The 72089-nt window shown below is 39.5% G+C and overlaps 2 protein-coding genes and 1 pseudogene across 4 annotated transcripts in view; 2 read left to right on the top strand and 1 right to left on the bottom strand.

The window, feature by feature from the left end:
- Positions 1-1230, top strand: part of TUBA8 (tubulin alpha 8) — an 18820-nt gene extending 17590 nt beyond the window's left edge. The window contains exon 5 of the mRNA XM_047866006.1: positions 919-1230. Coding sequence (XP_047721962.1) covers positions 919-1212 — 294 coding nt within the window. The 3' untranslated portion in view covers positions 1213-1230. The remainder of the gene's footprint in view (positions 1-918) is intronic.
- Positions 1231-14822: 13592 nt separating this feature from the next.
- USP18 (ubiquitin specific peptidase 18) lies at positions 14823-66476 on the top strand. Of its 3 annotated transcripts, XM_047868176.1 has the most exons (11): positions 14823-15011; positions 29813-29899; positions 30984-31080; positions 43902-44047; positions 56507-56586; positions 56881-57027; positions 57413-57508; positions 57959-58126; positions 63659-63790; positions 64617-64666; positions 65945-66476. In XM_047868176.1, the coding sequence occupies exons 2-11, from the start codon at positions 29842-29844 to the stop codon at positions 65988-65990; spliced, it is 1020 nt and encodes a 339-aa protein (XP_047724132.1). In that variant the 5' UTR covers positions 14823-15011; positions 29813-29841; the 3' UTR covers positions 65991-66476. The 3 variants fall into 3 exon arrangements, with proteins under 3 accessions (XP_047724132.1, XP_047724131.1, XP_047724133.1); XM_047868175.1 differs by lacking the exon at positions 14823-15011 and having other exon boundaries at positions 29644-29899; XM_047868177.1 differs by lacking the exons at positions 14823-15011; positions 63659-63790 and having other exon boundaries at positions 29644-29899.
- On the bottom strand, positions 53223-53760 carry LOC125169767 (myelin-associated neurite-outgrowth inhibitor-like; annotated as a pseudogene).
- Positions 66477-72089: the final 5613 nt, after the last annotated feature.

Genomic DNA, 72089 nt, shown 5'->3' with positions numbered 1-72089 from the left:
GGGTTTTAATGAACTTTCTTTGATTGAAGGCCTTGCTTTTCTTCTAACAAGCCTACTCCCCTGAGACATGGGGACTGGCTAACATTAATCCCCAAGACCTTTTGAATTTTTAAATTTATTGCTCTGGAATATCTCTATGATCTTTTAATTTTTATTTATTTATTTTTTATTTTAGAGAGAGAGAAAGATAGTGTGAATGGGGGAGAGGGCCAGAGGGAAAGAGGGAGAGAGTGAGAGAATTTCAAGCAGGTTCAGCGTGGAGCCCGTTGTGGGTCTCAATCCCACAACTGGGATCACGACCCAAGCCAAATCAAGAGTCGGACATGAGCCACCCAGGCATCTCACTTCCATGATCTTTTAAACAGCACTTTACCCTTGGCAGAGAAATTTCCCTAAATTTATTGAAAACTTTAGATGACCACGTGGAAAAGAATAAACTTCAAGCCTAGAAATTAATTTGCCTCTAAAAGGGGATCTATTTTCCTTTTCAAGATAACCATGTATTGTACACCCCCGTTTATATTGATCTCATTCGTTACCTTCATTTGTCTCCTTGAATCTCCCCACTACATTTTTACCTCATACCATCCCTATTCTCCTCTTCTTTCATAGTCTTTATTTTTTTCTAAGTTTTTATTTAAATTCCAGCTAGTCTTTTGCAGTTTTAGATTTCATAGCCCTTTCTCTTGAATTTGCCTGTACTCAATTCCATTCACTTTTGATTTATCTTCAACACTCACCTCTCTCTGTTTCTTCAACCCTTTGATTCTATCTTTTCATATCCAGGCCTGCTCCCATCCCCACACCCATGACTGTGTTTTGCTACCACATCATATTACCAAGATAACCCCATTTTGAATTGTCCTTTGGCTGCTCTGCATTTTCTTTTGTTGTCCCTCCTCTTTCTCTGTTCCTCAGGTGGGCATCAACTATCAGCCACCCACGGTGGTACCAGGAGGGGACCTGGCCAAAGTCCAGCGGGCTGTTTGCATGCTTAGCAACACCACAGCAATTGCGGAGGCCTGGGCCCGCCTGGACCACAAGTTTGACCTCATGTACGCCAAGCGAGCCTTTGTGCATTGGTATGTTGGAGAGGGAATGGAAGAAGGAGAATTTTCTGAGGCCAGGGAGGACCTGGCTGCTCTGGAGAAGGATTATGAAGAAGTGGGGACTGATTCATTTGAAGAAGAAAATGAAGGGGAGGAGTTTTAAATATACACATTCCCCTTGGTTGTGTCTCTTTATTTATGCTGATACACTCAAAGCACATTTAACTATTCCAAGAGTAACAGACTACACTCCTGTACCTAGCCTAATTTCTGTGTATAAGGTGTATGACACCAGTGCCTATGAGTGACTGGGCTGAAAATGGATGCTGGCTTGTTCAGACCCTCCTTTGGGTAAAAGTAGTTTTGTGTCATGAAAAAACTGAGTCTCTAGGTTAGGGTGAAGCCAAGTTACACTTTGTGAAGAGACCTAATCAGGATTTTAAATTCTAGATTAGGCTACGCTCACCCCAAAGCATAGTCTCCTGGCTGTGGAATGGTGAAACACTCAGGAAAGGAAAGATTTGGGCATTGGGAAGATTCCAGGAAGGATGTGGCACTGTTAGAGAGTGAGAAACAACACACACATATTTCCTGCCCTTGTAAAAACACAAATAAATTAATGAGATAATTCAGGTAGTGTTAACTGCTATAAAGTAAAACAACAACAACAACAACAACAACAACTGTGATGAGAGAAAGTATCTGGGGGGGGGGGTGCTCCTTTAGACTGGGTGGTCAGAAAGGGCTTCATGGAGATCTGAAAGACAGGAGAGAGCCATCACGTAAAGTCAAAGGATGCCGGATATAGAGCAAAATACAGATGTGGGAACAAGATTGGAATGTCTGAAGAACATAAAGGAGGTCAGTGTGAGATGGAGATAAGATCCAAGAGCCAAGCTGGGGCCAGAGCATATTTAGCCGATAGACTATGGTAAGTTTAGATTTTTCTCTAAGTGAAACAAACATTTGGAAGGTTTTAAGCAGGATATACTATAGTTTTTATACACATATACCTTATCTGTAATCCTCCCAACAATCTCAAAATGGATATTCTGCTCATTTTGTAGATGAAAATACTGAAGTTTACAGAGTTGATATGTTGCTCATAGAGAGCTCAGATAACACGGATCACCAATTCTATTATCTTGTCTACCCTACATGATTTCTATGCCTTGATATCTGTGCCCATTTTCCAACTGCTGCTTCATAAAATGATGGATAGGGGAGAAACAAAAAAAGTATTTACAAAAGAGAGGATGAGTTAATACATCTGTTCCCTGAAGTTGGCAGCTCTGGTAGGATTTTAGGAAAATCAAAAAGCTGCTTTTAAGAAACTACTACTGGCAAGATACCCAAGGTTGGGGAAACTACTACTGGCAAGATACCCAAGGTTGGGCACACAGTAGGTCCCTATGTATTAGATGCACACCTTGTTAATTGTTGATTTTCCCTAAATTTTTGTTGTATATTCCTTGGGAGCCCTCAGAAAGATAGAATAAAATGTTCCAAAAAAAGGAAGAGTAGGTAAGAAATAATTCTGATCACTTCTAGAGGATTGTTTTCAGAGAGACCTTACTTTCTTGCTCTTCTATGAAGGAGATCATGGTGCTAAAAAAACCCCAATGAGGTCCAGTTCTTCTGTCCATTGTGACCTCCCTTGACTGAGGATCATTCCTGCACCAAGTCCCATAGGTGTCTGCATAGCTGTGTAGACAAATTTATTAAAGAAATGTATTAGAGAAGCAGGGTCAGGAGCTCAGGAAGGAGCATATTCCCTCTTGATAGAAGCTGAGAGACCTACCCATGGATTTCAGATAAGCCTCAAAGGACTTCCTGAGTGTATAACTGTCACCTACTTAGGGAGAAAATTATACATCCTCAAGGTCAGGGTTTAAGGAGGTGGTAAATAACTTATGGTATGTTCCTTTCCTCTAGATCTATGTGAATTAGGTTAAATTAACAGGAATGGCAGTCACAGAAGTGCTGTTTAAGAGGTATGAATAAGGGGGATAGGGCTACAGGAAAGTTTCAGGGATGATGTGTAGGGGCTTTGGATGTATTTTCCCCAGTTTCTCCTCTATTTTTTTTAACGTTTGTTTATTTTTGAGAGACAGAGGGTGGGGGGGGGGCGGGAAGGGAGAGAGGGAGATACAGAATCCAAAGTAGGCTCTAGGCTCTGAGCTGTCAGCACAGAGCCCGATGTGGGACTTGAACTCACTAACCATGAGATCATGACTGGAGCTAAAATTGGACGTTCAACCGACTAAGTCACCCAGGCACCCCATCTCTCCTCTTCTATTTTTCTTCATGTGGTTAAATCCCTGGCCAATCATGGGGTTAGATACCTCCAGTCCTGTTCAACTTTTATGGCTCTCTTCATGAAGTGGGATTATTGACTTTTAGAACTGGAGTTAGGTGTCCCTCTGAAGAGGGTAAATAGGAAAGTGGGTGATTCTCTACCATTCCTTGAGATAGGCAGTTTTACTAATTCTTTCTCTAGCAGGGAATTAGCTAGAGGCTTCTTATGGTTGTAAAGCAAGTTTGGCAGATGCTAGATAATTGTGCAACAGCCTTTTGTAGGTTTCTTGTTTAGCTCACTGGGTTTGGATTACCCAGGCTCTTGAATCTTGATGCCAGCTTTTAGGGATTCCCAAGTCACTTTTATTTACAAAAAAAATATATCAATTTTTACCTTTTAAATACTTTATCCCAGGAATTAGAAGAGTCCATAGTTAATATAATATGTAGCGAAATTCTCTTTAGTTTTCTGCCCCAATTTCTCAATGTATTTCTTAGTTCTTCCTAATAATGGCAGCATATATAATCACATGCATTCCTCACTCCAACACCTGCAGTCCTGGGTCTTGAACTTTTTTTTCTGTGAAATATATATATATATATATACCCACAAAAGTATGGCCCAATATAATATATATAATATATTGTCAAATTGGTTTCCATACAACACCCAGTGCTCATCCCAACAGGTGCCCTCCACAATTCCCATCATCCACTTTCCCCTCTCCCCCACCCCCAACAATCCTCAGTTTGTTCTCAGTATTTGTCTCTTATGTTTTGCCTCCTTTCCTCTCTGTAAATCCTCTCCCCCCCAGTCTTCTGATAAGTTTCTCAGATCCACATATGAGTGAAAATATATGGTACCTTTCTCTGCCTGACTTATTTCACTTAGCATAATACTCTCCAGTTCCAACCATGTTGCTACAATTGGCCAGATTTCACTCTTTCTTATTGCTAAATAGTATTCCATTGTGTATATAAACCACTTTTTTATCCATTTGTTAGTTGATGGACATTTAGGCTCTTTCCATACTTTGGCTATTGTTGAAAGTGCTGCTATAAACATTGGGGTACAAGTGCCCCTATGCATCAGCACTCCTGTATCCCTTGGGTAAATTCCTAGCAGTGCTATTGCTGGTCATAGGGTAGATCTATTTTTAACTTTTTGAGGAACCTCCACACTGTTTTCCAGGGCGGCTGCACCCGTTTGCATTCCCACCAACAGTGCAAGAGAGTTCCTGTTTCTCCACATTCTCTCCAGCATCTCTACCTCCTGATTTGTTCATTTTAGCCACTCTGACTGGTGTGAGGTGGTATCTCAGTGTGGTTTTGATTTATAATTCCCTGATGAGGAGTGACGTTGAGCATCTTTTCATGTGCCTGTTGGTCATCTGGATGTCTTCTTTAGAAAAGTGTCTCTTCATGTCTTCTGGCCATTTCTTCACTGGATTGTTTTTCAGGTGCGGAGTTTGGTGAGTTCTGGGTACTAGCCCTTTATCCGATATGTCATTTGTAAATATCTTTTCCCATTCTGTCGGTTGCCTCTTAGTTTTGTTGATGTTTTCTTTGCAGTGCAGAAGCTTTTTATCTTGATGAGGTCCCAATTGTTCATTTTTGCTTTTGATTCCCTTGTCTTTGGAGTTGTGTCGAGTAAGAAATTGCTGCGGCAGAGGTCAGAGAGGTTTTTTTCCTGCTTTCTCCTCTAGGGTTTTGATGGTTTCCTGTCTCACATTCAGGTCTGTCTTCCAATTTGGGGTTTATTTTTGTGGAATGGTGTAAGAAAGTGGTCTAGTTTCATTCTCCCAGCACCATTTGTTAAAGAGACTGTCTTTTTTCCATTGGATATTCTTTCCTGCTTTGTCAAAGATTAGTTGGCCATACTTTTGTGGGTCCAATTCTGGGTTCTCTACTCTATTCCATTGGTCTATGTGTCTGTTTTTGTGCCAATACCATGCTGTCTTGATGATTAGAGCTTTGTAGTAGAGGCTAAAGGCTGGGATTGTGATGCCTCCCGCTTGGTCTTCTTCTTCAATATTTGGCTATTCAGGGTCTTTTGTGGTTCCATACAACTTTTAGGATTGCTTGTTCTAGCTTCAAGAAGAATGCTGGTGCAATTTTGATTGGGATTGAATTGAATGTGTAGATGGCTTTGGGTAGTATTGACCTTTTAACAATATTTATTCTTCTAATCCTTGGAGTGTGGAAGGTTTTTCCATTTCCTTGTATCTTCTTCAATTTCCTTCATAAGCTTTCTATAGTTTTCAGCATACAGATCTTTTACATCTTTGGTTAGATTTATTCCTAGGTATTTTATGCTTCTTGGTGCAATTGTGAATGAGATCAGTTTCTTTATTTGTCTTTCCATTGCTTCATTATTGGTGTATAAAAATGCAACTGATTTCTGTACATTGATTTTGTATCCTGTGACTTAGCTGAATTCATGTATCAGTTCTAGCCGACTTTTGGTGGAGTCTATCGGGTTTTCCATGTATAGTACCATGTCATCTGCAAAAAGTGAAAGCTTGACTTCATCTTTGCCAATTTTGATGCCCTTAATAAGTGTAAAAGAATTGAGATCATACCATGCACACTTTCAGACCACAATGCTACGAAGCGTGAAATCAACCACAGGAAAAACTCTGGAAAACCTCCAAAAGCATGGAGACTAAAGAATGAATGGGTCAACCAGGCAATTAGAGAAGAAATTAAAAAATATGTGGAAACAAATGAAATTGAAAATACAACAATCCAAACGCTTTGGGATGCAGCAAAGGCAGTCCTGAGAGGAAAATACATTGCAATCCAGGCCTATCTCAAGAAACAAGAAAAATCCCAAATTCAAAATCTAACAGCACACCTAAAGGAACTGGAAGCAGAACAGCAAAGGCAACCCAAACCCAGAAGAGGAAGAGAAATAATAAAGATCAGAGGAGAAATAAACAAGATAGAATCTAAAAAAACTGTAGAGCAGATCAATGAAACCAAGAGTTGTTTTTTTGAAAAAATAAACAAAATTGATAAGCCTCTAGCCAGGCTTCTCAAAAAGAAAAGGGAGAGGACCCAAATAGATGAACCATGAATGAAAATAGAATTATTACAACCAGTCCCTCAGAAATACAAGCAATTATCAGGGAATACTATGAAAAATTATATGCCAACAAACTGGACAAACCTGGAAGAAATGGACAAATTCCTAAACACCCATACACTTCCAAAACTCAAATGGAAAGAAATAGAAAATTTGAACAGACCCATAACTAGTGAAGAAATTGAATCAGTTATCAAAAATCTCCCAACAAATAAGAGTCCAGAACCAGATGGCTTCCCTGGGGAATTCTACCAGATATTTAAAGCAGAGATAATACCTATCCTTCTCAAGCTGTTCCAAAAAATAGGGAATGAAAACTTCCGGACTCATTCTATGAAACCAGCATTACTTATTCCAAACCAAACAGAGACCCAGCAAAAAGAACTACAGGCCAATATCCCTGACGAATATGGATGCAAAAATTCTCAACAAGATACTAGCAAATTGGATTCAACAGCATATAAAAAGAATTATTCACCATGATCAAGTGGGATTCATTCCTGGGCTGCAGGGCTCGTTCAATATTCGCAAATCAATGTGATACATCACATTAATAGAAGAAAAGAAGCATACGATCCCGTCAATTGATGCGGAAAAAGCATTTGACAAAATTCAGCATCCTTTCTTAATAAAAACCCTCGAGAAAGGCAGGGTAGAAAGAATGTACTTAAACATCATAAAAGCCATTTATGAAAAGCCCACAGCTAATATCATCTTCAATGGGGAAAAACTGAGAGCTTTCCTCCTGAGATCAGGAACACGACAGGGATGTCCACTCTCACCACTGTTGTTTAACATAGTATTGGAATTTCTAGCATCAGCAATCAGACAACAAAATGAGTCTTGAACTTTCAATAAAAGGGACGGACCTGTAGCTTTTTGACAGCAATCAGCTTAGGTTCCAAAATGAACATACTAAGGAAGAAGATAATAAAGAAGATAGTATGTTTATTTTCTCTAAACTGCTGATTGTATCAGCAATTTGATCAGCATTTAACTTTTCTCTAACATAAAATTGCCACTAGGCCCACTATTCTGAGTTTTTAAGGGTCACTGAGTCAATCCCAGTGGAATCACTTTTCCTATTACAATGAAAATCTACTAAAGATATTGAAAACTTTTCTTTTGTGTTGTGAGTTTAAACTGTCTACATTTAAAAATGAGTTATTTTTTTATTTTTTAGGTGTTGTGACAATTTGTAATGTTGACCATTTTAGAGATGAATGTGAGAGTGAGGCAATAAGGATAAATAGGAGTACAACACTAATAAAACACTAATTAAATTTTGTAGTGTTTAGGTTATATTTCCTTCTTTTGTGCAGCATAATTCCCAAGAGTAACAGTGAGCCTTGACTTACCCACCTTTTTTCGTGAATATGCAGAGTGGAACTCCTCATGCGACTTTTTATATATTGTGTTTTGGACTTAGAAACTAAAGTCTAAAATTCAAGGCTATTTGGCTCATGGTCAATTAGACAGAATATAGACTTTCTAAGCAGTTTCCATTATTTTGCAATGTGTGTGTGGGGGGGGGGGGATAAAAATATAAATGGTCTTTCTTATAAATGCCAATGCAAAAATCATTAGTAAAATATTATCAAACAGAATTCATACATTGAAAAGTATAGCACAACCAAGAAGGACTCATTCCAGGAACTCAACCATAGTTCAATATTAAGAATTCCAGCAGTCTTAGAGCTTACATCATAATGGGAAAACATTGGAGGCATTTCACTAAGATTAAGAACAAGGCAGGGATGTAGGATGCCTAGGATTTCCACTATTATTGAAATTGTATTTGAAGTATTAGCTAATGCATTTAGGTAAGGGAAAATAGAACAGTAGTTGGAAATGAAGTAAAACTATTTCTATTTGTAGATGATATGATGGTACATTTGGAAAACCCTATGCTATAAGACTAACTTAAAATATGTCAGTATGGTAGCAGGGTATTAAATTAACTTCTAAGAATTAATAGCCTTCATTTCACAAATACTAAAAATTGATTAGTGGAGGACAAAGCCTCCATTAGCAGAAATGAAAACAGAAATACTTAGAAATAACGACTTAACTAGAAATGTTTAGAAGTCTTTATGAGAAAACTTTAAACTCAAAGACACAAAAATAGACTTGAACAAATTTAAAGACCTTCCTTATTATTGGATGGTAACTGTCAATAAAATAAACATTATTCTTCCCAAGTTAATTTATGAATTTAATGCGGTCCAACAAAAATGCCCATTACCATTTCTTAAAAAACCTTAATGGTAAGATAATATAGATCGCAGGACATTGCAAAAATGGTATGGAGAGGTTAAGTATTTCCTTTACACCATTTCCTCCAACACTTATATTTTACATAATATCAAAACCAGGAAATTGACATTGCACCATTTGTGGGTATGTGTCTGTGCCATTTTATCACATGTGTAGATTTCTGTAATTAACAACTCCAGTCAGGATAAGTGTTCCATTACCACAAAGATATCTCTCCTACTACCCCCTTATATTGACACTCATCCTCCTCCTTTAACCCTTAGCTATTGACAATCATTAATTTGTTTCCCATCTCCATAATTTTGTTTCCTTGAAAATGTTATATAGATGGAGTTATATAAGTTTAATGTAAGTTTACCTCTTTTCTAGTTTCTAAGAGTTTTAAATCATAAATAGGAGTTAAATTTTGTCAAATGCTTTTTCTGCATCAGTTGATATGATCACGTTATTTTCCTTTTGAGCCTGATAATATGGTGGATTACATGGATTTTTGAATATTGAACCATCTTTGCATCCCTGGAATAAAACCCTACCTGGTCAAGATGTATAATTCTTTTTATATATTGCTGGATTCTATTTGCTAATATTTTGTGATGAATTTTTGAATCAGTATTCATAAAGGATATTGTTCTGCAGGTTTCTTTTTTTTTTCACTGTCTTTGTCTCATTTTGATATCAGGGTAATACTACAGGGAAACCAACTAGGTCTGGTGATTTCTTCATTGGGAGCTGTAAAAGTTAAAAGTTCATTTTCTTTAAAACTTACAGGGTTTTCAAACTATCTCCTCTACATTGGTGAGGTGTGGTAGTTTGTGTTTTTCAAGGAATTGTTCAGTTCAAATAACTTTTCAAATTTATGTGTGTAGAGTTGTTTGTTATATACTCTTATTATGCTTTTATATCTGCAGGGTTTGTAGTAGCATCCCCTTTTAAGTTCCTGATATTGGTAATTTGTATCTTCTCTCATTTTTTCTTTGTCAGTCTTGCTAGAGGTTTGTCAATTTTAGTGACCTTTTCAAAGATTAATTTTCTATTTATCTGATTTTTCTTCATTGTGTATCTGTTTTCAATTTCATTGATTTATCCTCTTTATTTCTTCCTTCTACTTGTTTTTGGCTTATTTTGCTCTTTTTTTTTTCCAGGTTCTTACAGTGAGAACTTATATTATTGATTAGAGACTTTCTTCTTCTCTAAAATATTTTAGTGCTATAAATTTCTTTCTTAGTACTATTTAAGCTATAACCCAAAACTTTGGTGTGTTGTATCAGTGGTCTGATATGCTCCATTTTGGTAAATGTTCCATGTGCAAGTGAAAAGTGTATCCTGATGTTGTTGGATGAAGTGTTCTAAAAATATTGATTAGATCCTGTTGGTTTATGGCATCATTGAACTCTGTTGTTCTTGCTGATTTTCTGTCTAGCTGTTTTATCAATTGTTGAGAGAAGAGTGTGAGGTCCCCAACTATAAATGTGGATTTATTTCTCTTTTTAGTTCTATCAATTTTCGCTTCACATATTTGGCATCTGTACTTTTTAGTGTATATGCATTTAGGATTTCTATGTCTTCTTGGTGGATTGATCCTTTTGTTATTATACAATGGGTTTTCCTGTCCCTCATAATTTTCTGCCGCTGTTTTTGATTATTGTATGCATGGCATACATTTTTCCAGTTATACTGTCAACCTACCTATATATTTATATTTAAGTGTATGGTGGGCTCAAATGAAAAGTTATAAAGGATTGGTCTATAAATGTGAGTAGGCCAGCTATATCTACTAGCTGACAATTATTGAAGTGAGGATTTTATCTTTCCACAGAGATTGAGAGAAGATGAAGATTCTATTTCAAGGGAATGGCTTTTAGATCCTTGAGAAAGACAGTCCTGAGTTGTAGGAGATGCACATACATCTCGAAGGGACAGAGGAAGGATTCATAATTATAAGCCATTTTTAGTAAATGCTCTAAGGGAGGTTCAGGGGTCTATCACCAAATGCTTGTTAGAGTAAATTATTTTGACAGCCCTGAGCTTTTCCAGACAGAAACTCAGTAGGGTGCTGGGTTGTCCTAGGGACGTGGCTTTAGATTGCTAGAAGCCATGTTATAAGTTTGGTCAAGTTTCTCACTGCAGGGGTTTGAATGGAGTGTTTGTGTGCCAAGTTTTTTGCAGTTGTCATGGGTTAAAAAAATATTTACATATTCTCAAAATATTGCCCCTTAGATTTTTTACTAATTAAGAAAATAACTTACTTTATAGTGGTGAAAGCTGGTAGACCTCTTCACCAAGTGCTGAAAGTTATCCTCATCAATAACATGACACGTTGACATCAGGTGGCTCTTGATGTGATGCAGAGAAGATACAACATCATGTATGTAGTACTGTTGCCAAAAAAGTGTAACCTGAATCAAATCATGAGGAAACAAGCTGACAGACCCAAGTAAGGGTCATTCTAGGAAACCACAGGCCTGAATTCTTTAAAAATGTCAGTGTTACAAAGGACAATAAAAAGTCAACTCTAGAAACTAAAGAGACATTAAAACTAAATGAAAAACCACACCAAGACATTACTATACACCTATCAGAATGGCTAAAATAAAAAATAGTGATAACACTAAATGTGGGCAGGGACACAGGGAAACTGGATAACAAACACACTTTCTGGTGGGAATGTAAAATGGTAAAGAATTCTGGAAAACAATTTTGACAATTTTTCTTTAAAAATTAAACGTATATCATCATACAACTTATAAACTGCACTCCTGGGCATCTAAACCAGAAAAATAAAAACGTACTGTACATACAAAAAAACTTGTACACAGTTGTTAATAGCAGTTTATTTGTAAATAGAAAAAAAACCTAGAAATAATCCAGATATTCTTCAATATCACTTCAGATGAACTGTTAAATAAATTGTGGTACATTCATACCATGGAATGCTACTCAGCAATAAAAAGGAGCAAACTATTGATATACTCAATCTGGATAAATCTCTAGAGAATTATATTATGTGGAAAAAAAGAAAAACCAATTCCAAAAGGTTACATACTGTGTGACTCCAAATATATGACATTACAGAAATAACAAAATAAGAGAAAAGGAGAACAGATGAGTAATTGTCAGATGTTAAGGAGGGGGTGGGGCAGGAAGGAAGTAGGTATGGCTATAAAAGGGCAACATGAGGGGTTCTGGTGTTGTTGGAAATGTCCTGTATTGACATTGACTGCATTGGTGTCAATATCTTGGTTGTGTTGTGTGCTATAGTTTTACAGGGTGGGAAAACTCGAATTTCTCTGCTGTATTTCTTACAACTGCATGTGATTCCACAATTATCTCAAAATAAAACATTTAATAATAAAAAGCCCAAATGAATGAGATTATGGCTGGGATTCTGTTGGAAAAAAGTTTATAAATCAGGAAATTGGCAAAGTTTAAATATTTACTGTATATGGTAGAAAGTTGTATTGTATTGATACTAAATTTCCAGAATTTGATGACTGCACTGGCGTTATGTAAGAACATTTCTTTGATCCTAGGAGATACATTGGGTTATTTAGGGCTGATGAATCTTGCTATCTGCAATTTCCTCTCAAATATTTTAACAAATAAAACAAAACTGATTTAAAATATATACATATGGGGCAGCTGGGTGGCTCAGTCGGTTAGGCATCTGACACTTGATCTTGGCTCAGGTCATGATCTCACAGTTAGTGGGTTCTAGACTCTCATCAGGCTCTGTGCTGATGGTGCAGAGCCTGTTTGAGATTCTGTCTCTCCTTTTCTCTGCCCCTTACCTGCTTGTGCTCCCCCCGCCAAAATACATAAATGAACTAAAAAAAAAAAACCTTTTCAAATATATACATATAGGGTGTGTGTATGTGTGCGTGTACATAAGAGAGAAAAGCAATAAAGCAACTGTGCCAAGATGTTTATAATGAGTAAAGAGTATATGGGGTCATTGTAATATTTTTGTAACTTCTCTGTATGTTTAAATTTATTTTCCAAAATAAAATATTTAGTTTTAAAAAGTCCATTAAGGCAACAAATTGCCAGGGGATAGAGAATGGCTTAGGAAAGGTAACAGATGCAAGTCATAATCTGTTTTAGTTCTACTTTGAAATCTATGCCAGGAAATTGAAACTTAAGAGTTCTGTTTGCTTTGACTTATCTCCACCGTCTCCTTCTTAAGAGAATGTGTTTACCCAAAGGAATACTGTGAGAGAGATTCAATCTACACACATAACAAGCAAATGTATAATTTATTTTTGGAACCAATGCAAAATGAAATAAAATTTAAAATTAAAAGTGTATCTTGATAAAATGCAGAGGAAAATAGGCAAGGGAAAGAGTTGTGAAGATGGAATAAGCAAACAAGTCACATGAAACCAGATGTGTTTGTGGAAAAATGAGCTTCGCAAATAAGTTCTAACATGCACTTTATTAGTCATTGATTTTACTTTTGTGTGTGTGTGTGTGTGTGTGTGTGTGCCTTTTGCTTAAAACACCACTTGCTGTTATTCCATGCAGGAAACTTTGCCCTTTTCCTAGAACAAAAATTAGCATCAGGTTAATTGTTCCTTACCTTGGACAAATAGCTCTTCTCTAAAATCTTTCCACAGTGAAAGAGAACTAGATAATCACCTAAAGTCAGTCAAGCATCTTCCTCTGTAACCAAGTTTTTAGGTAGAATTTTCAAATGAGGCAGTTAGGTGTGGCTTCTTGCCTCCCACTTCAAATTAAAAAGGAAAACGAGGAGCAGGTTGGTGGCTCAGTCAGACCAACTCTTGGTTTCGGCTCAGATCATGATCTCACTGTGTGAGATGGAGCCCCTGTGGGGCTCTGTGCTGACAGTGCCAGAGTCTGCTTGGGATTCTCTCTCTCCCTCTCTCTCTCAGCCCCTCCCCTGCTCTCTCTCTGTCTTTCTGTCTCTCTCGCACACAAAAATAAATAAGCTTTAAAAAAAAAAAAAAAGGAAAAAGAACAAAATCCAGCTGAGGTTTTCAGTGACACCTTGCAAACTACAGAAAATGCTTCTCAGGGCCCAAACTTTGTTTTGTTTATTTATTTATTTTAAGGGAGCACAAGCAGGTGAGGGACAGAGAGGAGAGACAGAATCTCCGCCATCAGTGCAGAGCCTGATGTGGAGCTTGAACTCAGGAACAGTGAGATCATTACCTGAGCCAAGATCGAGTCAGAGACTTAACCAGCTCAGCCACCCAGGTGTCCCCAAACTTTTTTTTGAAACACCTATTACACAGTTTCAACTTAAACTCTTTCTTGCATGGTTTTGAGAAATGTGTCGACCAATGCTTTCAAAGAACATCATCTTATTAGATCTTTCCATTATAAGTTCTAATGAGGAATAATAGGAATACTTTCTTTTTTTTTTTTAATTTTTTTTTTCAACGTTTTTTATTTATTTTTGGGACAGAGAGAGACAGAGCATGAACGGGGGAGGGGCAGAAAGAGAGGGAGACACAGAATCGGAAACAGGCTCCAGGCTCTGAGCCATCAGCCCAGAGCCTGACGCGGGGCTGGAACTCACGGACTGCGAGATCGTGACCTGGCTGAAGTCGGACGCTTAACCGACTGTGCCACCCAGGCGCCCCAGGAATACTTTCTATTTACCTTTGAGCTCTACTATTCACCACGTCTGTCCTCTTTTGCTGGCTCCACAGAGCAGCAGCAGAACAAAGGAATAAGGACTTTATACCTGTGTGCCACATTTTCATCGAATATACAAGCCATCGACTCTAAATTACACAATTTCAGAAATTATATTACCAAAGACAGAATGTTGTTATGTATACTATGAAACGCCAGACGATTGTAAGACACATCCTAATTACAGGGATCGTAAAATTTCAACAATAAATAAAATAAAAAGACACGTGTATTCACGAAACGTAGGCAAACCGCACAGACAGCAAGCATGGCACACATCCTCAAGCGCGAAAACGCCCAGGGGCTAGCATGATAGCTGGCGCTCCTGGGTGAGGGCGGAGCTTCATTCCTCTTCCCAGCGCGTAGGATCGCGGGAGCGCTCCGCCTTTCGCTGAGTTTCACTTTCCATTCAAGGGAAACGAAAGCTGGGCAGCCTCGGTGGGCGGGGCGTGAGCTGCAGACGCTCTACAGCTCCGGGTTGAGCACCTGGCCAGTTGACGGTGCACGCCGCCGGGGCTGTGCGCTCCCTGCGCGTTTTCCCGCGGAGTGAGCTCAGCGCGGACAGGGATAGAGAAGCTATTTCTCAATTTCCCCTGGATCGAAATTCGCAGTGGAGGTTTGACGCTTCTGTGGAAATTGAGGCAAGTTTGGTGCTAATTTTGGAAGCTTTCTTTCCAGGAACGACATGTGAGGGGCTTTGCTGAGATGCCACATGGGCAATCAAGGAATTAATTTGGATTTAGCAAATGATAGTAATGGTGTATATTCATTTCATATATATATTGGACCAGTTCATTTTTTCAACCTGATATATTTAGACTTCTTGCATTTCGTGTTTAATTTCAAAAGAAACTACAAAAGTGTTGCAAGCTTGTAAAAAATTTGAAACAATGCAGGCAGATGTGTAAAGTAGAAACCGAAATTTCCCTTAATCCTCAACACAGTATCATTTTTGTGTATACTTTACAAGAAATTTTCATATAAAGCAGACTTTAAAATTGTTTTGTAATTTACCTTTTCCCACTTTGTTAAGTGATCTGTTGAGCATGATGGTCATCTTTTAATGACAAGACATACAGATATGTTAATCTCATTAAAAACAATTGGTACGTAATAAGGCAAGTACATCATTTAAAAATTTTTTTAAAAATGCTTTATTTATTTTTGGACATAGTGCGAGTGGGGGATGGGCAGAGAGAGAGGGAGATACAGAATCCGAAGCAGGCTCCAGGCTCTGAGCTGTCAGCACAGAGCCCCACACGGGGCCCAAACCCACGAACTGTGTGAGATCATGAGCTGAGCTGAAGTTGGACGCTCAACCAACTGAGCCACCCAGGTGCTCCTTGTACATCATTTATTTAAACAATTCAGGAGCATTTAGGTTTTTTCCAGTTTTTACTGGTATAGATGATGTAGCAGTGAATATCATTTTATGTTCACATTCATGTGAATATACATATATATTTGTAGAAAATTCCTAGAAGTGGAATTGCTAGGTCAGCGGGCATATATATAGAGAGAAATTTGAAAGATTTGTGCAAATCAGAGTATTTTAGTCTTAATCCCCCTCCAACCTTGCCTTCTTTTCCTGGAAGAAACTTAAATTTAGATATTTAAACATAAAACTTCATTCTATGACTCTTGCAAATCTGGTTTCCAAGTGTTTGAAAATGCAAGCAATGGCTTTAACTACATGTTTTACAGCATTGAGATAGTTATACTTTGAAATTGTTTCAGAAAACAAGGCAAATTAACATATATATTTAAATACTGCACATACAAGTGCAATATTGATTTCAGAAGAACCCAGTGATTCATCACTTACATATAACACCCAGTGCTCACCCCAAAAAAGTGCCCTCCTTAATGCCCATCACCCATTTATCCCATCCCCCAAAGTGCCTCCCCTCCAGCAACCCTAGTTTGTTTTCTGTATTTAAGAGCCTGAGAAATTTAACAGAAGACCATGGGAGAGGGGAAGGAAAAAAGAAGTTAGAGAGGGAGAGAGCCAAACCATAAGAGACTCTTAAAAACTGAAAATAAACTGAGGGTTGATGGGGGGTGGGATGGAGGGGAGGGTGGGTGATGGGCATTGAGGAGGGCACCTGTTGAGATGAGCACTGGGTGTTGTATGGAACCAATTTGGCAATAAATTTCATATAAAAAAAAGAGTCTCTTATGGTTTGAACAAGGCAAATATTTAATTTTTTTTTAATGTTCATTTATTTTGAGGGGGGGAGGGACAGAGAGATGGGGAGAGAAGGTGAAGCAGGCTCTGTACTGACAGCAGAGAGCCCGATGGGGGGCTCAAACTCAAGAACTGTGAGATCATGACCTGAGCCCAAACCAAGAGTTGGATGCTTAACTGACTGAGCCACCCAAGTGCCCCTGAACAAGGCATGTATTTTAAAAGATTTCTTTTTAGTGTTATGTGCAGAGTGAGGCAGGGTGGGGTGGGGGGAGGTGTTAAATCTAGATATTTAGGCCATCTAATGTGTTCATAGGAACAAAATGGGTAGGAAAGTAACAATGGGTATACAGTTCCATCTTGATTTATGGAGCACTATCAAAGAACTTAAAGTTTTGGGGCACCTAGGTGGCTCAGTTGGTTAAGCATCGGACTCTTGATTTTGGTTCAGGACATGATCTCACTGTTTGGTTTGTGAGTTCAAGTTCTGGGTTGGACTCTGCACTGACCTGCTTGGGATATTCTATGTGTTCCCTGCTCTTCCCCCCACCCCACCCCCACCCATTCCTCTCTCTCTTACACAAGTGTATGCGGGTGTGCTCTCTCTCAAATAAATAAACTTAAAAAAAGACTTTGTTTTGATTATCCTTTTTCACTATAAAAATATATTGCACTTTTGGCACTTTTACACAATGATGGGCTTGCAAAGGGAAAAATGTTTAACATGTACACAGCTTTAAAGAAGTCCTAACGCCTTTAACATGGGCTGTGAGAGAGAGTAGCTCCAAGATTCCCTCTTATTTGGGATTTCATCTGGTGTGTTATAATTTGTGTACCTAGCACATTACCATTACTCGAGAAACATACAACAGATGGTTAAGGATGGGTTCTAAATTTATTGTTGCCGTGATGGATTGGATTGGGAAGACTTTGAGGTGGCTTGTATCATGTTCTAGGCATGTTAATTTTGTTCCTCTTGGGGCATTTAAAGAGAGAGTCAGTTTTCCTTGTGGAGAGTCTAGTTGTAGGGGAAGAGCCCAGTTAGAGACTGGGACCACCTAGGTTTCCTGCATCATATTTTTTGCTGTTTCTTAGAAGATTGATGGATTCTGTGGCTACAATGATGGTGTACTTAAGCCACCTGTTTCTGTCATTCACATCTACTTATTTTAAGGGTAAAAAATTTGGGAAAAGTTGGGAGCTAAGTTAATTTCTTTGGGACCAAAAACCATTAAAAAATAGCCTTTATTTTTTAGGGCAATTTTAGGTTCACAACAAAGTTGAGTGGGAAGTACAGAGTTCCCATATACCCATCCCCATGCCCTGTCCCTATCTCAACCATTATCAACATCTGGCACCAAAGTGGTGCATTTGCTGCAACTGATGAACCTACGGTGACACATCATTATCATTGAAAGTTCATATTTTATAATAGGGTTTATTCCTGGTGTACGTTATATGAGTTTTGACAAATATATGACATATATCTACCATTATAGTATTATACAGAATAATTTCACTAAAAATCCTCTGTTGGAGCCAGTTTTTTGAGTCAGGACTTAAGTTTGAAAATTCACCTTTCTTGGAACAAAACCATCCTTTTTTTTCTGCTGGGTGCTTATCATTACCTGCTTAGCTCAACTGCATGTTCTGTGCCCACTCTGCCTTTCTCCATCCTTCTTAGTTAGGTTTCACTTTCCTTCCTTTTGTAGCCCCACCTACCTATTTCCCCTCTGTGATCAACTCTGAAGATTGCCCTTTTTGGGGTCTGGCCTGCCAGCCTGACCAAAGGATACTCTCCATTGGGTTTTACTGCCATATTTGGCTGACATAAGTAGTTTTGAGGTCTTGGCGGAGTACAGAACAATGTCGTTAAAAAATACAGCCTAGGGGCACCTGGGTGGCTCAGTCAGTTAAGTGTCTGACTTTGGCTCAGGTCATAATCTCACAGTTCGTGAGTTCAAGCCCCTCGTCAGGTTCTATGCTGACATCTCAGAGCCCGGAGCCTGCTTTGGATTCTGTGTCTCTCTCTGCCCCTCCCCACTCACACTCTGTCTCTCAAAAATAAATACATATTTGAAAAATTAAAAAAAAATACATCCTGGTTCTTTTGTACTCTCTGTTTTATCAGATTTCCCTGAATTTGATCTTAAAATCCTATTTCTTGCTCATGAGATTGCCAACTGCCATCATTTCTCTTTCAGTTTAACCCTCCAGGCTGAGCCTCATGACTATTTATGAGACTGTTTTTATTTATTTATTTAATTTATTAAGAGACTATTAAGACTATTTGAGTATTGAGAATAAACACTAAGTAAAAGAGCTTACTATCTGAGTCATTTAACATGAATTTATTAATGTATGCTGCTTATATATTTAGGTGTTTCCCAACTTCAGATTTTCTCCTTTCCTTCACATTTTGTAAAAGAATTAAGAAATTTGAACGCTTCTCATCCCTAATTCATCAATTTTTTGGATCTTGAAATAGGAACACTATTGCCATCCAAGGATTCCCTTAAGAGATATTAAATCTATCCCCCAAATGAATTATTGTTTATTTTAAAATTAAAAAAAATTTTTTTAATGTTTGTATTTATTTTTGAGACAGTAGACAGAGCATTGAGCAGGGGAGGGGCAGAGAGAGGGAGACACAGAATCTGAAGCAGGCTCCAGTCTCCGAGCTGTCAGCACAGAGCCTGACACGGAGCTTGAATTCTCAACCATGAGATCGTGACCTGAGCTGAAGTCAGACGTTCATCTGACTGAGCCACCCAGGCACCCCGAATTATTGCTTGTTTTAAAATTACATATTAACTAATTATAAGAAGTTTGGAAGTTAAGAGAAATAATTTAAAAAAAGGAAAAAATGTTTTGTAATTCCGCCAATAAGAGTTACTTTTTTTTTTTTTTTTTTTTAATTTTTTTTTTTTTCAACGTTTTTTTATTTATTTTTGGGGACAGAGAGAGACAGAGCATGAACGGGGGAGGGGCAGAGAGAGAGAGGGAGACACAGAATCGGAAACAGGCTCCAGGCTCCGAGCCATCAGCCCAGAGCCCGACGCGGGGCTCGAACTCGCGGACCGCGAGATCGTGACCTGGCTGAAGTCGGACGCTTAACCGACTGCGCCACCCAGGCGCCCCAAGAGTTACTTTTTAACGACATTTTTGGTATATTTCATCCTAGTCTTTCCTCTCTCCCTCCGTCTCTCTCTTTCTGTAGTTAATTCATATTGAAAAAAAATTAGGTTTATACCATATGATATTTTTATAATTTCTTTTTTATTCAATGAAACGTTATAGTCATCTCCCCATCTCTATTAGTCTAAAATGATTTTAAAGTCACCATAGTATTTCATTTTACGAGTGGGTCATAATTTACTTTTATTGTTGAATTTCCTTTTTTTTTTTTTTTTTTTTTTTTTGCCATTATAAATAGTGCCATAGCTCTTGAATTTGAAAGCATACTTTTATTTTTTGGCAGTTGACAACAACAAAAAATTCCACTTTGAGAAATAAAATAGTGTTTTTGTTTTTTGAAATGTTTGTTTATTTTGAGAGAGAGAGAACATGCATGAGTGAACGGGGGGAGGGGCAGAGAGGAGAGAGACAATCCCCATGCTAATAGCACGGAGCCCCGTGTGGGATTCCATCCCACCAACTGTGAGACCATGACCTGAGCCAGAGCAAGAGTCTGAAGCTCTACTGACCGGGCTACCCAGGTGCCCCCAAAATCATCTAGTGTTAATTAAGGAGGAACAAAAAGATATTTAAAAGAATAGACAAAATGGTAATGGAATGATTTCACCAGAGTCTCCTAAATGCTGCACTTTTCCTCATCAGTATTTCACTTTACTTTTTTGTAAAGCATAAAGAAAACAAGCCATAAAAATGAATTTCTTATGTAGATCTTTGTATCTCTGATTATTTTTTTTATTAACTTTTTATTATGTTTTATTTATTCTTGAGATAAAGTACGTGACAGGGGAGGGGCAGAGAGAGAGGAACAGAGGTTCCAAAGCGGGCTCTGGGCCGACAGTAGCAAGCTTGATGTGGGACTCAAACTCACAAACTGTGAGATCGTGGCTTAAGCTGAAGTTGGATGCTCAACCTACTGAGCCACCCAGGTGCCCCAAGCTTTTATTTTAATTCCAGTATAGTTAACATACAGTGTTATATTAATTTCAGGTGTATGATATAGTGATTCAACAATTCCATACATTACCCACTGCTCATTACAGCAAGTGCACTCCTTAATCCCCATCACCTATTTCACCCATTTGTTATTTTCTTAATCAATATTAATTGGTACTCTTTCAGCTACAAGTGACAGGGAACCATTTCAAACTAATTTTAAAAACAGCAGAGGAGACCCTGAGTGGAGAAGTTTGGTGGGCAGGCAGCCTGAGGCTTGGTTGGATCCAGTTCTTAAGCTGTTGGCCTCAGGATTCTGTCTCAGTGTTTCTCCCATTACTTGGTTCTGTTTCCTGTCACTGACTCTTCTTTGGCTGATGGGTTTTCGTTTTTTTTTTTGTTTTTTGTTTTTAAATGTTTATTTATTTTTGAGAGACAGAGCACAAGCAGGGGACTGACAGAGAGGGAGACACAGAACTTGAAGCAGGCTGCAGCACAGGGTCTGATGCAGGGCTCAAACTCATGGACCACGATATCATGACCTGAGCAGAAGTCAGACACTTAATTGACTGAGCCACCCAGTTGCCCCTGAGTTTCCTTTCTGTGGTGGAAAGGATGGTCTGATTTATGTTCTTACAGCTTAAGCGCCATCTAACAAGTTTATGATCAGCTCTGATTGCGTCACATGATCATTGCTAAAACAGCCACCAAGGACACTATGTGGTCAGACCTGGGTTATTTGAGCCAGGGAGTGGGTGTGAGGAGTTGGGAAGGGCTGTACTGAATCATCAGAGTATGAAAATGGAGATAGTTTTTGAAATGAAAAGGTGATTCTGCTACCCAAAGGAGGGTAAGTGGGCTGGCAGAAATGACAGATGTCCACTATGATCATTGTTGAGATTGTGATACATGTTGCCAAATTTGTGTTCAGGCTGTGTAGCAGCGTTTACTCCCAGTGGCAGAATGTGGAATGCTTGTGCAGTGGGGGTAAGTATGGAAAGTTGATTGGTGCTGCTATATCTGGACCAAGAGCTTTCTATCTTCTGTATCTCTACAAATAAGCACCATAAGGTTTTCACTAATGGATTTCTTAAATACAAATAAAGCAACCAGGAAATCATGCACCTTTAAGGAAACTAACACTGAGAACAATCTTCATGAAACTAATTGAAGGTTGTTGTCCTGCATTGAAACCTGTATGTCACTGGTCAACACTTGACATCCTAAGCTTTAGTACTTGTTTAGAACATCTTCTCAAACTTTAATGTGTAAATAGATAGCCAAGAATCTTGTCAAAATGCAGATTCCAATTCACTAGGTCTGTATTGGGGCCTAATATTCTTTTTTTTTTAATGTTTATTTATTCTTGAGACAGAGACAGAGCATGAACAGGGGAGGGGCAGAGAGAGAGGGATACACAGAACCCAAAACAGGCTCTAGGCTTTGAGCTGTCAGCACAGAGCCCGATGCAGGGCTCGAACCCACGAACCGTGAGATCATGACCTGAGCCGAAGTTGGATGCTTAACTGACTGAGCCACCCAGGCGCCCCCTAATATTCTTTTAAACAGACTTCCAGGTGATGCTGATCTGCTTTTCTAAATAGCAAGACATAAGATCAGTGGTTCCCAATATTTTAGCAGAACAAAACAAAAAATCAGGACCCCACCCTCCTCAAAATAACAGTTGCACTTTTAGTATCCACTAGTTGAAAATTACTATATATTCAGAAAAACTTTTACACAAGTTTGTGTTTTTGTAGTCACGACAGCGTCTGCCTACTTTTTGGCACCTTTTGGCAGAACACTAAAGGGCTGAGTGTTAAAATCAATATTTGGTTACAGTTGAGTCCATCTGCCCCTCACCTTAAATGCACACCAATTTTAGCATCTTCATTGGAATTGAAGGTCAGGAGGATCTTACAGCAGGTATCACATGAGAAGTATTTGAATTCTCAAGATGACTTTTCGTTTGGTTACTTCAGTAGGTTCCAGTGAACAAACCGCAGGCACTAAGTTTTGCAAACTATAGTATTAAGGCTTTTTTTGTGTGGGTAGAGTAGCCTTCTAAGCACTTAATGTCTGTCATTCCATAGTGTTTGAACATGTTATGTGAGTACCCAACAGGACAATATCAAACTAATGAAGAGCCATGAAATTGCTCTGCTCTCTCTCTCCTTTAGCCAAGGATTTCTGTTACATTGTTCTGTGCTGTGATTACTTTCTGAACACATACTGAAGGATATGAACAAAATACTGTATGCAGGACAGGCTTCTAACTTGTGGGTCCTATGGTAAAATAAAAATGTGGGGCTCTTTGTTAAACATATTAAGAATTTCCAGTCCGTAACAGGCAAGCATTAAACCAGGCCTGGGCGGTCTTGAATACAGGTCTCTGCAACTACAGTTTGCACACTCAGGAAGCTAGCCCTGACTGTGTATGTGATTCCTAAACCATTCATAGCCTACACCTTGCTTGATCCACTGTTGATGGCATTGACATTTTGAAAACTGTTTTTCAGTCTATAAATCTCTTCAATCAGATTTGCAAGGAGAGAATCCTGGCTGAATTCACCATCAATCCACCATACTTTTAAATTTAAAAGAGATTCTAGTTTTTTTCTGCCTGTTCAGATAGATACCTGATGTACATGATATAGAAGTGGCATATTTAAAGTTATCACTGTTTTATGTGTGTGTGTTTGTGTGTGCCCAGCAGAATATAATTCAGGAAAATTATTTTTAGGAGCATATTTTCCAGAACAATGTTGTCCCTAAGATTCATAGTTTGGACATGTCTTAAAAGTTTCATTTCCAACTATTGAATTGAGTGACAATCTAACCAGTCATTTGGATAACAGTCTTTAGCTTTCATAAATAGACTAAACACTGCAAAAAGCTGGGTGCTTGAGCCAGCTTATGTAGTATGTGGTTTTTGAAGTATGACTAGTGAGAACAAACTGTGTTTTGGGTACCTCATTTTTCTCTGAACTTTTAAAAGATTTTAAAATATTCTTTATTATACCTAGGCTGAGGGATGATTTATTACTGATTTTTTAGTATATATATTTGGAGTTTTTCTCCTCATGATAATTTCAGGTTGTAAAGCTGACATTCTGCTTTTAATTCGTCTTTACAAGATGTAAGAATTTGCAAATAGGATTTTTTTCTTGAAAGACTCATGGCATCGCGAATAAAGCTTAAATACAATTCTTTTTTTTTAAGTTCATGTATTTATTTTGAGAGAGAGAGAGAGAGAGTGAGTGTGCACACATGAGCAGGAGAGTGGCGAAGAGAGAGGGGGAGAGTGAATCCCAAGCAGGCTCTACACTGCCAGCCCAGAGCCCAACGACGTGGGGCTCCATCTCACAAACTGTGATATTGTGACCTGAGATGAAATCAAGAGTCAGACGCTTAACTGACTGAGCCACCCAGGTGCCCCTAAATACAATTCTTAAAGATTATTTTATTTAGTATTATGAATGCTGTGGTAGCAATTTTATAAAGCATAGAAGTAATGTAATCTTAACTTTATTAGTTGAAATTACTTTTTAGTATATGTGCTGCCAAAGCAAGCACAGTTGAAATTACTTTTTAAATTTAATAAATAATTGTAAGCCCCAAAAGATATAATATTCTTCATAAACTATTTAGCAAATTTATTCTTGTTAATATATGTATTAATTTTCAATTTCTTTTCCTTTTTTAAGATTTTAATTTTTTTTTTCAACGTTTATTTATTTTTGGGACAGAGAGAGACAGAGCATGAACGGGGGAGGGGCAGAGAGAGAGGGAGACACAGAATCGGAAACAGGCTCCAGGCTCCGAGCCATCAGCCCAGAGCCTGACGCGGGGCTCGAACTCACGGACCGCGAGATCGTGACCTGGCTGAAGTCGGACGCTTAACCGACTGCGCCACCCAGGCGCCCCATCTTTTTTTAAGATTTTAAAATACTAGTTTTATACATAAAGGTAATGGCCTAAACCACCCATTATTTCAGCATCTTACCTTTGTAGGTATAAACATATAAACATATAAAGTATATGATTTTCCACCCTCAATTATGCATGTAGTATTTGCAACTGCATATTCAGATATTAACAGCTAATCAAAATGACCTCCTTTTTTGTTACACTGATTACATATGGTGGTTACCAAAGTAATCACTTGATCATGCACAAGTCCAAGGGGACCAGAAATGCCACCAAAGTGGGTGTTTTATTAATTGGACTTTCAAAGGCTGAGGCCAGAGTTGAAGCCAAAGAGCAGATCTTGGTTGAATAATGACATTGAAGCCACACTTTGGGGCTTTTCTACTTCATCTGAAAAATTTAAGTCTTCATATAATGTTTAGAATTCTTCTGGATACAGTGCCACTTTCATAAAAAAATAGGAATAAATAGGAATGATCTTTCCATATGCTAAACTTAGGATTTTTACATTATATCTTTTATTATTTGTTGCTTAATGTGTGCTCATTTTTATTTATTTGGTACACTGCTTGGCAGACTTTCTTCAGCTCATTTCTATTTGGATATTCTTCCTATATTTGGGGACAGTGCCTGCATGCCCAAACTTAGTTTGACTTCTTAATTTTTTTCCACTAGAAGAGAAGACAGAGCTTTGTGGCAGCACTTCTGCCTTTAAAGACTCCTCATCACAGTCAGTTAAAACTGAGTATTGTTGGGGAAAATCCACAGAGTGATTTGTCAGCAGTTCAGATTTGTCATCAGTTGTGTTCTGCCTTACCTCCTTGAACTGTGGCATGAGCTCTGTGCATAGAGAATGAATTAAAAATCTTTGAAAATGTTTATTTAATTTTGAGAGAGAGAGAGAGAGAGAGGGCACTAGCTGGGGAGGAGCAGAGAGAGAGGGAGACACAGAATCTGAAGCAGGCTCCATGCTATCAGCTCAAAGGCCGTTGTGGTGGCAAGATTACCACCTGAGCCGAAGTTGGATGCTACACCGACTGAGCCAACCAGGCACCCTGAGAATAAATTTTTTTAGGCCTATGTTAGACCATGTTTTCCTCAGACCATTAGCCTTGACTCCAAGTTCCAATTAATTATTTAACTAATTAATAATAAAACACTTATGAAACCCCTTCATCCCCAAACTAGACTATTACTATAGTACGATAACACAATAACATGCTCTCCACTTGTCTCATCCCTCTGTCTCTGAATCAGAGGTCATCACCTGATCCTTGTGGTTTTCATTACACACATATATAGATATCTAAAAGCTTTATTACACACATATATATTGATGCCTAAGCAACACAATGTTCCATTTTCCTTGAGTTTGAATATATTTTGACTCAACATTATGTTTCTAAGAGTCACCATATTGTGACATGCTATAGTTTGTTCATATACAACTGATGAATATTATTTCATTGTATACATTGATTACAGCTTATGCACCCATTCTTCTGTCCATTGGGTTGAGTGCTTGGATTTTTTCCCCATGTTTTTGCTGTTGTAAACAGTGTTGCTGTGAACATTCTTGTATACATCTCCAGGGACATGTAAGAATTTCTTTTGGAATTTTTGGGTTGAGGTTAAGTGAATGTTTAACTTTATAAGATGATGCCAAATTGTTTTCTCAAGTGATTATACCATTTTACACTCCTCCCCTGGTAGTGTATAAACGATCCTATTTATCTATGTTCCTTCTAACATTTGGTTCCATCAGAATTCTTAATTGTTGCCAATTGAATAGTCAAATGCGGTCATGATTTGCATTTCCCTGCCTACTAGTGACTAGTTACTTTTTATAAAAATTAAAATTTTGGAACTTTTACACTTTATTCCAGTCCTAGTTTGGGCTCACCTATGCAAATCTGCTTATATAATCCTTTGTACACTTTTCTTCACATTCTCCTCCTCTAAAACCACTGATCTTTTTTGCACGTTACCTGCCTTGCCTCAAGATGCCCCTTATTTCAAACCATACCCTTTTTTCTTTAATAAACCCAATTCCTAACTTGCTTTTTTTCCATGAAAATATGTCCTTGTGAGCGTAAATGAACTTAGGTTATTTCATTTAGCCATTGAGTTCTGATGGATCGCTCATAGCCTGCTGGTCAGAGTATAAACTGGTGCAAGGCATTTAGCAACATATATTAAGAACCTTAAACTTTGTACACTTTGACCTTGTCTAAGAGTCTGTCCTAAACCTTGATTTTATGTCTGGTTGTTGCTGATGGTCAGATAACTTAGAGGGCCACAGATTTATTTGCTTGGGGACAGGGGGACAACTGAGGAAATCTTGCATATATGCCCCTGAGTGGAGAGCAGGGAGACATAGAGAAGACAGTGTAGTCTATGCTCCCCAGCTTAGACCTGGGCACAGGATTGAGAAACCTGGGCAGAGAGCAGCTGCAGGCAGAAGTTGAAATCCTTGCAGAAGGAACTTGATGAAATCGAAGGGCACAAGGCAGTGGGAGGAGCTGGCCATGCCTCACATTTCCATATCAAGCCCCAACTTGGATACAGGAGGAAACCTTGATTGTTTCATTGATTGTTTCATCCAGCAGTGTCCTGCAGATACTTGGTGGATACTCTGGGGTGGGTAGAGGCAGGGTACAGTGGTTGTCATCTTATTCTAAAACATATGAGAGACTCTTCTTGAGATTCCAAAATATGCTTGGGGAACATTTATAGGTGGCTGACGTCTGTGTTGTCAGGAGAAAGTAAAAGACTAGGGGAATTTGGGTTCTGTGGTTAATGTAATCTCATTTATAGCTGAGTTTTATTGTGTCCCTGGACCTTTAGTTTGCATGGGAAACATTGAAAAGGTAGAGAAGAGGTTTTTGCCTTAAAATGTTCAGTGTAGTATTTGTTATAGTTGTAAAAAATTGAAACAAAAAAACAACCAGAATACTTAGCAATGTTTTATTGCTATATTTGCCATCAAAAAGTATTTATAAAGAGGGATTCGTGGGTGGCTCAGTTGGTTAAACATTCAACTCTTGATTTCAGCTCAGGTGATGATCTCATGGTTCGTGAGTTCAAGCTCCTCATCGAGCTCTGTGCTGACAGTGCAGAGCCTGCTTAGGATTCTGTCTCTCTGTCTCTCTCTGCCCCTCCAATGCTCTCTCTGTCTCTCAAAAATAAATAAACAAATAAGCTTTGATAAAAGTATTTATAAAGAGCTTGGGAAAATTCTTGTTATGATGTGAAATGAGAAAAATGTAAAATATCAACCATATCAAAAATATATGGGAAAAAAATTGATACATACCAGGTAGTGATTATCCCTAGGTCCTGGGATTATGAGTGATTTATATTTTCTTTGTTTTACGTTTCTGCATTTTATAAATATTTGTCATAAGTTAGCATTATTTGAAAAATAACAGTATTAAAATTATATATATATATACATATATATATATATACATATATATATATATATATATATATATATATATATATTCCTTAGTGGGTATTTGTGTATGTATAAGGGTTTTTCTTTTCTCCAGAAACAGCAGTGATTTCTTATTCCATCTGCCATGTTAATTCTCCAGAACACATAATTCAGTGGGACACAGTCAAATTAATGTGAATTAATGTGAATTAATGTGAATATTTAGAAGGAATCAAAGGCTTCATATTTGGGAGGAAACAAGAGATCTCACCCTCCACCTACCGTTCAATTCCTTTCTACACTCTATTTCTTTCAAGGGATAGCCCAGCCTCTGCTTAAGTATCTATATAAGGAACAAATTACTGCTTCTGGAGTTGGCTTGCTGGCTGTGAGAAAGTTCTTATTTATTTTGAAGTGAAGTCTATTTCTTTGTAGTTTTCACACATTAGGTATTTTGATCTCTTCCACCCCCATGCCCCAAAGACAAGAAATCCAATTAAATCCTATTATGTCTCTTCCACATGATAGCCTTTTAGCTATTTGAAAACATTTCTTTTGTTCCCTGCAAGTCCCCATTTGTTAATTCATTCATTTGTTCAGTGGTTATTTATTGAATGCCCACTGTGTTCTGTGCAAAGTGAAAGGGAATCAGTTAAAAGTACACACTCCCTGACTTCCAGATGCTCACAGTTTTAGGGTCTCAGGTCAGATGCTGAAACTCTGAGATGTGCATGTGGGAGGTTTACTGGGGAGTATCATTGGGAACAACACCTGGGAAAGGTGAGGGAGGAGTTGAGCTGCCAAATACTTGCAACAGAGAACTCAGTTGCTCTTAAGGGGAGCTCTGGGGCTAGATGACTCTTCAGAGCTATTTCACCATGAGGCAAGGTGGTAAGGCTTTTATATATACTCCCTATTGTCCAGTCATTGGATAGGGATAAATTTCTTCTTGCAGTAAATTAATGGACAGGGACTCATTGGGGAGCTGTCAACCAGTGCTCCCCTCAGCCTGAGAAATGGTGTCTCTCCTGTAGGAGGAGTCTGAGTGGTGCACCACTGTAGAGTACAAGTGGAGAGATAGCTATTCCCCACAATAGAACATAATGAACCAATTATTTGAATAGCTCTGAGTACAAAGTGCATGGACACCTAGACAGCATGTAGGCCTGTTGGAGGAGCCAGGACAGGCTTCCCAGGAAGTCAAGGGTATGTATAGCAAGGAGAGTCCTTATGAGCAGCCTTCAGGTGGTAGAATTGACAGTCCTCAATGATTGTTTGGGCTGGAGGTGAGGAGCAAGGAGACACCTAGGTTTCTGGTCTGGACCCCCTTGGTGAATGTTGTGCTCTTTTCCAGAATAGAGAACCTGGGGGAAAGAGAATATGGCAGTCTGGTCTGAAGAGGAAAAAATGGAAATGTGGGGGACAAAAGCAAGGAGTGTCTAGCCTAGCTGTCATTGCTAGCCCTAGAACTTTATAAGCCAAACGTTTCTTTCCCTCTAAGACTTGGCTGTTTGGAATCAGAACTGATCACATGAATATGCTTTCCCTCTTCTCTTACCTACCTGTGGTGTGTTTTCACAGAGCTCCCACCAAAGCTGACTCATAAGAGCTCTTCCTGGAAGTGTGCAGTCCTGAAGACAGGCCAGACAGCTCATGGCCTGGGAATTTTGGAGTGATCAGTAAAGGGTCAGGTGTTGGGGTTCCTGAGGAAATTTGCCAGTGCATCCTGGCTGAGTCTCAGCATTTCTCAGCAGAACTCGTTGAGAAGAAGGAAGAAAACAATATGAAGAGGAAGAAGGAGGAGCTAAGGGAGCGCCTCAGTGCCTTGGACTGCCCTCATGGTCATTAGATCTCTCATATTTTTTCTCTTTTTCACTGCATAGAAATGCTTTGCTCATCTACTGTACCCTGGAGCAGTAAAGCTTTGTGTTTAATGACTCCTGATTTCTTGTGCCTTTATTTCTGCATCTGTAAAATAGGAATAATCATAGTACTGAGTGCATAAGGTTGTTGGGAGGGGTAATTGAGATAATCTGTGGAAACTGCTTTAAACTAATGCTTAGCATATAGTAGCAGTCAGCATTAGTTCCTGCCTTTGCCGTTACACCTATGTGCTAGCCTGTCTTGAGGCAAGGTGCTCCTGTCAATTCAGGAGCTGAAATCTGTGATTACTTGCTGTCCCTGGATTTTTTTCTTAATGCCCTATCTCATATACACAAAAACCCTTTCCCCAGGAATGCTGAGATTAGTGATATTCCCTCCCTCTTAAATTACTCACCTGTGTAGTCTGCTGAGCCCAAGTTGGGTTGGGTAAGAGAGGTTGGTTGCTAGTACATTAGGAAAGTGCTATCTTTTGTTTTTCTTATCTTTTTAAGTTCTTTTGGCTTCCAGCCTCTGGAGATCAGCCTAGATTAGTGAATCTCCCCCAGAGATTTTTTTTTTCTGATTTCCTTCAACCACATGGTAGGGACTGAGCAGGGGACTTTCCAGTGGAGTCTGAAATAGACTAGCTAAGAAATTACTCTTATCTCTGAGCTCCATAGGTGCCCATTCTGACTCAACTCTGTAAGGAACAACTTGAGTGGGAGGAACTCATAATGCTTCCAGTTATGCTTCCTATAATGTTTCTTTCTTTGCCTTTGCTCTTATAACAATTGCTTGTACTACTCATTTGACACTGAGTAATACTCTTTCTTGTGACAGCTCTCTTTTCCTATTAAGAGTTTTACTCCTGTTTCGCTTTTCAGAGTCCAATGCTTTATCTCTCCTCTCCAATTTGTTTGGATGCTCCTTAGTGAAATATTTGTACCTCTGAGAGTATTTTTCAGGATTTTATATCCTTAGATCTTAGAAAAACATTTGATTTTTGTTAAATCCTGTAGCTTGCCCTTGTCCTCAGTATTTTTTTCCCTCTTTCTTATATAGGCCCGGTTGGTTTACACAACATTGGACAGACCTGCTGTCTTAACTCCCTTATTCAGATATTAATTATGAATGTGGGCTTCACCAGGATATTGAAGAGGTAAGGCTGATAAACATGTGTATTTTACATTTTCAAATATTCAATTTTTCACAGTGACTTTAAGTCTTCTTTTGAAAGTTGCCAGAGAAAAGAACTTGTTCTGCACATTCTAGAATACACACTATAATCACCTAAGATGTTTAAAAAGAAATATAAATGCCTGTTCCCACCACCAGATACTTGGTTGCAGATGGTCTGGGGTGGGGCTTAGGCATTAGACTCCCCAGGTGATTGTAAAGTGCAGCCAGGATTGACAGCCACTGATTTGGTTAAAACAGTGTTGGGACTAGACCAAATTCAGAGGAGTAAATCAATGAATAGGTCCTTGAGTCTCTCCATTGAGCCCTCTCAAACAGAACATGAACACACACAAAGTGTATATGTGTATGTATATATATTTACATATGTATGTACTTTATCACACATTATTTTAAAAGATGTTTATTTACTAATTAATTTTGACAGAGAGCGTGAGCAGGGTAGGGGCAGAGAGAGAGAGGGTGAGAGAATCCCAAGCAGCGTGGAGCCAAACGCAGGGCTCAAACTCACGAACTGTGACATCATGACCTGAGCCAAAATCAAGAGTTGGACACGTAACCAACTGAGCCACCCCAGGCCCCCTGTAATTAGTTTTTTAATAAGGTTTTCTCTTGTCCCTAGACTCTTTTTTTAAAGTTTAAATTCTAGTTAGTTAACATACAGTGTAATATTAGTTTTAGGTATACAATATAGTGATTCAACACTTCCATACAACACCCTGTGCTCATCACAAATACACTCCTTAATCCCCTCACTTGTTTCACCCATTCCCCTGTCCCCACCTCCCATCTGGTAACCATCAGTTTGTTCTGTGTAGTTAAGAGTCTGTTTCTTAGTTTCCCCTCTCTTTTTCCCCCTATGATTGTTTGTTTTGTTTCTTAAATACCACATATGAGTGAAATCATATGGTATTTGTCTTTGACTGACTTATTTTCACGTAGCATAGTACTCTGTAGCTCCATGTTGTTGCAAATGGCAAGATTTAATTATTTTTTATGGCTGAGTGATATTCCATCCTGTATGTATACCATATCTTCTTTATCCATTCATCAGTCAGACACCAGGGGGGTGTTTCCATAGTTTGGCTATTGTAGTTAATATTGCTATAAATATTGGGGTATATATATCCTTTTGAATTAGTATTTTTGTATCTTTTGGGTAAATACCTAGTAGTGCAATAGCTGGAAGTTCTTTTTTAACTTTTTTTTTAATGTTTATTTTTGACAGAGAGAGAGAGAGAGAGAGAGAGAGAGAGAGACAGGGCATGAGCGGGGGAGGGGCAGTGAGAGAGGGTGACACAGAATCCGAAGCAGGCTCCAGGCTCTGAGCTGTTAGCACACAGCCCAACGTGGGGCTCAAACCCACAAACCGTGAGATCATGACCTGAGCCAAAGTCAGACACTCAACCGACTGAGCCACCCAGGCGCCCCTCTTTTGAGGAACCTCCACTGATTTCCACAGTAACTGTGTCAGTTTGCATTTCCACCAATAGTGCAGGAGGGCTCCTCTTTCTCCACATCCTTGCCAACACCTGTTGTGTTGTGTTGTTGTTGATTTTAGCCATTCTGATAGGTGTGAAGTGATATCTCATAGTTTTGATTTATATTTCCCTGGTTATGAGTGATATTGAGCATTTTTCCATGTGTCTGTTGGCTATATGGATGTCTTCTTTGGAAAAATGTCAATTCATGTCTTCTGCCCGTTTTAAAATTGGATTATTTGTTTTTTGGATGTTGAATTTTATAAGTTCTTTATAGGTTTTGGATTCTAACCCTTTATTAGATATGTCGTTTGCAAATATCTTTTCCCATTTCATAGAATGCCTTTTAGTTTTGTTGATTGTTTCCTTCACTGTGTGGAAGCTTTTTATTTTGATGAAGTCCCAACAGTTTATTTTTGCTTTTATTTCCTTTGACTCAAGTAGACCTATAGTATGAAGTTGCTATGGCTGATGTGAAAGAGATTACTGCTTGTGTTATCCCCTAGGATTTTAATGGCCTCAGGTCTCACATTTACATTTTCACCATTTTGAATTTATTTTTGTGTGTCGTGTAAGAAAGTGGTCCAGTTTCATTCTTCCACATGTTGGTGTCCAGTTTTCCCAACAGCATTTGTTGAAGAGATTGTCTTTTTTCCATTGGATAGTCTTTCCTGCTTTGTCAAAGATTAATTAACCATATAGTTGTGGGTTTATTTTTGGGTTTCCTACTCTGTTCCACTGATCTATGTGTCCATTTTTGTGCTATTACCCTATTGTCTTGATCACTACAGCTTTGTAATATAAGTTGAAGTCCAGAATTGTGATGCCTCCAGCTTTGCTTTTCTTTTCCAGGGAAAACTCCAAGAGTTTTCCAGGGTTGCTTTGGATATTCAGAGTCTTTTTGTGGTTACATACAAATTTTAGGATTGTTTGTTCTGGCTCTGTGAAAAATGCTGTTGGTATTTTGATAGGGATTGCATTAAATGTGTATATTACATTGGGTAGTGTAGACATTTTCACAATATTTGTTCTTCCAATCCATGAACATGGAACGTTTTTCCATTTATTTGTGTTCTCTTCAATTTCTTTTGCCAGTGTTGTATAGTTTTCAGAGTACAGAGTATAGGTCTCGCACCTCTTTGGTGCCTAGGTTTATTCCTAGGTATCTAGGAATCTAGGTGCAATTGTAAATGAGATTGAGTCCTTCATTTCTCTTTAGTTTTTTTTTAAGTTTATTTATTTATTTTGAGAGAGACAGAGACAGTGTGAGTAGGGGAAGGAGAGAGAGAGAGAGAGAGAGAGAGAGAGATTGAGAATCCCAAGCAGGCTCCATGCTATCAGCACAGAGCCTGATGTAGAACTTGAACTCACAAAATCATGAGATCAAGACCCGAGCTGAAACCAAGATTCAGACACTTAACCAACTGAGCCACACAAGCACCCCTGTTTCTCTTTCTTCTGCTTTATTATTGGTGTATAGAAATGCAAAAGATTTCTGTATGTTGATTTTATATCCTGTGACTTTACTGAATTCGTGTATCAGTTCTAGCATTTTTTTGTGTGGAATCTTCAGGGTTTTCTACGTAGAGTGTCATATCATCTGCAAATGGTGAACGTTTGAATTCTCCATGCCACTTTGGATGCCTTTTATTTCTTTGTGTTGTCTGATTGCTATGGCTAGGACTTCCAGTACTACATTGAATAACAGTGGTGAGAGTGGACATCCCTGTGTTGTTCCTGACCTTCTTCCTGACTGAGAGCTTTTCCTCATTGAGGATGATGCTAGCTGTGAGGTTTTCATATATGACCTTTATTATGTTGAAGTATGCTCCCTCTATCCCTACTTTGTTGAGGGTTTTTATCATGAATGGATGTTGTACTTTGTCAAATGCTTTTTCTGCATCTATTGAGAGGATCATATGGTTCTTATCCTTTCTTTTATTAGCGTTATTTATCACAATGATTGATTTGTAAATATTGAATCACCCTTGCAACCCAAGCATAAATCCCACTTGCTCACGGTGAATAATTGTTTTAATGTATTGTTGGATTTCGTTTGCTAGTATTTTATTGAGGTTTGGATTCAGTTTGCTAGTATTTATTTTATTTGTATCCATGTTCATCAGGGTTAATAGCCTGTAGTTTGCTTTTTTTAGTGGTGTTTTGGTGTCACAGTAATGCTGGCCTCATAGAATGAATTTGGAAGTTTTCCTTCTTTTTCTATTTTCTGGGATCGTTTGAGAAGAATAGGTATTAACTCTTCTTTAAATGTTTCGTAGAATTCACTTATGAAGCCATCTGATTCTAGATTTTTGTTTCTTGGGAGTTTTTTGATTATTCAATTTCTTTGCAGGTTATTGGTCTGGGGGGAGGACAGAGAAAGAGAAAAAGAGAATCCCAAGCAGGCTCCTTGCTGTCAGTGCAGAGCCTGACACAGGGCTCCATCTCATGAACCATGAGATCATGACCTGAGCTGAAATCAAGAGTTGGACATTTAACCTACTGAGCCACCCAGCCACCCCCCCCCCTTATTTGCCTTTTGTTACAGTCTTTGTTTTATAATCCAGTTTATCTGATACAGGTATTGCCACTCCAGCTTTCTTTTGACATTTATTTGCATGATAAATGTTTCTCCACCCCCTCACTTTCAATCTGTAGGTGTCTTTAGGTCTAAAATGAGTCTCTTGTAAGTAGCTTATAGATTGGTCTTGTTGTTGTTGTTTTTTAATCTATTCTAATATCTTAGGTCTTTTGATTGGGACATTTAGTCCATTTACATTCAAAGTAATTATTGATAGGTATTATTTATTGCCATTTTATTACTTGTTTTGTCATTGTTTCTGGAAGATTTTCTCTGATCTTGTCTTTGTCACTTTGGCCTCTTCTTTCTACTCAAAGAGTTCTCTTTAATATTTCTTGCAGGGCTGGTTTAGTGGTCACAAACTAGTTTTTGTTTGTTGGGGAAACTCTTTATCTCTCCTTATATTCTGAATGGTAGCCTTGCTGGATAGAGTATTCTTGACTGCAGATATTTCCCATTCAGCACTTTGAATATATCATGCCCCTCCCTTCTGGCTTGCCAAGTTTATGTTGAAAAATCTCCTTATGAGTTTCCCCTTGTAAGTTAATGACCTCTTTGGTCTTGCTGTTTTTAAGGTTTTTCTTTTTAATCATATTTTGCAAATTTAATTCCAGTATGTCTTGGTATTGGCCCACTTTTGTTTATTTTGATGGGAGTTCTCTGTGCCTCCTGGATATGGATGTCTGCTTCCTTCCCCAGATTAGGGAAGTTTTTAGCTGTTTTTCACATACATGTTCTGTCACCCTTTCTCTCTCTTCTTCTGGGACTCCTATAATAAAATGGTATTACATTTGATGAAGTCTTTGAGTTCTATATCTATTCTCATGTTGCATAATTTTGCTTTGTTCAGTTTCATTGCTTTCCTTTACTTTGTCATCTAGGTCATTAATTGTTCCTCTGTTTCTTGCAGCCTGCTGTTCATTGCATCAGACATGTTTCTAATTTCATTTATTGCACTCTTCATCTCTGATTGATTCTTTTTTAACTCTTTTATCTCTGTAATAAGGGTCTCACTGATGTCTGTCATTTTTTTTCTCAAGCCTAGTGAATATCCTTATGATTATTGCTTTAAATTCTCCCTCAGGCATGTTACTTATATCTGTTTCACTTAGATCTCTGGCTGTGGCCTTATCTTGTTCTTTCATTTGGGATAAATTCCTCTGTCTTCCAATTGTGGCTAAATCTCTGCCTACTTCTCTGTGATAGAAAAGCCAGTTGTGTCTCCTCTTCCTGAAAGTAATGTCCTAATGAAGAGATGCATGTAGTGACCAGGGCCTACCACTTCAGGGAGTGTCTCTAGTGTATGCTGCATGCCACCTGCTGTTGTGTTTCAGCTGCTCTGTCTTTCAGGCCAGTTGTCTGAAAAGACTCTCCTTGCCTGCTATGGGCAATGTTATTCCCTGAATGTTGAGTTTTAGCTAGTTATGCTCTGGTCTGCTTGTGAAGTGAAACCTGTCACCAACTGCACTGGAACTGAGGTCCTGCAGGACTCTCTGGTCAAGAGGTGTGGTGTGGGCAGAAGTTTGTGCTGGTCTTCTGGAGGAGGGGCCCACCACATTGGGACTGAGACAAGAATGACTGAAAAGAGTTGTGTTACTGGAGCATGGGGGTGTGGGGCATGGTGTATGCAAGTTAGGCAGCTAGTGTTGGTGCTGTGCTGCCCCCCCCATAGGTGGTTCTGTATTTCTGCTGAGGAGTGGGGGAGGGAAATGGCACAAGCTGGTCCTTTACTCCCAGAGAAGTGTTCCTGTGAATGCTGCCTCTCGGAGATGCTCTCTGAGAAGAGTGAATAATCACCCCAGTGTGTGCCCTAGGTGCTATTTATTTATTAGTATATGAAATTTATTGTCAAATTGGTTTCCATACAACACTCAGTGCTCATCCCAAAAGATACCCTCTTCAATACCCATCACCTACCCTACCCGCCCTCCCACCCCCACCCCCCCTCCCCCCCATCAACCATCAGTTTGTTCTCAGTTTTTAAGAGTGTCTTAAGCTTTGGCTCTCTCCCACTCTAACTTCTTTTTTTTTTTTTTTCCTTCCCCTTCCCCATGGGTTTCTGTTAAGTTTCTCAGGATCCACATAAGAGTGAAAACATGGTATCTGTCTTTCTCTGTATGGCTTATTTCACTTAGCATCACACTTTCCAGTTTCATCCCTGTTGCTACAAAGGGCCATATTTCATTCTCTCTCATTGCCACATAGTATTCCATTGTGTATATAAACCACAATTTCTTTATCCATTCATCAGTTGGTGGACATTTAGGCTCTTTCCACAATTTGGCTATTGTTGAGAGTGCTGTTATAAACATTGGGGTACAAGTGCCCCTATGCATCAGTACTCCTGTATCCCTTGGGTAAATTCCTAGCAGTGCTATTTCTGGGTCATAGGGTAGGTCTATTTTTAATTTTTTGAGGAAAGTCCACACTGTTTTCCAGAGTGGCTGTACCAATTTGCATTCCCACCAACAGTGCAAGAGGGTTCCCGTTTCTCCACATCCTCTCCAGCATCTATAGTCTCCTGATTTGTTCATTTTGGCCACTCTGACTGGCGTGAGGTGATATCTGAGTGTGGTTTTGATTTGTATTTCCCTGATGAGGAGCGACGTTGAGCATCTTTTCATGTGCCTGTTGGCCATCCGGATGTCTTCTTTAGAGAAGTGTCTATTCATGTTTTCTGCCCATTTCTTCACTGGATTATTTGTTTTTATGGGTGTGGAGTTTGGTGAGTTCTTTATAGATTTTGGGTACTAGCGCTTTGTCCCATATGTCATTTGCAAATATCTTTTCCCATTCCGTTGGTTGCCTTTTAGTTTTGTTGGTTGTTTCCTTTGCTGTGCAGAAGCTTTTTATCTTCATGAGGTCCCAATAGTTCATTTTTGCTTTTAATTCCCTTGCCTTTGGGGATGTGTCAAGTAGGAAATTGCTGTGGCTGAGGTCAGAGAGGTCTTTTCCTGCTTTCTCCTCTAGGGTTTTGATGGTTTCCTGTCTCACATTCAGGTCCTTTATCCATTTTGAGTTTATTTTTGTGAATGGTGTGAGAAAGTGGTCTAGTTTCATCCTTCTGCATGTTGCTGTCCAGTTCTCTCAGCAGCATTTGTTAAAGAGACTATCTTTTTTCCATTGGATATTCTTTCCTGCTTTGTCAAAGATTAGTTGGCCATACTTTTGTGGGTCTAGTTCTGGGGTTTCTATTCTATTCCATTGGTCTATGGGTCTGTTTTTGTGCCAATACCATGCTGTCTTGATGATTAGAGCTTTGTAGTAGAGGCTAAAGTCTGGGATTGTGATGCCTCCTGCTTTGGTCTTCTTCTTCAAAATTACTTTGGCTATTCGGGGCTTTTTGTGGTTACATATGAATTTTAGGATTGCTTGTTCTAGCTTCGAGAAGAATGCTGGTGCAATTTTGATTGGGATTGCATTGAATGTGTAGATAGCTTTGGGTAGTATTGACATTTTAACAATATTTACTCTTCTAACCCATGAGCACGGAATGTTTTTCGATTTCTTTGTATCTTCTTCAATTACCTTCATAAGCTTTCTGTAGTTTTCAGCATACAGATCTTTTACATCTTTGGTTAGGTTGATTCCTAGGTATTTTATGCTTCTTGGTGCAATTGTGAATGGGATCAGTTTCTTTATTTGTCTTTCTGTTGCTTCATTATTAGTGTATAAGAATGCAACTGATTGCTGTACATTGATTTTGTATCCTGCAACTTTGCTGAATTCATGTATCAGTTCTAGCAGACTTTTGGTGGAGTCTATCGGATTTTCCACGTATAATACCATGTGATCTGCAAAAAGTGAAAGCTTGACTTCATCTTTGCCAATTTTGATGCCTTTGATTTCCTTTTGTTGTCTGATTGCTGATGCTAGAACTTCCAACACTGTGTTAAACAACAGTGGGGAGAGTGGGCATCCCTGTCGTGTTCCTGATCTCAGGGAAAAAGCTGTCAGTTTTTCCCCATTGAGGATGATATTAGCTGTGGGCTTTTCATAAGTGGCTTTTATGATCTTTAAGTATGTTCCTTCTATCCTGCCTTTCTCGAGGGTTTTTATTAAGAAAGATGCTGAATTTTGTCAAATGCTTTTTCTGCATCAATTGACAGGATCATATGGGTCTTTTCTTTTCTTTTATTAATGTGATGTATCACGTTGATTGATTTGCGAATGTTGAACCAGAATTGCATCCCAGGAATGAATCCCACTTGATCATGGTGAATAATTCTTTTTATATGCTGTTGAATTCGATTTGTTTGTGTCTTATTGAGAATTTTTGCATCCATATTCATCAGGGATATTGGCCTGTAGTTCTCTTTTTTTACTGGGTCTCTGTCTGGTTTGGGAATCAAAGTAATGCTGGCTTCATAGAATGAGTCTGGAAGTTTTCCTTCTTTTTCTGTTTCTTGGAACAGCTTGAGAAGGATAGGTATTATCTCTGCTTTAAATGTCTGGTAGAATTCCCCAGGGAAGCCATCTGGTCCTGGACTCTTATTTCTTGGGAGATTTTTGATAACTGATGCAATTTCTTCGCTGGTTATGGGTCTGTTCAAGCTTTCTATTTCCTGCAGTTTGAGTTTTGGAAGTGTGTGGGTGTTTAGGAATTTGTCCATTTCTTCCAGGTTTGTCCAGTTTGTTGGCATATAATTTTTCAGAGTATTCCCTGATAATTGCTTGTATTTCTGAGGGGTTGGTTGTAATAATTCTATTTTCATTCATGGTTTTATCTATTTGGGTCCTCTCCCTTTTCTTTTTTGAGAAGGCTGGCTAGAGGTTTATCAATTTTGTTTATTTTTTCAAAAACCAACTTTTGGTTTCATTGATCTGCTCTACAGTTTTTTTAGATTCTATCTTGTTTATTTCTGCTCTGATCTTTCTTATTTCTCTTCTTCTGCTGGGTTTTAGGGTGTCTTTGCTGTTCTGCTTCTATTTCCTTTAGGTGTGCTGTTAGATTTTGTATTTGGGATTTTTCTTGTTTCTTGAGATAGGCCTGGATTGCAATGTATTTTCCTCTCAGGACTGCCTTCGCTGCATCCCAAAGCAGTTGGATTGTTGTATTTTCATTTTCGTTTGTTTCCATATATTTTTTAATTTCTTCTCTAATTGCCTAGTTGACCCACTCATTCTTTAGTAGGGTGTTCTTTAACCTCCATGCTTTTGGAGGTTTTCCAGACTTTTTCCTGTGGTTGATTTCAAGCTTCATAGCATTGTGGTCTGAAAGTATGCATGATCTCAATTCTTGTATACTTATGAAGGGCTGTTTTGTGACCCAGTATGTGATCTATCTTGGAGAATGTTCCATGTGCACTCGAGAAGAAAGTATATTCTGTTGCTTTGGGATACAGAGTTCTAAATATATCTGTCAAGTCCGTCTGATCCAGTGTATCATTCAGGGCCCTTGTTTCTTTATTGACCATTTGTCTAGATGATCTATCCATTGTTGTAAGTGGGGTATTAAAGTCCCCTGCAATTACCACATTCTTGTCAATAAAGTTGCTTATGTTTGTGAGTAATTGTTTTATATATTTGGGGGCTCCCGTATTCAGCGCATAGACATTTATAATTGTTCTTCTTGATGGGTAGACCCTGTAATTATTATATAATGCCCTTCTTCATCTCTTGTTACAGCCTTTAATTTAAAGTCTAGTTTGTCTGATATAAGTATGGCTACTCCAGCTTTCTTTTGACTTTCAGTAGTATGATAAATAGTTCTCCATCCCCTCACTTTCAATCTGAAAGTGTCCTCATGTCTAAAATGAGTCTCTTGTAGACAGCAAATAGATGGGTCTTGTTATTTTATCCATTCTGATACCCTATGTCTTTTGTTTGGTGCATTTAGTCCCTTTACATTCAGTGTTATTATAGAAAGATATGGGTTTAGAGTCACTGTGATGTCTGTAGGTTTCATGCTTATAGCAATGTCTCTGGTACTTTGTCTCACAGGATCCCCCTTAGGATCTCTTGTAGGGCTGGTTTAGTGGTGATGAATTCCTTCAGTTTTTGTTTGTTTGGGAAGACCTTTATCTCTCCTTCTATTCTAAATGACAGATTTGCTGGGTAGAGGATTCTCAACTGCATATTTTTTCTGTTCATCACATTGAAGATTTCCTGCCATTCCTTTCTGGCCTGCCAAGTTTCAGTAGAGAGATCTTTCACGAGTCTTATCGGTCTCCCTTATATGTTAGAGCACGTTTATTCCTAGCTGCTTTCAGAATTTTCTCTTTATCCTTGCATTTTGCCAGTTTCACTATGATATGTCGTGCAGAAGATTGATTCAAGTCACGTCTGAAGGGAGTTCTCTGTGCCTCTTGGATTTCAATGCCTTTTTCCTTCCCCAGTTCAGGGAAGTTCTCAGCTATTATTTCTTCAAGTACACCTTCAGCACCTTTCCCTCTCCTTCCTCCTCTGGAATACCAATTATGCGTAGATTATTTCTCTTTACTGCATCACTTAGTTCTCTAATTTTCCTGTCATACTCCTAGATTTTTTTTATCTCTCTTTTTCTCAGCTTCTTCTTTTTCCATAATTTTATCTTGTAGTTCACCTATTCTCTCCTCTACCTCTTCAATCCGAGGTGTGGTCGTCTCCATTTTATTTTGCAGCTCATTAATAGCATATTTTAGCTCCTCCTGGCTGTTCCTTAGTCCCTTGATCACTGTAGCAATAGATTCTCTGCTGTCCTTTATACTGTTTTCAAGCCCAGCGATTAATTTTATGACTATTACTCTAAATTCACTTTCTGTTATATTGTTTAAATCGTTTTTGATCAGTTCATTAGCTGTCGTTATTTCCTGGAGGTTTTTTTGAGGGGAATTCTTCCGTTTCATCATTTTGGATAGTCCCTGGAATGGTGTGGAACTGCAGGGCACTTCCCCTGTGCTGTCTTGAATAACTTGTGTTGGTGGGCGGGGCCGCAGTCAGACCTGATGTCTGCCCCCAGCCCACTACTGGGGCCACAGTCAGACTGGTGTGTACCTTCTCTTCCCTTCTCCTAGGGGTGGGATTCACTGTGGGGTGGTGTGGCCTGTCTGGGCTACTTGCACATTGCCAGGCTTGTGGTGCTGGAGATCTGGCATATTAGTTGGGGTGGATCAGCAAGTTGCACAGGGGTGGGTGGGGCAGGCTCAGCTTGCTTTTCCTTTGGTGATCTGCTTCGGGAGGGGCCCTGCGGCACAGGAGGAGTCAGACCTGCCACCAGAGGGATGGATCTGCAGAAGCACAGCGTTGGGTGTTTGTGCAGTGCAAGCAAGTTCCCTGACAGGAACTGGTTCCCTTTGGGATTTTGGCTGGGGTTGGGCAAGGGAGATGGCACTGGAAAGTGCCTTTGTTCCCCAGCAAGCTGCGCTGTGTTGTCCGGGGCTCAACAACTCTCCCTCCCATTGTCCTCCAGCCCTCCCGCTCTCTTCCAGATGTTAAGTCCCGCTTGCTGTCCGAACACACTCTGTCCGGCCCCTCCGCTTTTGCAAGCCAGACTTGGGGACTCTGCTTTGCCGGTGGGCTGCCCCTCTGCCCCGGCTCCCTCCCACCAGTCCATGTAGCACGCACCTACCTACCCTCTTCCATGGGCCTCTCGTCTACATTTGGCTCCAGAGAATCTGTTCTGCTAGTCTTCAGGTGGTTTTCTGGGTTATTTAGGCAGGTGTGGGTGGAATCTAAGTGATCTGCAGGACGCTGTGAGCCCAGCGTCCTCCTACGCTGCCATCTTCCTACCTCTGGATGATCTTGATTCCCTAGGTGCTTTTTAGATGGTCGTTTCCATGCTATCTGCCCCCAGTTGTTTCCTTGCCTTCTTTCCAGGAGCAGTATAGGACCCTCTACACTCTATCCCTGCCAAGACCTCTGACCTTTAAAACTCCAAGGTTTAAGCCTTGCTGGTTGCAAGAAGTCATAAAATTCTGCCCCTCTTTTTTTCCCAAACCAATGGCTTTGGGAAACGTTCTCCTTGTGCACTCTGCTGTGCGTTTCTCTCTCTCTCCCCTTCTCCCCAATCATGGTTCCCTCCCCTCCACAGCATCTGTGATCTGTTTCTCCCCAAACCTAACCTCCATACTTCTTACATTTTTCTAAGTGGCCTCTTCTCTTCCTTTTATTGTGGAGTTTGTTTTATCAGTCTTTAGGTCAATTTCTGGGGTATTTAGGACAATTTGATAGTTAAGCAGTTGTGTTCCTGGGATGAGGTGAGCCTATGGTCCTCCTACTTTGCTTACATCTTCCTTTCTGCCTATCATATATTCTTTTCTGCCCAGTGCTTTCTTTTTTTTCCCTTCCATTGGCATGAGCCTTTCTTCCCAGGACCTAGATCTGTATTTGCCTTTTCATTTTGGAGTACTTCAGCCTGGACATTTTACTGTATGGCCATTTTGCTATGGACCCAGGACCTTCTGCATCTGCCCTTCATTTAAGTTTGACTGTTGGGCAGAGTTGGGAGAGGGGTGAGACAACAGTTGTCTGATCCCCTCTTGAGAGGCTACTCTCTGTAGCCAATTTGCTAACATGGTATTTTTCAACTCGTTTGTACATTTAAGTCATCTGGGAAACTTAAAGTTCTGATAACTGGGCCCGACCATTAAAAATTCTGATTTAGGTATCTGTAAAGTGGCCTGGACATGGATATTTTTGAAAGTTCCCCCAAGTGATTCCAGTATGCATCTAGCATTGAGAACTGTGGTGATAAGGAGGTTCTTATTTGGCAGGATAATAATGGATGTTCTTATTTGGCAGGATAACAGTACCAAGGGGAACAGAAGAGCAAAGGAGAAGTGTCCCCTTCCAGTTGCTCTTGCTACTAGAGAGGATGCAGGACAGCCGGCATAAAGCAGTGCAACCCTTGGAACTTGCCTACTGTCTCCAGAAGTACAATGTTCCAAGTAAGACAGCCCTCTCATCTCTGAGAGAGAGAGGGAGGGGGGATGGTAAGGGGGTAGAGGGAGGGTGAGGGCCTCAAAAATGAGTCAGGAACTGTCCCCTTCTCTTCTTTGTTTTTGGAGAGTTTGTGAAGAGATAGGTGTTAATTCTTTAAATGTTTGGCAGAATTAAGCCCTCTGGGCCTGGGATTTTCTTGTGGGAAGCTTTAAAATGGTTGATTCAGGGGTGGCTGGGTGGCTCAGTCAGTTGAGTGTCCAACTCTTTATTTTGGCTAAGGTCATGATGCCAGGGTTGTGGGATCAAGTCCTGTGTCAGGCTCTGCACTTTGTGTGGAGCCTGATTAAGATTTTTTCTCTCTCTCTCTTCCTCTGCCCCTCTCCCCCACTCGTGCTTTCTCTAAAATAAAAATAAAAATCAATAAAATGACTGATTCAGTCTCTTTCCTTTTTACAGTTAGTGTTCTTTCTTTTCAGGTTGAAGAACTGAACTCCCTTTAGCATTTCTTGTAAGGCAAGTGTAGTTATGATGAACTCCCTCAGCATTTGTCTGGGAAAGCCTTTATCTCTCCTTCATTTCTGAAGTAAAGTTTTCTTGATGGTGGGTTTTTTCTTTTCATATAACTTTGAATATGTCATTCCACTGTCTCCTGGCATGTAAGGTTTGTGCAGAGAAATCCTCTGATAGCCTTATAGGGGGTTCCCTTGTAAGTGATAAGCTTCCTTTCTATTATTGATTTTAAGATCTCTCTTTGTCTTTGATTTTTTAAAGTTTTAACACTGATGTGTCTTGGAGAATATCTGTTTGAATTAAATATGTTTGGGGACCTATGAGCTTTATTAACTTAGATGTCTAATCTCCCCAGATTTGGGAAGTCTCAGCTACTGTTTCTTAAATAAGTTTTCTGTCACTTTCCTTTCTCTTTTGAGACTCCATCCAGTCTGCTGTCGAAACTATTGAATTCTTCAGCTGAATCACTGTGTTATTTAGTTCCAAAATTTCTATTTGGTTCTTTTTTATGTTTTCTTTCTTTGTTGAACTTCTGTTTTTCTTGCGTTGTTTTCCTGATTTACTGAAACTGATTATGTTCTGTGACAGCTCTGAGTATCTTTAGAACAATTATTTATAATTATTTTCTAGGCAATTTGTATATCTCCATTTCTTTGGGATCAGTTTTTGAAAGTATACTATGTTCTTTTGGTGATATCGTGTTTCCCTGATTCTTTGTGATCCCTGTAGCCTTGTGTAGGTGTCTCCACATTTGAAGAAGTAGTTACTTATTACAGACTTTATGCATTGACTTTTTTAGAGAAAGACCTTCACCTACAGCTAGAGTGTGCTGTGGTCTAGGTCTAGTAGTGTGGGGCACCAGGTGTGGTGTATGGTGGCTCTGGGTCCAGGGGTTATAATGTCTTATTGGCTTAGGCTTCTGGGGTCCATGACCTAGATAACTGTGTGATCCTTGGAGAGAGATGTAGGGTATCTGAAATAGCTACAAGAGCTGTTAGAGTCTTCAGTGGACCTTTTGGTGCAGCAGCTAGGACCAGGGCAGGGAGTGGTGGTTGCCATTGGTGGTGTGCATGCTTGTCTGTGGGGGCTGGTTGCAGGTGGCTGTTTGGTGGCAGGGTCTGGTTGTAGACACATACATAGTGGTGAGAGCAGTGGCCAGCAGCAGGTGCTGGGTCTTACTGAGGGTGCATTAGCAGCTGTGGGGGCTTTTGCTATTGGTTTGCAGTTCTGTGGTTGCAGAGATCACTATGGGTGCACATATTACATTGAAGGCTGGTGACAAAGGTCAAGCCAGGAGTATACACATGCACAGCTGTGGAGGCTAGCTGTAGATGAGCCCAGGGCATAGGACAGAGATAGTAGTTGGGGCCAGATGTGGGCCCACAAGCAGCTGTGTGGGCATAGTGCACTCTTTTGGCTGAAAAAGCTTGCCCCTGGAATGTGTAGGGCAACAGAGGTTGGTGATGGGATTCAGGCTGGCAGTGATTAGGTTGCACAGATGCAGAGGTTACTTGTAGGCAAGCCCAGAGGCGCAGGCCAGTGACAAGTGTTAGGGTTGGATCCAGGCTCATAGGCAGCTTGGGGGGGGGGGCGGTCTTAGCTGTTGAGAAGCAGTTATGTGGCTATAGGGGCTCACTCTGGATGTACATAAGGCAGTAGAGAATGGCGACAGGATTCAGGCTGGCAGGTGTAGGTGCACAGCCACAGGGTTTAGCTACAAGTGTGTAAATGGGGTGGGGGTCAGCTATGAGGATGTAGGCTGACACTTTGTATGTGTGCAGCAACAGAGGCCAGGAATGTCTGCTGTTGTGATTTTCTGAGCACTGGTGGGTGGAGGGGAATGTAGTGGGAGGGACTCTGGTAATGGTGCCTGTTAACAAAAATCTGTGGGGTGACCATCTCAGTGGTGAAATCTGCAGGGTATCTATGGTAGTTGTACTGTCCATTAGTTTTTTTCAGTGGTAGAAGCTAATGGGGTCCTTAGTGGGGTGGGTCACGGGGAACTTGTGGTGGCTTCTGTTACATGGATAATACTAGCAGTTGCTTCCCTTATTCCTTATTCCTAGACATTTACAGACATCTCAGCTTTACTGATTTCCAGGTGGGGTGAAACGAAACTAGGTCCTTTCATCCAGTGCCCTGAAAGGGTGGGGAAGTTGGTCAACATCCTGTTCTCCTTTTCCTGGTGAAAGGAGCTTTTTTTTTAAAATATGAAATTTATTGTCAAATTGGTTTCCATACAACACCCAGTGCTCATCCCAAAAGGTGCCCTCCTCAATACCCATCACCCACCCACCCCTCCCTCCCACCCCCCATCAACCCTCAGTTTGTTCTCAGTTTTTAAGAGTCTCTTATGCTTTGGCTCTCTCCCACTCTAACCTCCTTTTCTTTTTTTTTTTCCTACCCCTCCCCCATGGGTTTCTGTTAAGTTTCTCAGGATCCACATAAGAGTGAAAACATGGTATCTGTCTTTCTCTGTATGGCTTATTTCACTTAGCATCACACTTTCCAGTTCCATCCATGTTGCTACAAAGGGCCATATTTCATTCTTTCTCAATGCCACGTAGTACTCCATTGTGTATATAAACCACAATTTCTTTATCCATTCATCAGTTGATGGACGTTTAGGCTCTTTCCATAATTTGGCTATTGTTGAGAGTGCTGCTATAAACATTGGGGTACAAGTGCCCCTATGCATCAGTACTCCTGTATCCCTTGGGTAAATTCCTAGCAGTGCTATTGCTGGGTCATAGGGTAGGTCTATTTTTAATTTTCTGAGGAAACTCCACACTGTTTTCGAGAGTGGCTGCAGCAATTTAGATTCCCACCAACAGTGCAAGAGGGTTCGCATTTCTCCACATCCTCTCCAGCATCTATAGTCTCCTGATTTGTTCATTTTGGCCACTCTGACTGGCGTGAGGTGATATCTGAGTGTGGTTTTGATTGGTATTTCCCTGATGAGGAGCGACGTTGAGCATCTTTTCATGTGCCTATTGGCCATCTGGATGTCTTCTTTAGAGAAGTGTCTATTCATGTTTTCTGCCCATTTCTTCACTGGATTATTTGTTTTTCGGGTGTGGAGTTTGGTGAGCTCTTTATAGATTTTGGATACTAGCCCTTTGTCCAATATGTCATTTGCAAATATCTTTTCCCATTCTGTTGGTTGCCTTTTAGTTTTGTTGGTTGTTTCCTTTGCTGTGCAGAAGCTTTTTATCTTCCTAAGGTCCCAGTAATTCATTTTGCTTTTAATTCCCTTGCCTTTGGGGATGTGTCAAGTAAGAGATTGCTACGGCTGAGGTCAGAGAGGTCTTTTCCTGCTTTCTCCTCTAGGGTTTTGATGGTTTCCTGTCTCACATTCAGGTCCTTTATCCATTTTGAGTTTATTTTTGTGAATGGTGTGAGAAAGTGGTCTAGTTTCAATCTTCTGCATGTTGCTGTCCAGTTCTCCCAGCAGCATTTGTTAAAGAGACTGTCATTTTTCTATTGGATATTCTTTCCTGCTTTGTCAAAGATTAGTTGACCATACGTTTGTGGGTCTAGTTCTGGGGTTTCTATTCTATTCCATTGGTCTATGTGTCTGTTTTGTGCCAATACCATGCTGTCTTGATGATTAGAGCTTCGTAGTAGAGGCTAAAGTCAGGGATTGTGATGCCTCCTGCTTTGGTCTTCTTCTTCAAAATTACTTTGGCTATTCAGGGCCTTTTGTGGTTCCATATGAATTTTAGGATTGCTTGTTCTAGTTTCGAGAAGAATGCTGGTGCAATTTTGATTGGGATTGCATTGAATGTGTAGATAGCTTTGGGTAGTATTGATATTTTGACAATATTTATTCTTCCAATCCATGAGCAGGGAATGTCTTTCCATTTCTTTATATCTTCTTCAATCACCTTCATAAGCTTTCTGTAGTTTTCAGCATACAGATCTTTTACATCTTTGGTTAGGTTGATTCCTAGGTATTTTATGCTTCTTGGTGCAATTGTGAATGGGATCAGTTTCTTTATTTGTCTTTCTGTTGCTTCATTATTAGTGTATAAGAATGCAACTGATTGCTGTACATTGATTTTGTATCCTGCAACTTTGCTGAATTCATGTATCAGTTCTAGCAGACTTTTGGTGGAGTCTATCGGATTTTCCACGTATAATACCATGTGATCTGCAAAAAGTGAAAGCTTGACTTCATCTTTGCCAATTTTGATGCCTTTGATTTCCTTTTGTTGTCTGATTGCTGATGCTAGAACTTCCAACACTGTGTTAAACAACAGTGGGGAGAGTGGGCATCCCTGTCGTGTTCCTGATCTCAGGGAAAAAGCTGTCAGTTTTTCCCCATTGAGGATGATGTTAGCTGTGGGCTTTTCATAAATGGCTTTTATGATCTTTAAGTATGTTCCTTCTATCCCGCCTTTCTTGAGGGTTTTTATTAAGAAAGGGTGCTGAATTTTGTCAAATGCCTTTTCTGCATCGATTGACAGGATCATATGGTTCTTTTCTTTTATTAATGTGATGTATCACATTGATTGATTTGCGAATGTTGAACCAGAATTGCATCCCAGGAATGAATCCCACTTGATCATGGTGAATAATTCTTTTTATATGCTGTTGAATTCGATTTGTTTGTGTCTTATTGAGAATTTTTGCATCCATATTCGTCAGGGATATTGGCCTGTAGTTCTCTTTTTTTACTGGGTCTCTGTCTGGTTTGGGAATCAAAGTAATGCTGGCTTCATAGAATGAGTCTGGAAGTTTTCCTTCTTTTTCTGTTTCTTGGAACAGCTTGAGAAGGATAGGTATTATCTCTGCTTTAAATGTCTGGTAGAATTCCCCAGGGAAGCCATCTGGTCCTGGACTCTTATTTCTTGGGAGATTTTTGATAACCGATTCAATTTCTTTGCTGGTTATGCGTCTGTTCAAGCTTTCTATTTCCTCCTGATTGAATTTTGGAAAACTGTGGGTGTTTAGGAATTTGTCCATTTCTTCCAGGTTGTCCAGTTTGTTGGCATATAATTTTTCAGAGTATTCCCTGATAATTGTTTGTATCTCTGAGGGATTGGTTGTAATAATTCCATTTTCATTCATGATTTTATCTATTTGGGTCCTCTCCCTTTTCTTTTTGAGAAGGCTGACTAGAGGTTTATCAATTTTGTTTATTTTTTCAAAAAACCAACTCTTGGTTTCATTGATCTGCTTTACATTTTTTTTAGATTCTGTCTTGTTTATTTTTGCTCTGATCTTTATTATTTCTCTTCTTCTGCTGGGTTTAGGCTGCCTTTGCTGTTCTGCTTCTATTTCCTTTAGGTGTGCTGTTAGATTTTGTATTTGGGATTTTTCTTGTTTCTTGAGATAGGCCTGGATTGCAATGTATTTTCCTCTCAGGACTGCCTTCGCTGCATCCCAAAGCAGTTGGATTGTTGTATTTTCATTTTCGTTTGTTTCCATATATTTTTAAATTTCTTCTCTAATTGCCTGGTTGACCCACTCATTCTTTAGTAGGGTGTTCTTTAACCTCCATGCTTTTGGAGGTTTTCCAGACTTTTTCCTATGGTTGATTTCAAGCTTCATAGCATTGTGGTCTGAAAGTGTGCATGGTATGATTTCAATTCTTGTATACTTATGAAGGGCTGTTTTGTGACCCAGTATGTGATCTATCTTGGAGAATGTTCCATGTGCACTCGAGAAGAAAGTATATTCTGTTGCTTTGGGATGCAGAGTTCTAAATATATCTGTCAAGTCCATCTGATCCAATGTATCGTTCAGGCCCTTGTTTCTTTATTGACCGTGTGTCTAGATGATCTATCCATTTCTGTAAGTGGAGTGTTAAAGTCCCCTGCAATTACCACATTCTTATCAATAAGGTTGCTTATGTTTGTGAGTAATTGTTTTATATATTTGGGGGCTCCCGTATTCGGTGCATAGACATTTATAATTGTTAGCTCTTCCTGATGGTTAGACCCTGTAATTATTATATAATGCCCTTCTTCATCTCTTGTTACAGCCTTTAATATAAAGTCTAGTTTGTCTGATATAAGTATGGCTACTCCAGCTTTCTTTTGGCTTCCAGTAGCATGATAAATAGTTCTCCATCCCTTCACTCTCAATCTGAAGGTGTCCTCAGGTCTAAAATGAGTCTCTTGTAGACAGCAAATAGATGGGTCTTGTTTTTTATCCATTCTGATACCCTATGTCTTTTGTTTGGTGCATTTAGTCCATTTACATTCAGTGTTATTATAGAAAGATATGGGTTTAGAGTCATTGTGATGTCTGTAGGTTTTATGCTTGTAGAGATGTCTCTGGTACTTTGTCTCACAGGATCCCCCTTAGGATCTCTTGTAGGGCTGGTTTGGTGGTGACAAATTCCTTCGTTTTTTGTTTGTTTGGGAAAACCTTTATCTCTCCTTCTATTCTAAATGACAGACTTGCTGGATAAAGGATTCTTGGCTGCATATTTTTTCTGTTCATCACATTGAAGATCTCCTGCATTCCTTTCTGGCCTGCCATGTTTCAGAAGAAAGATCTGTCACGAGTCTTATAGGTCTCCCTTTATATGTTAGGGCACGTGTATCCCTTGCTGCTTTCAGAATTTTCTCTTTATCCTTGTATTTTGCCAGTTTCACTATGACATGTCGTGCAGAAGTTCGATTCAAGTTACATCTGAAGGGAGTTATCTGTGCCTCTTGGATTTCAATGCCTTTTTCCTTCCCCAGTTCAGGGAAGTTCTCAGCTATTATTTCTTCAAGTACACCTTCCACACCTTTCCCTCTCTCTTCCTCCTCTGGATTACCAATAATGCATATATTATTTCTTTTTAGTTCATCACTTATATCTCTAATTTTCCCCTCATACTCCTGGATTTTTTTATCTCTCTTTTTCTCAGCTTCCTCTTTTTCCATAATTTTATCTTCTAGTTCACCTATTCTCTCCTCTGCCTCTTCAATCTGAGCCGTGGTCATTTCCATTTTATTTTGCATCTCGCTTATAGCGTTTTTCTACTCCTCCTGACTATTCCTTAGTCCTTTGATCTCTGTAGCAATAGATTCTCTGCTGTCCTCTATACTGTTTTCAAGCCCAGCGATTAATTTTATGACTATTACTCTAAATGCACTTTCTGTTATATTATTTAAATCCTTTTAGATCAGTTCATTAGCTGTTGTTATTTCCTGGAGATTCTTTTGAAGGGAATTCTTCCGTTTGGTCATTTTGGATAGTCCCTGGAGTGGTGCGGGCCTGCAGGGCACTTCCCCTGTGCTGTGGTGTATAACTGGAGTTGGTGGGCGGGGCCGCAGTCAGACCTGATGTCTGCCCCCAGCCCACTACTGGGGCCACAGTCAGACTGGTGTGTGCCTTCTCTTCCCCTCTCCTAGGGGTGGGATTCACTGTGGGGTAGTGTGGCCAGTCTGGGCTACTTGCACACTTCCAGGCGTGTTGTGCTGGGGATCTGGCGTATTAGCTGGGGTGGGTAGGCAAGGTGCACGGGGGCAGGAGGGGCAGGCTTAGCTCACTTCTCCTTAGGTGATCCACTTCAGGAGGGGCCCTGTGGCAGTGGGAGGGAGTCAGACCCACTGGAGGGGTGGCTCCGCAGAAGCACAGCGTTGGGTGTTTTCTCGGAGCAAGCAAGTTCCCTGGCAAGAACTTTTTTTCATGTCATTTCATTTCACATGTCATAGTGAAACTGGCAAAATACAAGGATAAAGAGAAAATTCTGAAAGCAGCAAGGGATAAACGTGCCCTAACATATAAAGGGATTTTGGCTGGGGGATGGGCGAGGGAGATGGCACTGGCGAGTGTCTTTGTTTCTCGCCAAGCTGCGCTCTGTCATCTGGGGCTCAACAACTCTCCCTCCCATTGTCCTCCAGCCCTCCCGCTCTCCGAGCAGAGCTGTTAACTTATGACCTCCCAGATGCTAAGTTCCGCTTGCTGTCGGAACACACTCCGTCTGGCCCCTCCACTTTTGCAAGCCAGACTCGGGGGCTCTGCTTGGTCGTGGGCCGCCCCTCCACCCCGGCTCCCTCCTGCCAGTACGTGTAGTGCACACTGCCTCTCCGCCCTTCCTACCCTCTTCTGTGGGCCTCTCATCTGTGCTTGGCTCCGGAGAGTCCGTTCTGCTAGTTTTCTGGCAGTTTTCTGGGTTATTTAGGCAGGTGTAGGTGGAATCTAAGTGATCAGCAGGACGCATGGTGAACCCAGCATCCTCCTACGCCACCATCTTCCTTCTAATCTCTCACCCATTTTTAATCAGGTTGTGTGTGTGTGTGTGTATGTCTTATTGTTGAGTTTTAAGAGAGTTTTTGTATATTTTGGATAACAGTCCTTTATCAGATATGCTTTTTGCGAATATTTTCTCTCGGTTTATGGCTTACCTTCTTATGCTCTTAACATATCTTTCACAAAGCAGAACTTTAAAAAATTTTTTTAGATTAATTCTCCCTTTTTTATCATTACAGTTAGCTAAAAAATTGCCAGGCAGCCCACAAAACAGGATTTGCTTTAAGATCAACCTACAGAGTCAGTTGGAGACTGATGGCACTGGGACCTGCCGGGCTGGGCCATAGTAGTGTTTAGCTAAGTGTCAAGAGCATTAAGAAGAAAGTCTGGGTTTGAGGCACCAGGCCTGCAGCACAGCTGTGGAACCTCCATGATGTGACTGCACAGCTCTATCCTCAGACATTTGTTGGGTGATCACCACTGAGGGGGAACCCAGCTATAAGTGGGGCCCCTGGGGCCAGATACATGGGCACAGTGCATGCGGGCAACAGGAGTTGAGGTGTGGGAGGTCAGGAGGGTACCTGCTGACATGGCCACAGTGGTCCCAGCCACCATACCCATGGTGACACCATTGCCTCTAAGTAGAGGAATGGGATCGGGGTAAATCACCACCAGCATGCAGTTGGGCTGCACAACTGTGGTGTGGTGGATGATGTGAGGGGGCACTGCCTACTGGGGCTGTGTGTGCATAAGGGCTCTCTTGGGGGTAGGCATTTTGGTAGGGTAAGAGGAGTATGGTGGCACTGCCCCATTGGTGGGGGGACAGGATACTGTGTAAGGTGTGACAGGATTGTAACCTTTTTGGAAGGTAGGATTTGCTCCAGGGTACATGTTGGTGGAATAGGCAGGACCTATGGCTGCATAGCCCACAGGGAAAACAGCTGAATAACCAATTTCTTTGGCATTTGCAGAGGGGAACCCCAACAAAACCAGGGCTATAAACAGGATTCATGATTTCAAGAAGGCATTGTGGCAGTGGCAGCCTGGGCCAAAGTGCCCAGCTCATGCCAGCCAGGGGCGGTCTCCGCAGTTGGGTTCAGCAAGGATGCAGGGGCTGAGCCTCGAGGCTGGGTCTCTGATGCCACCACTGCCCTGGCTGGCACTTCCAATTGTTCTGCTTCATCCAGCCCACCTCTCCACAACATGTGCTACCTGCAGACGTTCCAGAAAATTTTAATTTTAATGAAGTCCAGTATATCCCTTCTTTTTTTTATTGTTTGTACTTTGCAGTTGTATCTAAAAAGTAATCACCAAACACAAGGTCTAGGTTTTCTCCTATATTATATTTAGGAGGTCTGTTATATATTTTGAATTTGTTTTATTAAGAGATGCAAAGTCTGTGTATGGTTTCATTTGTTTTCATATGGATATGCAGGTGTTAAGCAGCACCACTGAGTTAAAAGACTATCTTTGTTCCATCGTATTGCCTTTGCTTCTTTGTCAAAGAGCAGTAATATTGTTTATGTTGGTGTTTTCCTGGGATCTCTGTTTCATTCCATTGATCTATTTTCTGTTCTTATGCAATATTACATTGTTTTGATTATTGATATTTTATTAGTTTCAGAATTAGGTCTTTGATTTTATTTTTTCCCTCAATGTTGTGTTGGCTATTCTGGGTCTTTGCCTTTCCAAATAGACTTTGGAATCACTTTTTCAGTATCCATAAAATAACTTGCTGGGATCTTGACTGGAATTGTATTGAGTCTATAGATCAAGTTGGGAAGAACTGGCATCTTGACAATATTGAGTCCTCCTATCCGTGAACATGGTATATCTTTCCGCTTATATAATTCTTCTGATTTCTGTCATCAAAATTTATAGTTTTTCTCATATAGATCTTGTATGTATTTGTTTAGATTTATACCTAAGTATTTCATTTTCATGGGTGCTAATGTAAACAATATTGTGCTTTTAACTTTAAATTTCCCCTTTTCATTGCTTTTTCAGTGAAGCTGCAAGCAGGTCAGATAATAAAAATGCTTTTGGTATGGAACTTTTTGAGGAGCTCCAGCCCCAGTCTTCCCCTTCTTCTCATTGCTAGGCTTCTGGTTTTCACAGTTTCCATGTTTGCAAGTTTTGTTTCCAAGTCTACTACAGAGCTGAGAAGAAGGAAATGGGAATAGGCCAAGTTGAAAAGTCTCAAATCCTATTCTCCTTAGGTTCTGCAGTGTTTGTTGAATAAATATGCCTAAGATTTTTGTATACTTTTGGTTAATTTTCAGAGTTCTGAAAAACCAATTTTCACTTTTTTTTTTGCCAGCATTTTAATTGCTTTTATGGAGGAGTAGATTTATAGAGACCCTCACTCCACCATTCCAATTGTATTCTCACCTTCATATAGCTTTTGATAATATTTTGTACACCTTAAGGAATTTTTCTTATTCTTCTTTGAATTATGATTTTATGGATACTTGTCTTCCACTAGAATTTAGGTTTATTGGGGATAGTAACTTTATCTAGCATGTACAATGCCTTGCACATAGAAGGTTTTCAGTAAATATGGATTGAGCAAATATCCCTGTATTTTTTAGATGTGTCAGGACTCTTGGCTTTGCTATGGTCAGATAAAGCAAAATGTCTCCAAATGGCAAGGTGATCTAACATCTTTTGTGTCCAGAGTTGCCTCCATAATTCCCTGGGGACAGCATAGGTTCAGCCCTAGTTCCACTCTGTCTTTAGGTTAGACAGAGAGAGATTATTACCCAATGATTAAATTAATTCATTCAACTCATACATAGTGTTCACCTGTTATGTGCCGGTATTGTACTGGTGCTGTAGATAAGAGAATAAGACTGATAAGAGTCTTTGCCTCCATGGTGCTTACAGTTTAGAGAAGAGACAGACCAAAATGAAATGAAATCCAAAAACATTAAGTACAAATTGTAGTAAGTATTGGTGTTGAGATAGCTGACATGAATATTTACTACATTTACAATAACTTGCATGTTATGTTTTCTTGCAATGTCTTCTTTGCATGTTGGCAGACATCTATCCTTTTGTAAAATAATACTCAGTGTGTTTTTCATATTCGTTGTCTTCCTAGGTTTCTTTTGAACAACAGAAATTCACTTATATATGTACAGAATATTTTAGCCTTACATTTACTTATATAACATATGGAGAATTCAGTGCTTAATTCCCATCTCCTCTTAGCTAGCATCATCTAACACTGAGATGGTCCTTTCCTTTTTTGTTCTCCTAGATACCTTTGGGGAAGACCTGGGTCAGATATGAGCATTAGGAAACTGCTAAATTTCTGGGGAATGAGAAAAGAAATTAAATAAAGGTACAGAGAAATTAGTGGCCATTAGAGTCCAATTAAGGTATTGGCTTGGCTTAAAAATAGGAGAGGAGAGAATGCACTATTGCATATTGGTTTTATCTAGCTGGGTCCCACAGTAGAGGTCAGTAGGTATGAGTGGCCAGTCAGGGGAAGGGAAACTTCTGTGATGCAGTCAGACTGGATTTTAAGTTTTAAGAGGAGTTCTCAAAAATAAATAACAAGTTTATTTTTCATTTTTAATTAATGCCTACCATCGAGTGTAAATTTAGCCTGAAAAGCTGGGGTGGAGGGAGTGAAGGCTAGAAGAGGACAAAGTGATGAGTGTTCATGTGTATCTAGGTAGCTAGGGCACAAGGGCATGGGAAATGTCCTTGGTGACCTCACTGATCAAGCTGTTACTTTTCTCTTTGGCCAGTGTTTGTCCAGCATGATGCTGCTCAACTCTACCTCACAGTCTGGAACCTAATTAAGGACCAAATCACAGATGTGGACTTGGTAAGATGTTAGAACTAAAGAACTCAGAAGTTTAAGATGCTGCTCATTTTGCTCATTCAGCTATCATCAATATAATGTATAGAGAGGATTAAAAGAGAAAACCCACATAAATACTTATCACAATTCCGTAATATTATTACTGTTATTATTTTGTACCTTTTTGAAGAGCAAAGAGAATCAGTGGCTGCCATTTCTGGAGCTTCTGTCTGGTGGATATAATTTCTGGAAATTCACCTCACCTGTTTTGTTTATGGCTTTGTACCCTTCTTTCCTCTCACTTCCTCTCTCTTGCAGGTAGAGAGGCTGCAGGCCCTTTATACAATCCGGATGAAGGAGTCCTTGGTTTGCCTTGAATGTACAACGGAAAGGAGCAGAAATAGTAGCATGCTGACCCTCCCCCTTCCTCTTTTTGATATGGACTCAAAGCCCCTGAAAACCCTGGTGAGGAATTCCTCTTGGTGAATTTGCTGTTCCCATAAACCCAGTGCTTCCAGTGTGCTCTTGCTTCTTTAATCCACCTTTGGCTTTTAAAAAGTAATTTCTGTTTCCTTTGCACAATTCTAAGTTCCCCTTTGATTTGGTGAAAACCTTTCTTTCCTTTTACTTCCTTTCCTCATGCTGCTACCTTAACAAATGCTCCCTCCTGTTTTTCCTTCACGTCAGTAGGTACTTTTGGAAATCCTGCCACATGCATCACACTGGGCCAGATGGTAAGGGGAACAAGGAGAGAATCAGAAGGAAAGCTTAAATCCTCATCTGTAGGGTGATGTGTTATACTGTATATGGTAAATACCAACTCTGCTTTTTCTTTGTTCTCCTGGGACAGGAGGATGCCCTTCGCTGTTTCTTCCAACCCAGGGAGTTATCAGGCAAAAGCGAATGCTTCTGTGAGAACTGTGGGAAGAAGACTTGTGGGAAGCAGGTACTTGCTCCCTAAAACCAGAAGCTTCCCTACTCTGGGGTTGTCCTTGGTGGATTTCCTAATGGAGGCCTTGAGGGTACCTTGTGATGGTTGAGGGAGGAAATCCATATCAGGCTAGCAGCCTGGGATCTGGGGCTTCTGATTATCAGAGGCCCATCACTGAGAGGAGCAGAGCCTTTTAAAAGATAAGAGGAGAATATCCAAGGGAAGCATGCAGAGTTCCCCCCATAGGGTTAGACTAGCTCTCTAGAGCAGCCTCTGTAGTTTCCCTGAGCTCTGGTACCTGTGGGAGAGCTCAACAGATTCAGCAAATGGGGGCCCTTAATTCTGTATTATATCATTCTTACCTCTCTTTTTGGGAAGAATATATGATCAGTTCTGGTATTTCTCTGAATCTACCCATTTCAAGGGCCTTAGGACTTCATCTCCACAGTAATTTTGGTTTTTCAGGTCTTGAAGCTGACCCATTTGCCCCAGACCTTGACAATCCACCTCTTGCGGTTCTCCATCAGGAATTCGCAGACAGAAAAAATCTGCCACTCACTTTATTTCCCCCAGAGTTTGGATTTAAGTCAGGTCCTTCTGATTGAGGAAGACCTCTGCAGTGCTGAGGAACAGGTGAGAAGCTCCTCAGTTCCCTTCCATTCTCCTTCTCTTCAGACCCCTTGTCTGCTTGATTTTGCTTCTCCTCCCCTAAGGTGCTTGAAGTCACCCACTCAACAGAGATGGCACTTTTGGGCATCTCATCTGTGCCATTGTATCATCTCAGAAATCATGGCCTCTGCTGGCCATGCTTGGGGTACACAAAGGGAGGGAAACTCATCGGCAGCTACTTGGTGTGATTCATAGAAACATATTCATAATTTCAAGAAATATTCTTTTTAAAACAGTATTTTAATGATGTGTGTTCCTGAATAACAATGATAGGTTGTTACTACCATACTACTATCAACAACATTTGCTGTTTATGGTTGCTTTTCTTTTAAGAATCCAGAGACTTTATTTCTAAATATTGAGCTTTGGTTTATGTACTTCACAGCACTGAGAGAGGGAAAGAACCCATAACTCTCTTTCCACTTAAAAAATATGTAATACATATACATAGGTAAACACAACATCTTGGGTTCTAAATATAATATCAACCTAACTTTCTTCCTGAAACAGTTTATGCCTACTTTGAGGATAGTAACAAGAGAGCCAGTTCATTTAGGTCAAATTTAATCAAAGTAAAGTTGAATTAAGTTGTCCTGAGCTGGTAACTTATTGGGAAATTCTGAGGAAAAGATACGTTTTGAAAGATACGTCTTAGTTTTGAAATGCTACATTTAGTAAATGATATATATATATAATTATATGTACATATGTGTATATATACATATATACACACATATATATGTGTGTGTGTATATATATATATATATAGTCCATAAAGGATATATCCTTTATATATCCTTTTATGGACTGTTTTGTTCATTCTTTGTTTGCTATTCATATTCTAGAACCCTGGTATTTTAAAAATTGAGGCCTGATAATATAGTAGCTCCTATATAACATGGTTTCTGTGCCTATTTAGTGTATATACATTTTGTAAGATTATTATTTTCTGTCCTTTGAATTTTCCTTATTTCTGTTTGTGTACTATGAAGTATATCTTAATGAAATAATATATTAAAATTTTATTCCACTTAAAAAGACATTGTTATAGAAAATCTTGAATATGTAGCAAAGTAATGGGGAATTATACAATGAATCCCCATGTCTTTCAAGCAGCTTAGAATTTATCAAGATTCATGCCCAATCTTGCTTTACCAACATCCTCATCCTCTTCTTTCTCCAACCCTCTACTGGATTATTTTGAAGCACGCCTCAGACACCATGCCATTTCATTTAAAGTATTTCATTATGTCATTCTAAAGAATAAAAGAAAAGTATTGGATCACAAATGTAGACTTAGGAAACTCAGTGACTCCATAAAATGTAATACCATAGGAATCCCAGAAGAAAAGGAAAAACGGCAGAAGGTGTAAGGAGCTAGCCAAGGAGCTAGAAAAGAATGCTGGGCTAGGTGTAAGCAGCTCCAGCTTCCACTGGGGGCACTGTGTTGCTCACTGAAGTCTGTCAGTGCTGATAGGCAGGTCGAAAATGGTGTCACCCTGCTCTCTCCTCCCTGGAGCAGGAAGTTCATGCTTGCCACTGTCCAGGAATCCCTCACAGAAGAGCGAACAGTCTCCCCTCTCGTGTCCCTGGCTTCTGTGAAATTCCTGTCTTCACCCTGTGTCTGAGCTGTCTACCTGCCAGGCAGCATAGTTCTGTTTTATTTCAGGCATGTGGCTGTGTTTCAAAACTCCAAATTTTAGGGACCCAGTGTGGTACAGACATGGCACTGATCCTATGGAGGAGGGTCTCACCACACTGCAGCTTGTGCTGGTTTGCCTCAGAAAAGCAGAATCATGCAAAGGCTTGGAATTTATGGTAAAGTGCAGCAAAAAGCTGGCACCAAGGTTTGCTGCCCTCAGCCAGGTGTCTCTGTCACTATGTTAATGAATGGAGCAGCACATTTGGGCCCACCAACTTTTTGTCCCCAGAGATGCCATGCCACCTCTCCCAAATGCACTCCAAGAAGGGGAACTGCCTCTCCCAGTGACCCAGGAGATTCTCAAACCATGCTTTCTGCTCCTGGGCCTCTGGCTTCTTCCCTATAGGAGCACTACTGTGCCCACCAGGTGGAGCCTAGCAGTGGTGCAGACTTCTAAAACTTCAGACTTTGAGCTCCACTCTTTGTAAAAACCTGCAATAATCAGCCACTCTAGTTTCCTAGTCAGTGGTTTTAGTGAAGATGTTTCCCTTGTGCAAACCCTTGTGCACTGCTTTCTCTCTGTTTCTCTCTCTGATCGCTACAAGATCAAGGCTCTCTCCCCTCCATACCACCCGCAGTTGTTTTATCCCTGGAATCACATCTCTGCAGCTCCTATCTTTCATGATGTGGCTTCTTTTTTCCCTCTGGTTCTGCAGGTCATTCTCCCAGCATTCAGATTGACTTATTGGGTGTATTGGAATGATTTGGTCTTTATCTAGCTGTTTTTGAGGGCTGAGGCAAGTATAGGGACCCCCTACTGCTCCGCCACCTTAACTCAAGTGTATGCATTCATCTATTGATGGACACTTGGGCTGCTTCCATATCTTGGCTATTGTAAATAATGCTACAATAAACATAGGGTTCATGTATTCCTTTTAATTAGTGTTTTTGCATTTTTTTGGTAAATACTGAGTAGTATGATTACTAGATCATAGGGTAGTTCCATTTTTTACTTTTTTGGGGGAAACTCCATACTGTTTTCCATAGTGGCTGCAGCAGTTTTCACTCCCGCCAATAGCATATCTCATAATTTCCTATTGTCACTAATGCCCAGTCAATATTTAGGTTTCTGTGACCTATACATTGGTTTGTTTGAACCTAGATCCCAACAAAGGCTACACTTGCATTTGCCTAAGTTTCCATCCTTCCTTCCTCTTCTCTTTCCCTCCTTCCCTCTACTTCTCCCTGCCTTTCTTTCTTTTAGGTTAAGTTTCTTTTTTTTTTTATAATTTTTTTTAGTGTTTATTTTTGAGAAAGAGAGTGCTAACAGAGGAGGGGCAGAGAGAGAGGGAGACACAGAATCCAAAGAAGGCCCAGAGTTCCTAGCTGTCAGCACAGAGCCTGACATGGGGCTCAAACTCATTAACTGCAAGATCATGACCTGAGCCTAAGTCAGACACTTAACCAACTGAACCACCCAGGTGCCCCTACGTTAAGTTTCTTTTAAATTTCTTTCCCCTCTTTTTCTTGTCCTTGAGTTTCATTTTGTTGAAGGTTTTCAAAAAAAAATCCAGAATTTGCTGGTTGGTGTTATTTAACATGTTCCTTTATCCTTTGTATTTCTTATAAACAATTAGAGCTAGGTATTGCTCTGCATTTTTAAAGTCTAGTGTAAATTCCCAAATGAAAATAGATAATAATTTGAGTTCTCCCTTTTGGGTGACTTAGCTTCATTTGCACTACCCTCACCCCTGTCTCCCATATTGATAGTTTTTCAAAGTCTCAGATTAGGGATATTATTTGACTGTGTTAAGATAAAAGAATAAGGTATTTATGACTAATGTTGAGATCCTTCTCACAATCAATCCAAACTCCATCTCTCCCACCACTATTCCCATTTCTTTAAAAAAATTTTTTTTAATTTTTTTTGGTTTTTTGAGAGAGAGAGAGAGAGAGCGCGCACTTGAGTGGGGGAGGGGCAGAGAGAGAAGGAGACACAGAATCCAAAGCAGACTCCAGGCTCTGAGCTTTCAGTGCAGAGCCCAACGTGGGGCCCAAACTCATGAGCCATGAGCTCATGACCTGATCTGAAGTCGGCTGCTTAACTGACTGAACTACCCAGGTACCCCTACCACTATTCTCTTTTCACAGAAAATTCTCTCTTATCTTCAGTTTCTAAGATTTGAGAGAGTAGAATGACTTACTGCCAAATCTAATGGATGATTTTTGGTCCTTCCCTTACTTGATCTTTTTGTAATATTCTGTTATTGATCCTACTCTCCTTCAGAATCTACCATAAGCTTTCCTCATATGGCTTCTTTCTCTATTGGTGGATCCTTTCCTGCCCATGATTTTATTAGCATATAGTTTTCCATTATTTCTCCTATCCATTTTTCAAATTTCATCTCATTCATTCTCATGATTTTGGTAATCACCTCAAACTTAAGACTTCCAAATTTGTATCTCCTGTCCAGGTCTTACACTTGAGCTCCAAACCAGTGTATTCACCTCTACTGAATGTTGTCACATAGTCCCCAAATTCATTATCTTTATTCCCAAACAGTTCTGTTCCATTCTGTACTGTACTGTACAGTTCTGTACAGTTCTGTTCCAGTTCTGTACTATGAAGTTAAAATTCATAGTACCAATATTTTCTTAATTTCCAAGCCAGAGATGCCTCCTACTTGCCCCTTCCCCAATACCCCAATATCCAGTCCTTGGTTATTTATGCCTAATTTTGTGCAAATATGCCCCCTCAGTCTCACCTTTAGTCTCACTTTCTTAGTGTAGCATAGGGATTAAGAGCTTAGGCTTTGAGGCCAGACAGGTCTGAGTTGGAATTCTGCCTTTTCTAGTTATAAGCTCTGACCTTTGGGTAAATTACTTTACCTCCCTGAGCTTAGATTCCACCTTTGTGAAATAGGATTTATATCACCACCCAGCTTAACATGATTTTTATGAATATTAGATGAAATAACTCATGTAAAGACATAGCTAAATGCATAGCAAATGCCAAAGGTTAGCTAATAATTATTATGTTAAGAATGATTATTATCATTTTGGTGACTACTACTGATAGTCACTGTCTAGACTATAGCCATTTTTCTTGCATTGTAGTGGTACCCAAACTGATCTCATTGGCCTCTACCTCACTTGAACTCTCATTCCATTTTTCAAACCACATTATTTCAGTATTTTTCTCAAACACAAATCTGATGATGCTTTTTCTCTGCTTAAACTTATGATGGGTCCCAATAATTCTAATTCTTATTATTAAAAAAAATCACTAAATTTTACACCTGAAACTAATATTACCCTGTATGTTAACTAGCTGGAATTTAAATAAAAACTTGAAAAAAATTAGATAAAGTTCTAGTTCCTGACTTGATTTTTGTAGCCTCATCTCTTGTGACTTCCCAGAAACCTCTCTGACTTCCATTTCCTCAGCATGCTCTGTTCTGTTACACTGCAAAGCCTTTGCAATTTCTGGGTCCATTGAGTATACCTCCTTCCCATAACTTGTCTCCTAATCTTATTCATTGTTCAAGATCAATTCAAGAATGTCTTCTTTGGGGAGCTTTTCTTAGATGATTGTTCCTTTTTCTCTTTTGGGGCAAAAGTTGAGTCTTCCCAAATTTACCTGTAAATATACCTAATATAAAATATGGCATTTTAATTCTGGCTTAAGTAATCATGAGATTCTTGAGTTCAAAGACTATTTTCTAGTCCCCTTGAAGTACCAGTGCCTGGCACAGAGTAGGCAGTAAAATATATTATGAAATAATGTTTCTTTATTCTATGGTTATAAAAAAAGGGATGATAGGTGAATAATTTTGTGCCTTATGTCCCTCCAGCTTGGAAGACAGTATGAGCTCTTTGCTGTGGTTGCCCATGTTGGGGCAGCTGACTTTGGTCATTACTGTGCCTATATCCAGAATTCTGTGGATGGAAAATGGTTCTGCTTCAACGACTCCAATGTTTGTTGGGTGAGGAACATTGTCCAAAATGTTGTCCTGGATTAGCCACTTCTAATAAATTATGAACCCAGGACTAGATGGGTCCTTAAGGTCGGGACACATTGTGGGCCTGTTTTCTCTGTGTGTGCAGCCCTTAAACAAGTCCTTTTCTTTAAAAAAACATTTTTTAAATTCAGGTATAGTTAACACAATGTTAGTTTCAGGTGTATAGTATAGTGATTCAATGAGTTTATACATTATACTGTGCTAACCACAAGTATAGCTACCTACCATCTGTCACCATAAAACACTATCAGAGTATCACTGACTATAGTCCTTATGCTGTGCCTTTTATTCCTGTGACTTATTCATTACATAAGTGGAAGCTTGTATCTCCCATTCCTCTTCACCCGTTTTTCCCATCCTCCACCCACTCCCTCTACCAACCATAAGTTCGTCCTCTGTATTTATAGGTCTGATCCTGCTTAAAGTCCTTTCCTGCATCAAGTCCCCATCTGGTGTATAGCCCTATAAGAATCCACTTAGCTCATTGTCTAGGTTTTTGGTGTTCTAGGCTCAGTGCCCTGCAGCTTCATGCTTGTGGGAAACTTATAGAGAGCCAGAAGAGTTAGATATATGTAAGTTAGAACCAAGCATAACCAAAAATAGAAGGACCAGTGTACTAAAAGAGGCTTCATATACATGGCATCCTATCACTGGATGATTCAGGTCTTGGGAGGTACCAGGGAGGGGTTTGTCTGGATACATGACAGAGGGTAAATTGTAGCACCCTATACTCTGGATGCTTAACATATGTGAGCTGGATACTTCACTTCATCTGTTTATGTACTTCCAGGTATCCTGGGAAGACATCCAGTGTACTTATGGAAATCATAACTACCGCTGGTAAGAGAAGTGTTTGAGTGATGGAAACCCAGTGAGTTTACACAGGTTTCTTAGTGCTGTATGAAACTCTCATGAATTCAGCTGCCACTTGTATTTGGGTAACTCCCCAGTGACTGTTAAGCCTCATCTCTGAATACCCATATTACCATACAATGCTTTTTTCACAATTTAGATTCCAACAATACTAAACTATAAGTAGCTCCCTAAACATCATATCCTCCATGGCTTTACACATGCAGTTCCTGATCTGTCTTTCCCTCTCCTAATTTATTATTAAGGCAAACTCCCACCATGCTTTAATGTCTCTGCTCATGGCTTTTCCTACTCTATAAAGCCTTCACTGATTGACCCCAGCAGATTTGTAGGGACTTCTCATATGCTTGCTCTGCACTTTAAGCATACCTCATTTATAGAAAGGACCTCCCTGTTTTGTAATTGTTTGCATATATAACTTTTTTTTACATTAGACTATGAACTTTTTGCGAACAAGGATCATTCTTTTTTCTTTGTCCGGTACAGTGGCTTGCATTTAGTAAATAGTGATAAATATATTTTTTAAAAAATCAACAACTACAGAGGGGAAGCTAGAGAGAAAAAAAAAGCTGGATGAAGTTAAAGCAGAGACTTTGTAAGTTTTTTCAGATGAGTTTCTGGGTTGCAGTGACATTGTACACCAAAGGTGATATTTGAAATTATTTCAGCTAAGTAGGACTGATCACTCGAAAAATAATGAATTAGGTGAAATTTGTGTTTTAAATTCTCTTACAATCTTCTACTTTTTATCTTTTCTTCTGAACATCCCTCTTAGATACGCACTCTTTGTCACTTTCTGGTCGTCAGTGATTGTCCCATTATTTATATCAGGGTTTGACAAACTTTCTCTGTAAAGGGCCAAAGAGTAAATATTTTAGGCTTTGTGGGCCACACAGTCTCTGTTGCAACCACTCAACTCTGCCCTTGTAGCACAAAAGCAGCCACAGATGACACATGAATGAATGAGTGTGGCTGTGTTCCAGTTAAATTTATTTTAAAAAACAGGGCTATATTTGGCTTGTGGACAGGTAGTTTGTCAACCCATGATACAGATGTTAACTAATAGAAGCTTAATGGCTATTTTCTCAGGTTACCCATTTTCTTCCCCTCTGAGATAATGGATAAATGAAGACTTGATCCAATAACCAGAAACTTTTCTGATACTTGTCCTATCATGAGTTAAAAACATATCACTTAACTATGAATGTTCCATTTCTGTTATGTTGCTTTTTTTTTTCTTTCTAGGCGGGAAACTGCATATCTTCTGGTTTACATGAAGATTGAATCCTAATGGATGTACCCTAAACTGTCAGAGACTGACAAAGTTTCATTTTCCTTTTCTATCCCTGGATCTGCTGACTCTCTCAAGAGATTTTGCAGTGAGAAGAAGGATCATTTTCAAATTGTATAGTTAAATTTTATTTATAATCGGGGTTGATTATCAAAATATTTACCAGTAACTCTGCATGGGTCTTGATCAGTCAGAATAGATACTTCCACTGGCTAGAGCCAGGACCTGAGTGCTTCCTGCTGTGGAAGGCATGAATCCTTTAGTTAGGAGAGTAGAGGGGTTGAAGTGTTCCCAGGGGAGGGGAAACCAGGCCAACAATTGTAATGGGAGGCATTCAGGTGGCAAGGGGCAGTGGTAGGGAAGTATTTCAGTATTTTACAGCTAGTTTGACTGTACTGGTATGTACTGGCAGAATATTATTTTTGTTTATAATTTAAAACAATTTTAGAACCCATACTACTTTAATAAAAGTGAAGTGTTTTATAATTGTTATTCATTTATTTGACAAATATGTATTGATCACCTACTCTCCGAAAGGTAGTGTGCTAGGCACCATAATGAATAAAGTTCTTTTTCCCCAAAGGAGTTTTCAGTTTAATGGGGGGGGGGGGGGGGAGAGGGGGTAATTAAAATGCATAAGATACTGAGGGTTTGTGCTACAGGAGTTCAAAGTAAAGTGCAATATTTCTATTTTAGGACCATGTGATAAGCCATAAGGCTGGAAAGGAGGTTAGGATGGAGGACAGTCCATTTACAGGGATAAATATACACAATGGCATGGCTGAAAAAGGTGAGGCTCAAGGTTCAAAACCACAAACCTGGTTTTCCTCTACCAAGGAAGCAGTGATGATTGATAAGGATGGATGGTCAGTGGGGCTCAAAATGTAGAAGGTCTTGAACTACTAAGAACTACTGGATCTAATTTAACAGGTAATGAGGAATTGTTGAAGGGGTTCAGAAAGGAAAGGAACATTTAGTGGCGTTTTGATACAATAAATCTCCTGGGGGCTGGCAGCATGAATTAGAGACAGAGATGGTAGTATGAAAGGAAAGGTATTCATAGTCACTAGAGCCACTTTGGAGGAAGAATGGATATGGACAGTGAAAGAAAGGGTCCAAGGAGACTTTAATACCAACCTGCAAGGTGAGCAGGGTAGATGTTGCTATCCCTATTTTTACAGATGAAGCAATTGAGACATTCATATGTTTAATGACTTGCTCAAGATTTTATACTTGATAAGTGGCAGAGCCAAAACTTCCAGCATAAAATATGGATAATTTCTTTATTATTTTATTTTTTTGGCAAAAAATTAGCCATGCTAATTAGTGAGTAATTAGTGAGTAATAAATTAGTGAGTAATAAATTCTCACTGTAAATATTCCAACAATATAGAAATACATAGAGTCCCTTCCTTGTAGCTAGCCATTGTTACATAGGTGTATAACTAGCTTCCTAGCACTGCCATAACAAACTATCACAAAATGGATGACTTAAAATAACAAAATTTTCTCTCTCACAGTTTAGGAGGCCAGAAATTCAAAGTCAAGGTATTGGCAAGGTTGGTTCCTTTTGGAGCCTCTGAAGGAGAATCTGTTCCAATGATTCTCTTCTAGTTTCTAGTGGTTACCAGCAGTCCTTGTTGTTCATTGACCTGTAGCTAATGTCACACAGTCTCATCCTCCATCTTCACATGGCTTTCTTCCCTGTATGTCTTTACATGGCTTTTGTTTAGGTACACCAGTCATTGGATTTAGGGCCCACGCTAATGTACTGTGATGTCATTTTTACTTAGCTAATTATATCTGTGAAGACTCCATTTCTAAATAAGTTCACATTCTAGGGTTCCAGGAAAACATGAATTTTTGTGGGACACTAAATGCAGTAAAAGTGTGTATCTCACTAGGCCATTTTTATGCTTTTGCATTCATATACATCACATAGTTTTTACATAATATCACATATATAATTTTTACATAATAGCACAATAAGTTATTTACTTAACAATGTCTTAGAAAATCTCCTTGGAAAAGTTGTTGCATTTAATTCCATAGACAGATACACTATATTTTTTTGATCCCCATAATGGTGAATGTTTAGGGCATTTCCTTTTCTTCAATATTTAAAAAATGCAGTGAATGAGTACCTTTACATGTATTTTTGTGCATGTATAAATATTTTTGTAGGTACTGAGAAGTGAAATTATTAAGCCAAGGGGATGGGTATCTAAAAATTGTTGTAGATACTGCTAAATTGACTCCAATTAACACCAATTACTTGTTTTTAGGCTTCTTTAGCTTCAAGTTTTAATTTACTTATTTAATTTTATTTTTTAATATGAAATTTATTGTCAAATTGTTTTCCATACAACGCCCAGTTCTCATCCCAACAGGTGCCCTCCTCAATACCCTCCCTCCCACCCCCCTCAAGTTTAAATTTAAATTCCAGTTAGTTAACATACCTTGTAATATTAGTTTCTAGTATAGAATTTAGTGATTCATCACTCATCTACAACTCCCAGTGCTCATCGCCAAGTGCCCTCCTTAATACCCAGCACACATGTAACCCAATCCTCATGTCCCTTATCTCCCTTCCAATAACCCTATTTGTTCTCTATCATTAAGAGTCTGTTTTATGGTTTGCCACACTTTTTTCTTTTTTTCCTCTATGTTCATCTGTTTTTTTTTTAAAGATGTTTCTTTTTTTTAATGTTTCTTTTTTGTTTTTGAGAGAGAGCACAGGGGAGATGAGGGGTATAGAGGATCCTAAGAAGGCTACGTGCTGATAGCAGTGAGCCTGTCTTGGGGTTCAAACTCATGAACCATGATGAGATTACCACAGTAGCCAAAGTTAGATGTTCAACTGACAGCCACCCAGGTGCCCCTGTTTTGTTTCTTAAATTCCACATATGAGTGAAATCATATGGTATTTTGTCTTTCTCTGACTTATTTTGCTTAGCATAACACTCTCTAGCTCCATCCACCTCATTGCAAATGGCTAGATTTCATTCTTTTTGATGGCTGAGTAATATTCTATTGCATATGTATACGTACATATATCTATATCCATAATCTATATCCCTATCTCTACCTATCTGTATCTCTGTATACCACATCTTTTTTATTTTACTTTATTTTATTTTATTTTTATTATATTTTAAATTTATATCCAAATTAGTTACCATATAGTGCAACAATGATTTCAGGAGTAGATTCCTTAATGCCCGTTACCCATTTAGCTTAACCCCCTCCCCCAACGCCTCCAGTAGCCCTCTGTTTGTTCTCCATATTTAAGAGTCTCTTATGTTTTTTCCCCTCCTGTTTTTATATTATTTTTGCTTCCCTTCCCTTATGTTCATCTGTTTTGTGTCTTAAAGTCCTCAAATGAGTGAAGTCATATGATATTTGTCTTTCTCTGACTAATTTCACTTAGCATGATACCCTCTAGTTCCAAGCACATAGTTGCAAATGTCAAGATTTCATTCTTTTTGACTGCCGAGTAGTACTGCATTGTATGCATATGTGTGTGTGTATACACACACCACATCTTTATCCATTCACCCATCAATGGACATTTGGGCTCTTCCCATACTTTGGCTATTGTTGATAGTGCTGCTATAAACATGGGGGTGCATGTGCCCCTTCGAAACAGCATACCTGTATCCCTTGGATAAATACCTAGTAGTGCAATTGCTGGGTCATAGGGTAGTTCTATTTTTAATTTTTTGAGTAACCTCAATACTGTTTTCCAGAGTGGCTACACCAGCTTGCATTCCCACCAGTAATGCAAAAGAAATCCTCTTTCTCTGCATCCTCGCCCACATCTGTTGTTGCTTGAGTTGTTAATGTTAGCCGTTCTGACAGGTATGAGGTGGTATGTCATTGTGGTTTTGATTTTTATTTCCCTGATGATGAGTGATGTTGAGCATTTTTTCATGTGTCCATGGGCCATCTGGATGTCTTCTTTAGAGAAGTATCTATTTATGTCTTTTGCCCATTTCTCCACTGGATTATTTGTTTTTTGGGTGTTGAGTTTGATAAGTTCTTTATAGATTTTGGATACTAACCCTTTATCTGATATGTCGTTTACAAATATCTTCTCCCATTCTGTCAACTCCCTTTTAGTGCTGCTGATTGTTTCCTTTGCTGTGCAGAAGCTTTTTATTTTGATGAGGTCCCAATAATTCATTTTTGCTTGGGTTTCTCTTGCCTCCGGAGACGTGTTGAGTAAGAAGTTGCTGCAGCCAAGGTCAAAGAGGTTTTTGCCTGCTTTCTCCTCAAGGATTTTGATGACTTCCTGTCTTACACTTAGGTCTTTCATCCATTTTGAGTTTATTTTTGTATAGGGTGTAAGAAAGTGGTCCAGGTTCATTCTTCTGCATGTTGCTGTTCAGTTTTCCCACACCACTTGCTGAAAAGACTGTCTTTATCCCATTGGATATTCTTTCCTGCTTTGTCAAAGATTAGTTGGCCATACGTTTGTGGGTCCATTTCTGGGTTCTCTATTCTGTTCCATTGATCTGAGTGTCTGTTTTGTGCGAGTACCACATACTGTCTTGATGATTACAGCTCAGTAGTATAGCTTGAAGTCCAGGATTGTGATGTCTCTTATTTTGGTTTTCTTTTAATTAGTTAATTTATTAACTTAATTTTATTTATTATTATTATTTTTTAAATATGAAATTTATTGTCAAATTGGTTTCCATACAACACCCAGTGCTCATCCCAACAGTTGCCCTCCTCAGTACCCATCACCCACTCACTCCTCCATCCCACCCCCCATCAACCCTCAGATGTTCTCAGTTTTTGAGAGTCTTTTATGGTTTGGCTCCCTCCCTCTCCTAGTTTTTTTTTCCTTCCACTCCTCCATGGTCTTCTGTTAAGTTTCTCAGGATCCACATAAGAGTGAAAACATATGGTATCTGTCTTTCTCTGTATGACTTATTTCACTTAGCATAACACTCTCCAGTTCCATCCATGTTGCTACAAAAGGTCATATTTCATTCTTTCTCATTGCCACGTAGTATTCCATTGTGTACATAAACCACAATTTCTTTATCCTTTCATCAGTTGATGGACATTTAGGCTCTTTCCATAATTTGGCTATTGTTGAAAGTGCTGCTATAGACATTGGGATATAAGTGCCCTATGCATCAGCACTCCTGTATCCCTTGGGTAAATTCCTAGCAGTGTTATTGCTGGGTTATAGGGTAGGTCTATTAATTTTTTGAGGAACCTCCACATTGTTTTACAGAGTGGCTGCACCAGTTTGCATTCCCACCAATAGTGCAAGAGGGTTCCCATTTCTCCACATCCTCTCCAGCATGTATAGTCCCCTGATTTGTACATTTTAGCCACTCTGACTGGTGTGAGGTGGTATCTCAGTGTGGTTTTGATTGGTATTTCCCTGATGAGGAGCAACGTTGAGGATCTTTTCATGTGCCTGTTGGCCATCCGGATATCTTCTTTAGAGAAGTGTCTATTCATGTCTTCTGGCCATTTCTTCACTGGATTATTTTTTTTGGGTGTGGACTTTGGCGAGTTCTTTATAGATTTTTGATACTAGCCCTTTGTCCGATATGTCATTTGCAAATATCTTTTCCCATTCTGTTGGTTGCCTTTTAGTTTTGTTGATTGTTTCCTTTGCTGTGCAGAAGCTTTTATCTTCATGAAGTCGCAATAGTTCATTTTTGCTTTTAATTCCCTTGCCTTTGGGGATGTGTCAAGTAGGAAATTGCTGCGGCTGAAGTCAGAGAGGTTTTTTTCCTGCTTTCTCCTCTAGGGTTTTGATGGTTTCCTGTCTCATATTCAGGTCCTTTATCAATTTTCAGTTTATTTTTGTGAATGGTGTAAGAAAATGGTCTAGTTTCATTCTTCTGCATGTTGCTGTCCAGTTCTCCCAGCAGCATTTGTTAAAGAGACTTTTTTCCAATAGATATTCTTTCCTGCTTTGTCAAAGATTAGTTGGCCATACATTTTGGGGTCCAATTCTGGGTTCTCTATTCTATTCCATTGGTCTATGTGTCTGTTTTTATGCCAGTACCATGCTGTCTTGATGATTAGAGCTTTGTAGTAGAGGCTAAAGTCTGGGGTTGTGATGCC

The sequence above is a fragment of the Prionailurus viverrinus genome, chromosome B4 (genome assembly GCF_022837055.1).
Source record: "Prionailurus viverrinus isolate Anna chromosome B4, UM_Priviv_1.0, whole genome shotgun sequence".
Classification (NCBI taxonomy): domain Eukaryota; kingdom Metazoa; phylum Chordata; class Mammalia; order Carnivora; family Felidae; genus Prionailurus; species Prionailurus viverrinus.
The sequence above is the reverse complement of the archived record's forward strand: the minus strand, read 5'-3'. Positions and strand labels throughout refer to the sequence as shown.

Coding starts and splice junctions, on each gene's coding strand:
- USP18 (XM_047868176.1), top strand. CDS start 29,842: ATGAAGAGGAAGAAGGAGGAGCTAAGGGAGCGCCTCAGTGCCTTGGAC. Junction 29,900..30,983: donor TGCCTTGGACTGCCCTCATG/GTCATTAGATCT, acceptor TTTCTTATATAG/GCCCGGTTGGTTTACACAAC. Junction 44,048..56,506: donor CCAGAAGTACAATGTTCCAA/GTAAGACAGCCC, acceptor CTCTTTGGCCAG/TGTTTGTCCAGCATGATGCT.